General features: G+C 46.9%; 2 protein-coding genes across 13 annotated transcripts in view; both read left to right on the forward strand.

Annotated features, from left to right (window-relative positions):
* Positions 1–19,204, forward strand: part of LOC110487037 (SWI/SNF complex subunit SMARCC1) — a 19,475-nt gene extending 271 nt beyond the window's left edge. The window contains exons 2-26 of one of the 3 annotated variants that reach the window (XM_036945739.1): positions 1,087–1,206; positions 1,454–1,539; positions 1,872–2,046; positions 2,150–2,219; positions 3,743–3,812; positions 3,919–3,994; positions 4,150–4,275; positions 4,534–4,652; positions 4,799–4,929; positions 5,430–5,489; positions 5,622–5,659; positions 6,738–6,859; positions 6,975–7,046; positions 7,231–7,344; positions 7,619–7,772; positions 8,068–8,238; positions 8,320–8,578; positions 9,145–9,306; positions 10,530–10,612; positions 14,132–14,273; positions 14,377–14,549; positions 14,939–15,073; positions 16,828–17,095; positions 17,295–17,411; positions 17,513–19,204. In XM_036945739.1, coding sequence (XP_036801634.1) covers positions 1,087–1,206; positions 1,454–1,539; positions 1,872–2,046; positions 2,150–2,219; positions 3,743–3,812; positions 3,919–3,994; positions 4,150–4,275; positions 4,534–4,652; positions 4,799–4,929; positions 5,430–5,489; positions 5,622–5,659; positions 6,738–6,859; positions 6,975–7,046; positions 7,231–7,344; positions 7,619–7,772; positions 8,068–8,238; positions 8,320–8,578; positions 9,145–9,306; positions 10,530–10,612; positions 14,132–14,273; positions 14,377–14,549; positions 14,939–15,073; positions 16,828–17,095; positions 17,295–17,411; positions 17,513–17,604 — 3,135 coding nt within the window. In that variant the 3' untranslated portion in view covers positions 17,605–19,204. The remainder of the gene's footprint in view (positions 1–1,086; positions 1,207–1,453; positions 1,540–1,871; positions 2,047–2,149; positions 2,220–3,742; positions 3,813–3,918; positions 3,995–4,149; positions 4,276–4,533; positions 4,653–4,798; positions 4,930–5,429; positions 5,490–5,621; positions 5,660–6,737; positions 6,860–6,974; positions 7,047–7,230; positions 7,345–7,618; positions 7,773–8,067; positions 8,239–8,319; positions 8,579–9,144; positions 9,307–10,529; positions 10,613–14,131; positions 14,274–14,376; positions 14,550–14,938; positions 15,074–16,827; positions 17,096–17,294; positions 17,412–17,512) is intronic. The other 2 variants (XM_036945740.1, XM_036945741.1) reach the window with 2 other exon arrangements.
* An 8,811-nt stretch (positions 19,205–28,015) lies between these two features.
* On the forward strand, positions 28,016–60,651 carry LOC110487045 (chondroitin sulfate proteoglycan 5). 10 transcript variants are annotated; one of them, XM_036945742.1, is made up of 7 exons: positions 28,016–28,387; positions 28,528–28,666; positions 37,789–38,770; positions 51,179–51,367; positions 54,776–54,932; positions 56,994–57,050; positions 59,793–60,651. In XM_036945742.1, exons 2-7 carry the CDS (start codon positions 28,570–28,572, stop codon positions 59,961–59,963), a joined length of 1,653 nt encoding a protein of 550 aa, XP_036801637.1. In that variant the 5' UTR covers positions 28,016–28,387; positions 28,528–28,569; the 3' UTR covers positions 59,964–60,651. The 10 variants fall into 10 exon arrangements, with proteins under 10 accessions (XP_036801637.1, XP_036801644.1, XP_036801647.1 ...); XM_036945749.1 differs by adding an exon at positions 58,496–58,597 and having other exon boundaries at positions 28,130–28,666; positions 59,793–59,924; XM_036945752.1 differs by adding an exon at positions 58,496–58,597 and having other exon boundaries at positions 28,131–28,666; positions 54,776–54,854; positions 59,793–59,924.
* Positions 60,652–64,203: the final 3,552 nt, after the last annotated feature.

A 64,203-nucleotide genomic window follows, 5' to 3' on the forward strand; every position in this document is an offset into this window, starting at 1 on the left:
GGTTTTAACCTCCATTTGATTTCCAACATCAAGGCACGCGTCTCTAGCACAATGGATGTGCTATCTAGATATCTCTTTCAAGCTATCGCTCCTATTTTGGTACTTGTGGTGAACTAGATATGAATAGATAGTTAGCTTCATGGATCTAAAGAAACCTATCACAACATTACATGAACATTACATGTCAAGAGATAGCTAGGCTAACTAACGTTAGCTGCTAACTGAACAGCCGTAGCGTACTGTCCGTTTGTTTTGTTACACGGCCAACACACTAGCTGAAGAGTTGTCTGTTTGTGTAAGCTACCCATCTAGTGTAGCAAGGTAGCTAACGTAATAACAGTTGTTTTCATCTGACTATCTGAGCGTAGCTGGCTAGCTAACGTTGCGAAAACTAGCTTCGGTAGGTAAGATAACTAAATTAGCATGTTTTGAAACTGTATCATATATGTAAACATTGAGGTGATCCGGTAAAGCACCGGACTTGATGTAACTAACGTTAGTTAGCTACGTTAACGGTTGGTAACATTGTGATTGGGCAGATAATAGCAAACGGATCATTGGGCCATTAATGTCTTATATTTATGTCTAGCTAATTAGCTGAATCGTCTTGATGGGAAACCTCGACTACCTCGTGTACTGAACTACTTTGCGCTCGGAGACCAGTGTGTTCCACACATAACCAAGCAAAAGCTGCCTTTGTTGACAGCAGCAAACCATCAAAACACCTCTGCGTGGTCATGTATTTCCGAAAACAACTGTATTGAAAAGAAGTAGCTAGCTACTATAAACTATTTTCTACTGTATTGCTTTTCTTGAAACCAGGAAGACCCTTTTCAGTGACCAGTGAAGGGGCTTCACTGAAAGAAAATGTGATGTCATATCACCCTGCGTATACTTAAGAAAGGCTGCTGTTTTGGTCTTATAATATGTGCTATCTACTCATAAGATCTTGTGTGTGCCTGCATTGGCCATGTGTTTGTCTGACCATGTAGCCTAACACTTCTGTGTTCTCACAATATTCAATCCCTCCTTTGTCACACATGAGTGTGCCGCCCTGACTAACACAGTGGCCTTGTGGTGTCTCAGTATGTCCAGGCAGACTCTCCCTCCAATAAGTCCCTGGCAGGGCTGGTGGTGCAGCTGCTTCAGTTCCAGGAAGATGCTTTCGGACGGAGGGTCAACAACCCTGCCCTCACCAAGTTACCTGTGAGTATCTCCTCCACACACATCTTTACACCTGACCAGGTTGGGACAGGGGCGGGACCTACACACACAGTGACATTTAAATGAATCCTAGACCTTTTTTGGGCAAGGGAAGAATGGGCTATAGAGGGTTGGAGTGCTTCCCAATCACTTCTGCACATTTTGTGTCACAGTAGTTTGCCCTGTCTTTATCTATCTGAGCCAGCTTGTGGGAACGTCCCTCACCTTTTCTTCTGTATTGCCTCATCAGACCAAGAGCTTCCTGGACTTCAAGGCAGGGGGTGCTCTGTGTCACATCCTGGGCTCTACCTACAAGTTCAAGAGCGAGCAGGGCTGGTGAGTAGGGTCTTGATTGAACACTTAAAAAATGCATCATTCAGGCCTCCCGGGTGGTCTAAAAGCACTGCAGTGCTAGCTGTGCCACCAGAGATTCTGGGTTCGAGTCCAGGCTCTGTCGCAGCCGGCCGCGAAAAGGGGGGCTAAAACAAATATTATAATAAATGCATCGTTCCCACCTTGGACCAAGAGCACTTATATGACTTGTAGAATGAATTGTTCAAATGTTCTTTCTCCTATGGAGTCACAAGAGAGGGAGGGGAAATAAGGATGCCCTGTTGAGTTGACACTGTAAGTAACAAAAGCATGTTCTATCCCTCCTATCTGTGCAGGCGTAGGTTTGACCTGCAGAACCCCTCCAGGATGGATAGGAATGTAGAGATGTTCTTGAATGTAGAGAAGACCCTGGTTCAGAATAACTGCCTGACTCGACCAACCGTATTCCTGGTGCATGACATGGAGCAGAAGCAGGCCAATAAGCTGAAGGACATCATCAAGAGACACCAGGTAAGACACGCCCACCCAAATCACACCAACCAATGGTAGGATTGTCACCACTCGCCAGACATTCAAATGGCATCGGAAGTCACTCCTAACTTCTTTCCTTTAGGGCTCCATCACTGAGGACAAGTCTAAGGCCACCCATCATATCTACCCCTCTCCAACCCAGCAGGAGGATGGTAAGTGATGTGCTCTACTGAGAAAGGAAATAAATCACCCCCTTGCAATGTATATATCATCTACTTTGTTGCTTGATCCCATGAGGCTCAATTGGTAGAGCATGGGGCTTGCAACGCCAGGGTTGTGGGCTCAATTCCCACGGGGGACCAGCACAGAGAACTCGGGATAAGTGTATCTGCTAAATTACTAAAATTGGGAAAAAAATAAATACACACTGATCAAAAAAATAAAGGGAACACTTAAACAACACAATGTAACTCCAAGTCAATCACACTTCTGTGAAATCAAACTGTCCACTTTGGAAGCAACACTGGTTGACAATAAATTTCACATGCTGTTGCGCAAATGGAATAGACAACAGGTGGAAATTATAGGCAATTAGCAAGACACCCCCAATAAAGGAGTGGTTCTACAGGTGGTGACCACAGACCACTTCTCAGTTCCTATGCTTCCTGGCTGATGTTTTGGTCACTTTTGAATGCTGGCGGTGCTTTCACTCTAGTGGTAGCATGAGACGGAGTCTACAACCCACACAAGTGGCTCGGGTAGTGTAGCTCATCCAGGATGGCACATCAATGCGAGCTGTGACAAGAAGTTGTGTCTGTCAGCGTAGTGTCCAGAGCATGGAGGCGCTACCAGGAAACAGGCCAGTACATCAGGAGACGTGGAGGAGGCCGTAGGAGGGCAACAACCCAGCAGCAGGACCGCTACCTCCGCCTTTGTACAAGGAGGAGCACTGCCAGAGACCTGCAAAATGACCTCCAGCAGGCCACAAATGTGCATGTGTCTGCTCAAACGGCCAGAAACAGACTCCATGAGGGTGGTATTCTGTCCATGAGAGAAAGCAGGTTCACACTGAGCACGTGACAGAGTCTGGAGACGCCGTGGAGAACGTTCTGCTGCCTGCAACATCCTCCAGCATGACCGGTTTGGCGGTGGGTCAGTCATGGTGTAGGGTGGCATTTCTTTGGGGTGCCGCACAGCCCTCCATGTGCTCACCAGAGGTAGCCTGACTGCCACTAGGTACCGAGATGAGATCCTCAGACCCCTTGTGAGACCTGGGTTCCTCCTAATGCAAGACAATGCTAGACCTCATGTGGCTGGAGTGTGTCAGCAGTTCCTGCAAGAGGAAGGCGTTGATGCTATGGACTGGCCCGCCCGTTCCCCAGACCTGAATCCAATTGAGCACATCTGGGACATCATGTCTCGCTCCATCCACCAACGCTATTTAATAAGAGTATTTCATTCAGATCTAGGATGTGTTATTTTAGTGTTCCCTTAATTTTTTTGAGCAGTGTATATATATATTATATTATATACTGGTATAGGTGGGATTGTACTGTAGTCTTTGAATCCAATTCCTTATGGTCACGTTACTGAGGCTTACTCTACTCTCATATCACATTTCAAAGAAAGTGACGTGTGTATACAGTAATATACTGTTATTAATACAGCAGTCGGTATGCATTACTTGAGGATGTGTGTGTATATGCTGATAGCAAGCTGTGTGTTTGTCTTGCAGAGGAGTGGCTGCGTCCGGTCATGCGTAAGGACAAGCAGGTGCTGGTGCACTGGGGCATGTACCCAGACAGGTGAGAGACTGGCACTGTTCAGCTTTGCTGGTCCACTCTGCCCTCTTACACGTCCACCCACTGTGACCTGTTACTGACCTTTAACCCCTCTTCTCTGTGTGGTCAGTTATGACACCTGGGTGTCCACCAGTGACGTGGAAGGGGATGTGGAGGACCCACCCATCTCTGAGAAGCCCTGGAAGGTGAGGATCGAGCATCCTGTCATGTTTAATATTTTTTATTTATATATATATATGCGCAAAATGAACCCCTGCCTCCAGCCTGAATAGTACTAGCAGACAACACCACCCTTGAGTAGTGGATTAGCTTCGACTCCTCTCCCCCTCTCCTCTCCCAGGTGCATGCCAAGTGGGTCCTGGACACCGACGCCTTCAACGAGTGGATGAATGAGGAAGACTATGAGGTGGACGAGAACAAGAAGACTGTGAGCTTCCGCCAGAGGATCTTCCCTAAGGAGGAGGAGGTAGGCCAAACTCTTGAGGTGTGTGTTATGGATTCTTAGGAAGTGTGTGTCTCGGTGAGTTGCTGCACCACAAGGCTCTGCACGGTGGATTGTTGTCTTGTTCTTGTCTGTCTCGTGTCACCCATCCTTTCAAGCTCTCCTCTCCTCACCACCACATCCTCCCTCTTCTCCTCCTCCCCCGCTCCCCTCTGTGTGAGACTGTTCCATCTTCTCATTCTCTCTCTCTCTCATCTGGCCATCCCTCGTGGTTCTGATCAGTCTTCCCGTACACCCGATCGTAAGGAGCGCAAGGCCAACGCCGCCGGGAAGAAGAGGAGGCGCTCGCCATCTCCCCCGACCACCCCAGCCGAGTCTCGCAAGAAGGGTGGCAAGAAGGGGTGAGTCCCCCAATAACTACAGATCTAGGACAAGCTTAACCTTCCCAAATCATAACCTTAGCCATTGGGGAGAAAAACACTAAACTGACCCTGGATAGGTGTCTTGGGCAAACTTCTGACCTTTTGACCTCTTCTCCTGTCCCCAGGAATCCTGGGTCTCACTGGAAGCGTCGTGGCCACCGTGGCGAGGAGGAGGAGGAGGAAGAGGACCTGACCAAGGACATGGAGGACCCCTCGCCTGTTCCCAGCATGGAGGAGGTCACTTTGCCCAAGAACGGTCAGTTGATTGTCCAACTCATCCTTCTTGTCTCCCTCTCCCACATCTGCTCTCCTCCCTCTCGATCCTTCACTCTGTCCTCTTTCTCACCCCTACCTCCCCGTGGTACCCCCCTCCGTCCTCCTTCATTGGCTCAGTCACTCTAAATCACATGTTGTAAATCTCCCGTTCTTTCTCATGGTCCTGTTTCTTTCTCTCAGTACATCCATCTTAAGCTTGTCACCATGTTGACTTGCAGTTTATTCCTCTCTGTAGTAACTGCAGTTTGTTCCTCTCTGAGTTAGAAAATAACTAATTGTTACACATGTACACTCTGTCCTTGCCAAGATGGCATGGAATTGCCCGGGGGGGGACTTTCTTCAGTGGTGCATTGAATGGAGTGCTATTCGAAAAGAGAGCTTACAAGAGAAGAGGCAGCCTTTAGCTACTGTCAGTGTATTTCACCCTTACCATACTCTCTGGCTTTTCTTCAGCCTATTTTTCTTCTTCCCTGTCCTCAGTGAACCCTAAGAAAGATAGCGAGAACACCCCAGTGAAGGGAGGGGCCGTGGCTGACTTGGGTAAGTGTGTGTGCAGAACTATTTCAGTGTTTAAGTATATACCTGTCTCAGTACTAAACCTTCAATCACCGAGATGTATTGAGTCAAGCAATGGATAGAGTGATGTCATAACGTCCCCTCTCGGTCTTCCAGATGATCTGGAGGATGACTCTGTGGTCTCCGGAGGCAAGGTAACACCCGTTTTTTTTCCCTTAACCTTTAATGATTGCCTCTAAATGCGGTCTCTTTTCTATCTTCATTGTCAACTGTTCCCTATTCATCCACAACCATAGTCATCATTTATAGATCTAGGATCAGATTATCCTAACCCCCACTTCTTAGCATATCCAGAAGAGGGATGGAAGAATATCTGGCCTGGTGTCAGTGTTTAGAAGCAATGTCTACCCATTTGTAGATTTGGGCCCGGTTTCCCGATAGCGTTGGAACTTAGGCCTGGTAGTGCTGGTCTCGGATCAGCTTTCTCCATTAAAATCTTTCCTTAAAATTATAATTATTTCACAATACTGATGACGGATCAGCTCCTATTACCACCTACGGCTGCAAATATTGAGTCCACTTATTATAATGCTTATCCAATGACAATGCACTAAGTCACCAATTTGGCACATCGTTAGGCTACACACCATGAAATATATTGAGGCAAATTAGACAGTAGCCTACGAGTAGCAAAATATAACTCAGTTGGGTTTTAATATGCCGCTTGTTTGTGTCCATCGCAGAGATATTGGCAACTTTTGTATTTGTAGTCAACTGTGTTCTGAAGTTATCGGCGGTCACATAGACCCACATGGTTTATCAGTCTATGTTTAGCGGAGGTCTAGAAGTGACGCGGGAGGGCAAATAAAGCATCTGACGACACACTTCCCTGTTCTATGATTGGTCTGAGGCATGCATTACATCCCAAGTGTTTTCAAGTGCACCGTTATTAATGATGGTTTTGGGGAAACACCTCAGAGACTTAACGATGCTGCCTATGTTCTAACGATGATCTTAGCCGTAAGATGTTTTTGGGAAACCAGGTCCTGTTCTGTAAGCAGTAAAGTAGCACCGGACCCAGTCTCATTCTGATTCAGTTCTCCTACATTTGGGATGGGATTATTCCGGATGAATCTGGAAATTCTGCTTTTCTGACATTTATCCTCCATTTGTATATAATAGAAACTGACCTACCCCCTAGCCAAAATTCTGCTCTCCTTGCTTGCCTATGTTGACCTGATCTCATCTGTGTGACTCTGTCTCCCCCTGTAGGAGGAGGAGGAGCAGGGCAAGGCCGAGGTCAACCGCCTCATCGACTCAAGCGAGGACAACGTGACCGAGCAGACCCACCACATCATCATCCCCAGCTACGCCGCCTGGTTCGACTACAACTGGTGAGGATGGCCCACTGTTCTTAGTGTGTGGGTGGTGTATTGTGTGTGTCTTGGGTGGGGGTGTTGGGCTGTATTTTATGTTTGTGTCTGAGTTTATCCCCCCCATCCCTTTCAGTATCCATGAGATTGAGAGGCGTGCACTGCCAGAGTTCTTCAACGGCAAGAACAAGTCCAAGTCCCCAGAAATGTGAGTCCGCAAAGAACACTGCCCCACACACAACTCACTCAACCCATTAAAGAACCGCAGACGCACGCTTTCACTAATAATTTTTCGTTGTACACACACACACACATTTTTGTCTAACACATTATGTCCTTATTTGTTCTGACGATTCAGTGGTTTGTTTGTAAAATGTGTTTGTCCCTGTCAGATACCTGGCCTACCGTAACTTCATGATCGACACGTACCGGCTCAACCCCCAGGAGTACCTGACCTCCACCTCCTGCCGCAGGAACCTAACCGGAGACGTGTGTGCCGTCATGAGGTGAAGGGTCAAGGGGTCAACATGAAATGGATTCCTTAGGGCAGAAGCTAGGTCATTGTTTGTCAGGGCACACCGTATGCAAAACACTTTGTAATATGCGTTTCTTTAAAAATATGACTAGTTTAGGTTGTTCCTTATTGCTCCAGTCAGATTCTTTCTGTTTGGTGCCTAATGAATAAGACCCAGGTTTAGTTGGACTGTTTTGTCTTGCTCTAGATCACTGATCAAGAGTGATGATTGTGGAGTATATTCTTTGCATGTATCTAACTACTAGGGTGCATGCGTTCCTGGAGCAGTGGGGGCTGGTGAACTACCAGGTGGATGCTGAGAGCCGGCCCCTCCCCATGGGCCCCCCGCCCACCCCCCACTTCAACGTGCTGGCTGACACCCCCTCTGGCCTGACGCCAATGCACCACCGCCCCCCACAGGTTAGAAAACTACATGGAGCTTTGGCCACATTGCTTTCACCTATCCAGTCCTTTCAGGTCATTGGATACTGAGGGAGTAGGGGCTAGGGGAAGGGTCTTTAAACCCAAGCCTGTTAGTGCCGATAGCGAATTATATCCAAATACACATACAGGCGTTGTGTGTCTGTAGCCATTGATTTTTGATGATTTAATGGGTCACAAATGTTGAGCGATTGTGTGAGAGTGTTCACTGCATCCTCTGACCACAGTGTAATTCCTTTCAACCTCCTCCCCTGTCTCTCCTCCGTCCTTCTAGATCCCCTCTGGCCAGCAGATGATCAACTTCCCAGAGAAGGGCAAAGACAAGCCCTCTGACATGCAGAACTTTGGCTTGCGTAACGACCTCTACTCCAAGAAGAACCCCAAGAGTAAAGGAACCAGCGGCGGCCGGGAGTGGACCGAGCAGGAGACTCTGCTCCTATTGGAGGTACGTCAGTCACAACAGACGTAATCTAAAACCTACCAGCCTATCAGAGCCCTTCTCATTCCTCTATCTCCTCCCTACCAGGCTCTGGAGATGTACAAGGACGACTGGAACAAGGTGTCGGAGCACGTGGGCTCGCGCACCCAGGACGAGTGTATCCTGCACTTCCTGCGTCTGCCCATCGAGGACCCCTACCTGGAGAACTCTGAGTCGTCCCTGGGCCCCCTGGCCTACCAGCCCGTACCCTTCAGCCAGTCAGGCAACCCTGTCATGAGCACCGTGGCCTTCCTGGCCTCCGTGGTGGACCCCCGTGTGGCCTCTGCCGCCGCCAAGGCAGCCCTGGGTACGTGTTGTGGGGACTGGGTGCGTGTTGTGGGGACTGGGTGCGTGTTGTGGGGACTGGGTACGTGTTGTGGGGACTGGGTACGTGTTGTGGGGACTGGGTGCGTGTTGTGGGGACTGGGTGCGTGTTGTGGGGACTGGGTGCGTGTTGCGGGGACTGGGTGCGTGTTGCGGGGATTGGGTGCGTGTTGCGGGGACTGGGTACGTGTTGCGGGGACTGGGTGCGTGTTGCGGGGACTGGGTGCGTGTTGCGGGGACTGGGTGCGTGTTGCGGGGACTGGGTGCGTGTTGCGGGGACTGGGTGCGTGTTGCGGGGACTGGGTGCGTGTTGCGGGGACTGGGTGTGTGGGTCATTTGCAAGGGTGTTTTATCACAATGTGTTTATTCACAAAATAAGATGTTTTCATTTGTATGTAATATCACGCTGCATGTAGTGTGTCGTAATGATACGGTTGTGTGTGTGTAATATCGCTGTGTGTTTGAACATATCTGTGTGTGTGTGTGTGTGGAGGGACTATCACAAGGTGTGAGTCTGTAGCTAACCACAGTGTCTTCCTCTCTTTCCAGAGGAGTTTAGCCGTGTGCGTGAGGAGGTGCCAGCAGAGCTGGTGGAGGCCCATGTGAAGAAGGTGCAGGAGGCGGCCCGCAGCACGGGCAAGGTAGACCCCGCCTATGGCCTGGAGAGCAGCGGCATCGCAGGAACCGCCCCCGAGGAGCCCGAGAAGACCGGTAAAACACACACTCGGAACAGAACACATGCTTTCAGATATACATACACACACGGTCGCACATTAGCGAAGGTAGATAAAAAATAAATAAATACTCAAGCGTACTCAAAAACTATCACAGTTGGTTGTGGCACCAAAACTCCAGTATTATTCCTTCATAGCTCATTCTCCATCTTTTTAAATAGGGAGCCAATTTGATATTAGCACTTTTATTTCCATGACTGGTCAAAACGTGTTTTCTCATGGCTCTCTTGTCCCTCTGCAGAAGACATATGGTTTGGAACACCTCAATAAAGTCACAGTATCAAATAGCAATACATATAGAATTGTGTAAACACACAGGCCTTCATATAAACATACAGAAACATTCTCTCATCACATACATCAAACATACTCATGCATGCAATACTCACTCACTTACACAAAATACTCACCCAGATACACACCCCCACATTTAGATGGAGTACTGAGTGTTACCAGTGGAGGGCAGCAAATAGCCAAGACACACACAGACCACAGCTAACAGGTTAGGGCGAGGCTGCTAGTAGCCAGCTGTCCGCAGGTCACCTAGACCTTATTCCTACCTCCTGCGTGTGTGTGTGTGTGCGCTCGCGTGGGTAAACCCAGATGTGTATTCTCACCAGAACATTTTGAGGTGCCAGCTGAAATCTAGATGGCCAATGGCAACGTAGAGGTTTCTTCAGAGTGTGTTATATGCCTGTGCCCGGCTGTCGTGGTGTCCAGTGGATTAGAATGGCAGATGGGGCGTTGGGGAAGGGATTGAAACTGGGTCAACACACTATGCCATGTGCCACGGCCTCAATGCCTGGTACACACACAGCAATCGCTCAATCGGCAATTACACATGAATAAATGCATGTTACACATACATGCATCAACAACCAATAAATGGCCTAAATGCATTCAATACCCTCCCCAAAGCAGTCTACCATCTCTCATACAGGTCAATACTCGCATAGTAAAAAACGTGCCCAAATGCACATGCGTGCATGCTTTTTCAAACACACACATTCATGCACTCTCACTCCACATCGACCCGCTCGCTTTCTGCAGATACGCACGCACGCACACACACACACACACACTGTCATTCCTAACCACAATAATGTCTGAGTCATGGCGAGCATCTACTTATGATGCATAATCTGTTTGATCATTTTCTCTGAGAAATGTCTTGTTCTTTGTCTATCCCTCTACTCTAAGCCCCTCCTTCTCTCTCTGTCACTGTAGAGCCAGCAGAGATCGAGAAGGTGGACACAGACTCCGACTCCCAGCAGCCTGACAAGGTGAGAAAGCCCAGGGACGAGAGAGGTCTTTAGCATAGTTTATTAATTCGACCATAAAAAAATACAGCTCACATAAAACTTGAAAAAGCCATATAAACTCAGCAACAACAAAAAACGTCCGTGCTGTCAACTGTTTCTTTTCAGCAAACTTAACATGTGTAAATATTTGTATGAACAGAAGATTCAACAACTGAGACATAAACTGAACAAGTTCCACAGACATGTGACTAACAGAAATTGAATAATGTATCCCTGAACAAAGGGGTGGTCAAAATCAAAAGTAACAGTCAGTATCTGGTGTGGCCACCAGCTGCATTAAGTACTGCAGTGCATCTCCTCCTCATGGACTGCACCAGATTTGCCAGTTCTTGCTGTGAGATGTTACCCCACTCTTCCACCAAGGCACCTGCAAATTCCCGGACATTTTTGGGGGGAATGGCCCTAGCCCTCACCCTCCGATCGAGCAGGTCCCAGACGTGCTCAATGGGATTGACATCTGGGCTCTTCGCTGACCATGGCAGAACGCTGACATTCCTGTATGGCAGGAAATAACCCACAGAATGAGCAGTATGGCTGGTGGCACTGTCAGGATGAGCCTGCAGGAAGGGTACCACATGAGGGAGGAGGATGTCTTCCCTGTAACACACAGCGCTGAGATTGCCTGCAATGACAACATGCTCAGTCCAATGATGTTGTGACACATCGCCCCAGACCATGATGGACCCTCCACCTCCAAATCGATCCCGCTCCAGAGTACAGGCCTCGGTGTAACGCTCATTCCTTCGACGATAAACTCGAATCCGACCATCACCCCTAGTGAGACAAAACCGCGACTCGTCAGTGAAGAGCACTTTTTGCCAGTCCTGTCTGGTCCAGCGACGGTGGGTTTGTGCCCATAGGCGACGTTGTTGCCGGTGATGTCTGGTGAGGACCTGCCTTTACAACTGGCCTACATGCCCTCAGTCCAGCCTCTCTCGGCCTATTGCGGACAGTCTGAGCACTGATGGAGGGATTGTGTGTTCCTGGTGTAACTCAGGCAGTCCTAAGTTTTTATAACTGTGACCTTAATTGCCTACTGTCTATAAGCTGTTAGTGTCTTAACAACCGTTTCACAGGTGATTGTTCATTAATTGTTTATGGTTCATTGAACAGGCATGGGAAACAGTGTTTAAACCCTTTACAATGAAGATCTGTGAAGTTAATCGGATTTCTCCGAATTATCTTTGAAAGACAGGGTCCTGAAAAAGGGATGTTTCTTTTTTTGCCGAGTTTATGTACATCAGTAAAATCACGGAGGATAACACACAAAGTCTGGGACTTATTTCCATTGTGGTCCTCTTGAAACCAGATGGCAAGGCAAAATCGAACACGTTTGAACACAGTATGACCACGAGATAATAAAACAAAGAAGAACAACATCCATCTCGTTGCAGTTACATTGTAGGATACATTCATATGTGCACCGAAGACGGTCAAACAGTTTTTAACTTTATTTTTTAAAGCTGGCTGCCCCTCCATTTACTTCTCTCCTTCCATCTTTGGCTTACTCTATTCTTCTCTCTCTCTCCATCCATCCACCCTATCTGTCTGTGTTTAGGAAGGCCACGGGGCAAATGTAACGCCACAGATAACATTAGCAGGAGTCAGCCATGCATCAGTGACCACTGTAGAGGCTGAAATGTTCATTAACCTTCATTAGCCATCGCCTATCCACACCGGTTCTAGTCCTGATGGCTTTACTGCAGGCTTATTGAAATGCAGGGCATTAGCTTTGACCCTCGTTCGGTTTTGCATATTTTTCCTCTTGGGTAATTGAGAGCTGTCTGGCTATAGTCTTCAGTTTGGTATGTCTCAGCTCTATATCATCCTATATCATGTTTCTCAGTTCTGTGTGACCTGTATGTACGGTGGATTCGAAAGTATTCAGACCTCTTGACTTTTTCCCTCATTTTGTTACGTTACAGCCTTATTCTAAAATTGGAAGAAAAAAAATCTTATCAGTTGACACACAATACCCCATAATGACAAAGCAAAAACAAGTTTTTTTTTAAATATTTTTTTTCCAAAGGTGTATTTATATTTTTAAAGTTATTTTTATTTTCACATTTACATAAGTCTTCAAACCCTTTACTCAATACTTTATTGAAGCACCTTTGGAAGCGATCACAGCCTCGAGTCTTCTAGGGTATGACACTACAAGCTTGGCACACCTGTATTTGGGGAGTTTCTCCCATTCTTCTCTGCAGATCCTCTCAAGCTCTGTCAGGTTGGATGGGGGGTGTCGCTGCACTGCTATTTTCAGGTCTCTCCAGAGATGTTCGATCGGGTTCAAGTCGGGGCTCTGGCTGGGCCACTCAAGGACATTCACAAACTTGTCCCGAAGCCACTCCTGTGTTGTCTTGGCTGTGTGTTTATGGTCGTTGTCCTTTTGGAAGGTGATTCTTCACCACAGTCTGAGGTCCTGAGCACTCTGGAGCAGGTTTTCATCAAGGATCTCTCTGTCTGACTAGTCTCCCAGTCCCTGCCGCTGAAAAACATCCCCACAGCATGATGCTGCCACCACCATGCTTCACCGTAGGGATGGTGCCAGGTTTTCTCCAGATGTGATGCTTGGCATTCAAGCCAAAGAGTTCAATCTTGGTTTCATCAGACCAGAGAATCTTGTTTCTCATGGTCTGAGAGTCTTTAGGTGCCTTTTGTCAAATTCCAAGCTGGCTGTTATGTGCCTTTTACCGAGGAGTGGTTTTGTCTGGCCACTCTACCATAAAGACATGATTGGTGGAGTGCTGCAGAGATGGTTGTCCTTCTGGAACGCTACAGCTCTGTCAGTGACCATCTGGCTCTTGTTCACCTCCCTGACCAAGGGCCTTCTCCCCCGGTTTCTCAGTTTGGCCGCACGGCTAGCTCTAGGAAGAGTCTTGGTGGTTCCAAACTTCTTCAATTTAAGAATGATGGTGGCCACTGTGTTCTCGGGGACCTTCAATGCTGCAGAAATGTTTTGGTACCCTTCCCCAGATCTGTGCCTCGACACGGTCCTGTCTCGGAGCTCTACGGACAATTCCTTTGACCTCATGGCTTGGTTTTTGCTCTGACATGCACTGTCAACTGTGGGACCTTATATAGACAGGTGTGTGCCTTTCCAAATCATGTTCAATCAATTGAATAAACCACAGGTGGACTCGAATCAAGTTGTAGAAACATCTCAAGGATGATCAATGGAAACACAATGCACCTGAGCTCAATTTCAAGTCTCATAGCAAAAGGTCTGAATACCTATGTAAATAAAGTATTTCTGTTTTTTATTTTATATATTGGCTAACATTTCAAAAAACCTGTTTTCGCTTTGTCATTATGGGGTATTGTGTGTAGATTGCGAAGGAATTTTATTTTTCATCAATTTATGAATATGGCTGTAGCGTACTACAATGTGGAAAAAGTCAAGGGGTCTGAATACTTTCCGAAGGCGCTGTAAATATAATCAGCTGTGTAACACTTTAGTCTTACCTGTCTCTGTCTCAGGCTGAGTCTAAGGACGAGGCGGAGAAGCCCAGTGAGTCTGCTGAGAAGCTGGCCGAGGGACAGAAGGTGAAGAGCGAGACAGCCGAACCGTCTGAACGGGAGGAGGAAGAGAGTGAGGGAGGAGAGGGCAAGGCTTCAGCAGGTAGAGTAGATCTAAGCAGAATATACATTTTGTATTTGGGTTGTATAAGTCCTGCATCGACTTGAATGATGGTGTTTATTCAATGTTTTCGCAACGTTTTCAGACAAAGACAAGGAGGAGGCCATGGAGACCTCAGAGGAGGACAAAGAGAAGGAGGAGCAGGGAGCGATGGGAAAGGAGGAAGAGGAGAGGAAGAAGCTAGAGCCGGACGGCGGGGAGGGGAACATTGCCACTGCAGCCGCCGCTGCCCTCGCCTCAGCTGCCACCAAGGCCAAGGTTTGCTTCTTCCAGAGGGCCAAGGGGATAGCACTTTGTATATCGAAACCAGAAACTACACCGCAAGCATAGCACTGTTTTTCGGAATGCTCTGTTTTTGGCGTTCGAAACCAGAAGTAGCAAACTGAGGCAGATATCGAAAGCGTGAGCCGGCTTTTCGAAATGCATGAAATAGATCCGAAGCCTTAACAGATGCTTCGGCAGCTCCATTCACTCATGCTATGCTTGTGCTGCCGGTGTAGCATCTCATTAATCGGTGTCAGTTTTGCCCACGGCTCAAAAGCTCTTGCGCTACGCTTATACTACCTGGCCAGTCTAGTTTGGCCGTAAGGCGACGCTTTATATTTCCGTTACATCTCTTTCCTCTGTATTCCTCGCTGTCCCTGTAGCACCTGGCAGCAGTGGAGGAGAGGAAGATCAAGTCTCTGGTGGCTCTGCTGGTGGAGACTCAGATGAAGAAGCTGGAGATCAAGCTCAGACACTTTGAGGAGCTGGAGACCATCATGGACCGAGAGAAAGAGGCTGTAAGTAGTGGCCCCGCGGTGGATTGTGGGAATTGTAGTTCAATGGGAGACTGCATGCGGGTTGAAGGTGCTTGTAGTTTCAGATCCCTTTGGGGTGTTGAAAGGATTGGATATGCATCTGGATTTTAGCGGTATCTATATCAGTTGTCACCCATCCAGGCATTTCAGAGATGTGTGTGAGGGAGAGCCAATGACAGATGGATAACTTGGCTGAACAAATAGAAGGTTTTGGGAGTGGGCCAAAATATACAACATAAGCAGAGGAAGTGAAGTGTCAATATACAACATTTGCATTAATAATGGGTGGTAATTTTGAGGGGTAGTTGCGGAGTACACAGGATAGTAGAGTAAAGAGCATGTAAGCATATGAAGGGAAAGCACTTGGGGAGGGGTCAGGCATCGTTGCTGTGCCCATTTGGATACACATGGTTTAAGAGCAATACAATAAGCTAGTCAACTAACTGCTGGGTGATAGTGGGCCTCTAGTCCAGTGGAAAGTCAGGCTGTGTGTGAGTGTAAAACTCTGTAAAGCGTGGAGCTGCTGCGAACCGCAGCCTAGTTGAGCAGCCTGATAAATAGTGCATGAAAAGGCCAGCCAGTCGTTACATAACCCTCTGGAACAGCACCCATGCTGCCTCCTCCTACCGCTACCACAGGCTGTAAACACTGGGTTATACACACACACACACACACACACACTCATACACACACTGTGTCTCCGTCTTACACACACATATATACAAACACTAAATCAGGGCACTCCTCACTGTCTTTAGTACTTCATACTCTTCCTCCTCTACAAATGTACTTACACAGGGAATAGACTTCCTCACCTCCCATCTCTTTTTCCACATCTCTCCATCCCTGTGTCTCTGTAGGGTTTTGGTAATGGAATTCCCCCCATTGATTCCGTGTCAGAGAGTGTGTTAGTGGTTTATTGCATGCAAATCAATCCCTTTATCGACATTTCCAGCCATTGCTCCCTCTCTCCTTCCTGCTTCCAGAGTGGTCCTGTTTCACTGCCCCCTCTCTTCCTCCCCACAGTCTCATTCCATTGCTCCCTCTCTCCTTCCTGCTTCCAGAGTGGTCCTGTTTCACTGCCCCCTCTCTTCCTCCCCACAGTCTCATTCCATTGCTTTTCCTCTCTCCTTCCTGCTTCCAGAGTGGTCCTGTTTCACTGCCCCCTCTCTTCCTCCCCACAGTCTCATTCCATTGCTTTTCCTCTCTCCTTCCTGCTTCCAGAGTGGTCCTGTTTCACTGCCCCCTCTCTTCCTCCCCACAGTCTCATTCCATTGCTTTTCATCTCTCCTTCCTGCTTCCAGAGTGGTCCTGTTTCACTGCCCCCTCTCTTCCTCCCCACAGTCTCATTCCATAGCTTTTCCTCTCTCCCGCTGTACCGTTCTTCCCTTCTGTCATAATGTCCGCTATCGTGATCAGCTTGTCTTTATGGCTTATACTCTTATTTTAAAATGATTTCCTTTCTCTTCTTATTCCTCTCCTTCATTCTTTGATTTATCAATCCATGAAATGAAGCTGTTTCTGCATCACCGCCCTGCTCCCTTTACACTGTTGACTTGGTTTATCATCCTCTCTCTCTGTCCAATGAAATTAGCTTTATTGACATGATTATCTTTTCAAAGTGATACTATGAGTAATGATCTTCTACTTGTGGACAGTGGGCTTTTGAGAAGTGAAGGGGAATGATAATCTTGATTAATAGTATGATAACATGACCCCCCCCCCCCCCCCCCCAGTTGGAGTTGCAGAGGCAGCAGCTGCTGACGGAGCGCCAGGCCTTCCACATGGAGCAGCTGAAGTATGCTGAGATGAAGGCCCGCCAGCAGATGGAGCAGCAGCAGGCCAACACAGTGGCCCAGGGCCCCGCACCCCACCATGGTCCCCCAGGGCCAGGCATGCACCACGGACCCTCCCACCACGGACCCCCTCCCGCCATGCACTCCGGACACGGCCCTCCCGGACCCGGGTTCCACCCCATGGGTCCCCACCACCCGCAACAGACCGGTAAGGACACACACACTGGAGCACACCATTTCTCAGCAAAGAAGCACACAAAGACCCCAAAAGTCCTGGAACTATATCCAAGGCAAGGGAATAACACCAAATATCAGCTCGGAAACATTAGTCTGTTTTCAAAAACATGTTCCAGCACACTGATTCTGTGATAGGCCAAGAGTCTCACCAAGCCTCTCCTTCTGTTTAGGACCAATGGGAGGGCCCGGTCAACCCATGCCAGGACGCATGATGCCTGGCGGCCCCCCCACTGGCAGCATGCCTCCCATGATGGGTCCCCGCCACCCTGGAGCCCCCAACGGCATGTGTGAGTACACTATCCGTATCTGCCTTCCAGATCCTAATCAGCCAGAAAAGTGTGTGTGTTGGTGTGTCCCATTCTCAAACCAGCGTGTTCTCTGTCCTCAGACCCTGGCCCCTCGCCTGTACAGCCTGATGGTATGCCCCCAGCATCTGTGGGACCTCAAGCGGCAGCCCCAGCACGAGTTGCTGACAGCTAAGATCCCTGCCCCCAAACAAACACACACCAACACACACTCACCTCTTATAAATCCTCAGCTCATTGATGGCCTTGCTACTGGCTGAGTGTTCTCTCAGCTCCAAAAACTCATCCTGGCTTACACACACACACACACACACACACACACACCTCCCTCTCAGGGCACAGCGTCAAGGGGTCTGTGGCTCTGGCCCTCCTAGTAAGAACACTGTTTTCTCCTCAGTCAGTCTGGTGTGGGACAGATCAGATAGGCTCCTCCCAGTCATTTTTAAGAATATATTGTGTGTTCTCTATTTTAAAAGAATATGAAGCTGATATTCCTGGAGGAAATCGGAAAACTCCCACTTTTCCCTCTCACCTTTTTAGAAAGACACAGTAGTCTCTTCCTCTCCTTCAGCGCAACACCAACTCCCCCCCTTCCTCCCCCTCCCTCACGTCTTCCCCCAACACAACACCAGGGGGAGCTAGTTGGGTTTGAGGGCTAGTTGATCGTTTAGGGACGTGTGTTGTGTACTGTAATGAATGGGATCATGAAGGTTCCTTCGACACACACAGAGGGGGCCAGTAACCCTCCCTTCACACACACACACACACACACTCACTGAGAATCTACCTCTCCACTTCGCTCTTCTGAAGCTAAAAACACTGTAGTCCAAAGTGTGTGTTCATGTGTTTGTGTGTACGTTGTTGGTGTGTCAGAAGAGCAGAATGTGCGTACAGCTGAGACAGGTGTTTGACTGTCTGCTCGGCTGCTCTGCCCCCCGCCCCTCCTATCACATGGGTCAAACCACCGATCGATGGGGGTGTCCAGAGGGCCCATAACTCATAGCCCCCACCAGCCAGGCATAGCACTGTACTACTCACACACTTAGCTGAACCCTGCTCTAGTACACTGGAGGCTGCTCACACACAGGCCTAATATCCCACTGACATTCATCCATCCTTTTAGTGAGCTAGATATGGTGATATAGTTGAAGTTAAAAACCATGTGCTCCTCCTCAGTGGTGGAGTGGGCATCTAGCTGTTCTGGTGCTGATAATGTAGCTGCTACCGCTACCTCTCTTCATCCATTTTCGTTCATTTCAACACCCCTATACACCTTTCTGCTACCGCTACACCTCTTCATCCATCTTCGTCCATTTCAACACCCCTCTACACCTTTCTGCTACCTCTGCCTCCTTTCTCTTTGTCTGTCTGCTACCTCTCTAGAACTGCTCTTGCTCTCTGCTAGCTACCTCTCTGCTCTGCGCACCCCTCTGCTACCTCTAGTACCCCTCTCTCATTCGCTGCCCACGTGACTGCTGCGTTACTGTTACCCCCCCCCCCCTCAGGTAGAATATCACATACACACAGCGTCTCTCACGCTCTCACACACTTCCTCATTCAAGGTCTTTCCAGTCTGTTATATCACAAATGATGAGAACCCCCTTACATCTTGTATCTTTTTTTTTGGTTTTATGGTCATGTATTTTTAAGAATAAACTTTGTGTAGATTTCAGTTATCTTTGTTCTTGGAAGTTTGTAGCATTTTTTTTTGTATTGTTTCTTCAGGTCTGTTGGTACTTGGACAATGTCTAATAAATTGTTTTTGTATTAAGTGATGTCTGTTTTCAGTAGTTCATTTTATTCTGAACAAAATGTTGGATTTGGTGCTTACACTTGATTGAATTTATAGATTTGTATTATTTCAGGGAGGGACTACAATATCTAGACTAGAGCATGACGAAATGGTCATATTATCCAGGGAAATAGGAAGTTCAGAATATTCTCTTTCCTATCTTTCTCTATACATATTTTGGGGTAATCATTTTATGCTGGCAAAAAATAACTAAAGCCATATTTCATATTAAACACTGTCGGGCACACAACAACACCTCAAAGCAAAACAATCAGCTTTTGACTGGTGAGGGGTCTAGGGCAAAGTGCTACAGGGGAGAGATGGTCTTTGTGTGGTTGTTTTGCTGCTTAGGATCTTATGCAGCAGCTGCAAATGCATATGAGGAAAAATGATAACAGCATCTATTCATCCTGATGTCATTTAAGCCCTATTCCCAGGCAGCCAGCACTGTAATCTGGCGGGAGGGGGGGGGGGGGGGGTTTCTCTGCCCATGCAGATTGACCAGGAGGATGTTATTGAGAGGGATGAGGGGCGATTATGTCTTGGGGGGGAGGGGTGTTTTTTGTCCCACTTAGTGCCATTTGAGCAGCCGTAGAGGAGGGAAACAGTGATCGTACAGAAACCTTAATGACAAAGCATCACCCTTTAGAACAGAGTTAGAAAACCCTGGTCCTGGAGTGCTGCAGGCACTACATGTTTTTAATTTAACTGACCTGAAAGACCAGGTGTGTTGAATTTAGGCAATCATTGAACTGATCAATCAGCTCAGTTGGTCAGGTGTGGTGCCTGAAACCAAACAGGGTTGCCTACCCCTACTCTGTAAGATCTACTTCTCTTCACATAAACAGGCTCAATGTTTTGAACAGCTCCTCTATAAATGCAACATGTAAAGTGTTGGTTTCATTAGCTGAAATAAATCCAGAAATGTTCCATGCGTACACATTTCTCAAATGTTCTGCACAAATTTACTTACCTGTTCGTGAGCATTTCTACTTAGCCAAGATAATCTATCCACCTGACAGGTGATCAATAAGATAATTAAACAGCATGATCATTATACAGGTGCACCTTGTGCTGGGGACACAACACAATACCACGGTTGAGGGAGTGTGCAGTTGGCATGAGAGCTGTTGACAGACATTTGAATGTTAATTTATCTACCATAAGCCGCCTCCAAAGTGGTTTTAGAGAATTTGGCAGTACGTCCAATCGGCCTCAACTGCAGACCACGTGTATGGCGTTGTGGGCGAGCGGTTTACTGATGTCAACGTTGTGAACAGAGTGTCCCATGGTGGTGGTGGGGATATGGTATGGGCAGCTACGGACAACAAACACAATTTTATTTTATCAATGGCAATTTCAAAGCACAGAGATAACGTGCTGAGATCCTGAGGCCCATGGTCGTGCCATTTATCAGCCACCATCACCTCATGTTTCAGCATGATATTGCACAGCCCCATGTCACAATGATCTGTACACAATTCCTGGAAGCTGAAAATGGCCCAGTTCTTCCATGGCCTGCATACTCTCCAGACATGTTTGGGATGCTCTGGATTGACGTGCACGACAGCGTGTTACGCTAATATCCAGCAACTTCGCACAGCCATTGAAGAGGAGTGGGACAACATTTCACAGGCCACAATCAACAACCTGATCTATGTGAAAGAGATGTTGCGCTGAGGCAAATTGTGGTCACACCAGATACTGACTGGTTTTCTGATCCACGCCCCTACCTTTTTAAAAATTAAAGTGTCTGTTACCAACAGATTCATATCAGTATTCCCAGTCATGTGAAATCCATAGATTATGGCCTAATGAATTTATTTCAATTGCCTTATTTCCTTATCTGAACTGTAATTATTGTGTATTGCGTTTACATTTTGGTTCAGTATAAAAGCATGGCAATATGGTGGACAGGACACCTATCCAGTCCTTGTGTTTATCAGTGGTCACAGAGGAAAGAAGACAAGGGGATCAACCTCCCGATCCACACTCCTCCCTTTGTCCCCCATACACTCTCCCTCCTCTTCCCCAGCTGAGTGAGTGGTAGAGATAGACGCAGCGAGAGAGTGTGCTGCTGATGGGCACGGGGATAGAGACTAGCTGCTCCCTGGATGAGTTGAGATGTTTCATAATTGGCAGTGTCTCCCTCTGCCCTCCCACAGCTGTGCCGATTCTGCCACCACCGATGAGCGTTACTCTTCACAGCTGAAGCATGGCTCTACTTCACAGTCCCTTTCTCTCCTCGGATTCCCCCCCTTTATGTCATTCTCCTCATTTTACCTTTACCTTGATTTTTTACCATTTATTTTTCCCCTCTGCTCTCTTTGTAGTCCTGTCTTTCCGGTTCCTCTCTTTGGTTGCTTAGGCAACAGATGAAGTACCCTTAGTAATTGAAGTAGACAAACACGCTGCTATTGTTTCAAACTGTTTTTAGCCTCAGCCCAGCTGTCTTGCTTGCTAGTAATGTCAATAGTGTATCAATTTCATCCTTCCCTTTGGACCGACAGTCCAGCTCTATGTGCTTGATTTAGTGTCTGTAAACATAAACAGATGCATAAGTATCATCCATAAACAGATTCATGAATATGATGTGATTTGTGTTGACAGGCCCTAAACAGGTCTATGAATAGGGTATTGGGAAGAGGAGAGAAGTGTCCTCCCAAACATTTCCTTACCATAATGCATACAAACCTAGGCGTCATTTCCCAGTTTTCTATGTGGATGCAGTAGATGCTCTGTGCCATTGAAAACATATTACCAGCGCAATGCAAATGTAGGGACGGATGAAGCAAATAATGCCAGCCTGTGTGAGCAACATCTGTTTCTTTTTTATTTTTAGCAGCGTGTTTCAAAAGTGTGTGTGTGTGTGTGTGCCTACGCCTGTGCCTGTGCCTGTGTAACAGGTAGGTTCCATCTCTATCTGACGCACAGAGGGTCCTTGCCCTTTGTCGGAGGGTGTTGCCATGGCGACATTTTTTTCACTGTAGAGCACCAGAGCAAGTAGCGCCATGGGCAGTCTATCACACTGGTTAGTGTCAGAGAACAGTGGCTTAGTGCTATAATGATAATAATCATGGACTGCGTTGAAACAGCGCTTTCACCATGCATCAAGCACTTCACATTCTGTATGGTTAACTCCATCCACTACCAATACATAGCATCCACTTAGAGTAGGTGGTGCATGGCAGCCATTTTGTGCCAGAGACGTCACCACACATCAGCTTTTGCGCTAATACAAGTGTTGCGCGTGTGTGTGCACATACTGGTCACGTGTGTGTGCATGCTTGTGTGTGTGTGTGTGTTATGCTCCTGTCTGACAGGTTGATGTCTCATACTGTAAGCGCTGAGGGGGATGTGAGCGAGGGGTTTATTAAAGATGGAGGATGTTAAAGTAGGGCGGCGGTTCACACTGCCAGAGGGGGTGATGGGGAAAGGAGCGACGTATGCAAACCTCTCCTTATCTCTCCATCTCCTTCACCCACCATCCCTCTCTCTTCACAGGCATTCTCATCTCATTGTTGTAATTACTCCAATGCAGGTATCAGACCATATTCACTTACGGTAGTATTGCCCAACAATTCTCAGTTATTACTCAATATTTACTGTATTTTTGGAGGGAAATGGTCAAACAAGCTTTTAAAAAACCTGTCAGTCGTTGTACTGCAGTCGCCCATCTCTCCCTTCTCCCCTATGAAGTAAACTGTGACCTGTAAATTACACTGAAAAAGGCCAGTGTGAAATCACATTTAGATGCCATTCAGTTGTCCAGATGCAATGTAAACACTGGCAATAGATGACTCATGCATAAAGTAACATTACACACACACACACACACACAATCAGCCTCACTTACCGTGCTTTTAGTTGTACACAGGACTACCAAATGTTCCTTTCAATTGCTCCGATTATGTTCTTCCGCTCGACTGATTGAGTGAAAGCCATTGCTGAGCAGTACTTAGCTAATTATCCCAGTCATAGGCTGTAAAAGTGCTGTCGACAAGAGGTTTCAGTGCTTCCTAATGGGCAAAGCAACTCTGGCAGCCCCCGCATGGATTCCTGCAGTTCTGTCATCTTTCTGCTGGGTATTTGATGAGAACACATTAGCTGTGAACACATGAGGGGACAATGACAATAGAGCTCTCTCTCTCTTTCTCTTTCTCTCTATCCCCCCACACACACACACACACACATTACCTGCGTTTCCACGCCTCATTGCGTCCTGGGCGACAGATACATAAACATTCCGTTTCGCTCCATCTCCCTCATTACCTGCATCCATTTTGTCTGTCACTGTCCCAAACTTCAAATTATGCAAGAAGAAATCCTCAGTGGCTCGACAGTAGGCTCCAGTGGCTTGACAGTAGGCTACAGTGGCTTGACAGTAGGCTCCAGTGGCTTGGATTGTCCTCTATATCCACGGCCCACGTTGACTATGTGATATAATGAAAGTACAGAAATGCGGTCTGATACTGTCAAAGTGTATGTGTGTTGTGTGCGACTTACTTACATTGTTCTCTCTACCCAGACCCCCCACGCCAACGCTTCAACAGGCCCTACTTTGCTGTTGATGACACTGTCATGCCTTGTTTATTCATGAATCAAATCACATCCAATGTATTTATAAAGCCCTTCGTACATCAGCTGATATCTCAAAGTGCTGTACAGAAACCCAGCCTAAGACCCCAAACAGCAAGCAATGCAGGTGTTGAAGCACGTACTTACCTTGTATGAACCTTGTATTTACTGACTCACTATGTCAACGTGGAGTCTGTAGAATTAGGAATGGTGGAGTCATGAGTCGCCAGTCCCTCTCAACTCTCACTCTCATATTGGTCATTGGCCTCGGCTAACTGGTTCATGTGCCTAACATCCACCAGTCTCATTGGAGCCAATGTTGCTAAATTGATCTCAATGGTTTACTGGAATTCACGTACGAGAGGCGATCAAATATTGACACGTGCCAGGCGGTGCTTTATTTTGACACTGGTAAATATGCAGAGAGGAAAACTGGTCCAGGGTATGTCTGGTTAACAAGGAAAAAAAGAGAAGTCAGTTTGTTAATGTGTGTGTGTTGTGCGTTTGCGTGTGTGTGTGTGTTTCCATCTGTGTATTAGACCATTCTTGTATACTCCCGTCTTAGTTTCTGGAGCCTGTGAGTGGGTGGTTGCCTTGGCTATGTACATAGTAACAAATGCTCTTGCAAATTATTGAAGCTTTTCTGCCGGAGGAGGGAAGGAAGAGAGAGAGCGTGCGAGAGAGGGAGAAGGATGAGGAAAATGTTGCTGCTGGGTGCAGAGAGAGGGGGAGGGGGGGGGGGGGGGTGATTGGAACGGGTGAGGCTGAAGCTTATGTACAGTACGTATGGAGGAGGGGGACGATGGTTTGGATGATTGGCGGCCAGTGCAACGTGCTATGTTTGGGGTTTAAGGGAGGGGGCGAGGGGGGGAGGGGGGGTTAAAAGGGGGGGCACAAACAGTTTAGTTCTGCTCTGGTTAGCAGCACGTCAGCTTGTGTTCCCCAAAGCCCAACCCGGCACTAGGAATAGCAGCACTGCTCAGACGGCAACGGAAAAAAGGAGTAGGTGGGAGGAGGGAGGAGGAGGACAAAGAGGGATGGAGAAAAAGGGAAGGCTGTGGCAGTCTGTGTTTTAACTGGTCTGGAAGTGGATTGTAAAATACATCTGGACCATGGATCTGTAAAATGAAATCTGTGCGTGTCTGTCCATCCATCAATATGCATTGTATGACTCGTATGCATGTCACAACCAGAAGTACCATGCATGTTACTATGCACTCTCATCCAGGAAACAATGTAAGCCGCATGAGAAAAAGAACCACTGACTCTTCTCCAGTTCATTAATAAAGACCTCATGCCACACCACACACACAACTACGAGTAGGTGCACACACAGACACAGACACACACACAGACACACCCCGCCCCCCACACGCACACTGTCTCAAACTCCCACGTGAGCGTGTTCACTGGGCATGTATAGCTGGAATTCAGAAGAGAAGCAGCCTAAAAGGTCATTGTCTGGCCTCATTAGTACTATCTGACACAGCTGTAATAATGAAACCATAATGAGATATTATTAGTAAGTATATACAGTGATGTTGGTCATTGAATGACCTCGGGTCATCTGCTAAACTCTTCTCCAATCTCACTTTATCATGTTCATACCTGAGACAGGATATGTTACCCACACAGCAAACATCTTGCAGTGTTTCTTAGATAAAGGTTAGGGATAACGGTCTAATGTCTGTCAACGGGGGGGGGGGGGGGGGGGGGTCAGTCATATTTTGGGGGGAGAGGAGAGTAAGGATTTATGTCTAATCCCAATGTTGTTGACGGCCCCGTGTTCAAAATTAAACCGATTGGTGAGACTGTCATAACAACAGTCCTGGTTAGAGCAGACATGAAAGCTGTAAGAGGCATTAACCCCAAAATGAGTACATGACTCCCAGAGACAGATCTGGGGTGAGGTGGTTTAGGGGGGTCTATTTGGGCATTGGAGGAATCCCCTCTTCTAACCAATCAACCTGACTTGCACATAGTCAAATGGCTGATTCAGCTCCGGGTGGATGCATTTCTTAAGGGAAAATAAAGGGGGTTGTCGGGTGAGTAGAGGGGGTAGTGAAAGTCAAGTCGCTCTGACCTAATCAACCCCATCTAAAAAATGTATATATACACAGTCACTCAGAACATAGAGGATACTAACAAAGTCTCTAGTTTGTTTAAAAAAGCATGGAGACTGCAAACCATGAGAACAGTTGATGAAGGATAGTTCTGATAGATGATTTGAAGATCTCAGCAAAGTCCATTGAGGGGAGAATGAGTGGTCTGATGGTACTGTACTGTACTGTACTGTACTGTCTGTCTGTTCCCCCAAAGAGGTTTATTGGTAGCCAGGGGGGCTGCAGACTGCTTGAGGCAATCTGCAGGGCGCGAGCACACACATATACACACAAACACACACAAAGCCCTCACAGGAAAGCAAAGTGATCATTCTCAGGTCAGGTCAGGTGTGTTGGAGAGGTAGGATGTGTGAGTACCATCCTTAATTTAGCTGAACTCTGCTTACGTGAAAACGTTGAATAGTCTAATTTGAAATAGGACAGTCAATTACTAATTTGTTTCACACTGCATTTCTACTTGACTTACTTTTCACAATGAATTTGACAAATGTAGCATTTTCCAATTTTGTATTTATTTTGTATTAACTTGTAACACACACACACACACACACACACACACACACACACACACACACACACACACAACATAAAAGCCTGCTGCCGGGGCTACTTCCCATCTTCCTCCATGGTCATCCTCCATGGTGGCCAGCCAGGTCACCCGTGATACAAGTCAGTATTCTAAGTCCACCCATGTCTGAGAACGTTGGGAGATGAAGTGTAAAACGCCCACTAGGGGCAACAGTGAGCACTGTTAAGTAGCTTCAAGCATCTGCCTCTGATTCCAAAGGTTGCATGTTGGAATCCAGCAATAGAAAGTTGTTTTTGATATTATTGTTTTGAGCCTATCCATTCAGAGTTAATGCCTAAACTTAACCCTAATCGTAAAAATCCAGTTAATATCTAAACTTAACCCTAACTGTAAAAATCCAGAGTTAATGCCTAAACTTAACCCTAATCGTAAAAATCCAGTTAATATCTAAACTTAACCCTAACTGTAAAAATCCAGAGTTAATGCCTAAACTTAACCCTAACCGTAAAAATCCAGTTAATGCCTAAACTTAACCCTAACCGTAAAAATCCAGTTAATATCTAAACTTAACCCTAACTGTAAAAATCCAGAGTTAATGCCTAAATTGAACCCTAACTGTAAAAATCCAGTTAATATCTAAATGTAACCCTAACTGTAAAAATCCAGAGTTAATGCCTAAACTTAACCCTAACCGTAAAAATCCAGTTAATATCTAAACTTAACCCTAACTGTAAAAATCCAGTTAATATCTAAACTTAACCCTAACCGTAAAAATCCAGTTAATATCTAAACTTAACCCTAACTGTAAAAATCCAGTTAATATCTAAACTTAACCCAAACTGTAAAAATCCAGTTAATGCCTAAACTTCACCCTAACCGTAAAAATCCAGTTAATGCCTAAACTTAACCCTAACCGTAAAAATCCAGTTAATGCCTAAACTTAACCCTAACCGTAAAAATCCAGTTAATATCTAAACTTAACCCTAACTGTAAAAATCCAGTTAATATCTAAACTTACCCTTGAAATGTCACTTTTGGAAGAACTTCGAAATTTCTCGTTTGACAAACATGGTTGAACGTGTAGCCTAATTCTGACCTGAGACTGTGAGAGCTGGTAGCTTGTGAAAGAATGTGTGGGACCCCCACCGTCAGTACTCTGGGCCCTCATGCATTCATCACTGCATCCCAAAGTCTCTCACACCCTGCCCCCTCTCTGCTGTTTGTTTCTTTATCTGAACAAACAATTAACCAAAAACATGTTGTTTCTAAAGCATTAAAACACTACTTTACTTTAAATCTCCCTCTCATCCAACTGTTATGTGGCATGTGGCCCATGGACCGAATCGGAGTTTGAGCACAGTGCTTAAAACCCATGATTTATATTTCACTTGATTTATTCAAACATTTGGCCAAAGCATCAATCTCTTCAGAGAAATGCTTGAAACATTTGACAGTGGAAAATAAGCATACGCCTGCGCACTCACGCCAATTATTATATTTTTTTATTTTAAGTCTCCGTTGATAAATTGTGTTTAAAAGGCTGCTGAAATGCCGAGCTGAGTGTGTGCACTGGCAAAATCCAATAGTCTCAGTTGAATAGCAAATTGGTCCAAATTATTGAAAGGAAAAAAGCCTTGGGAAGAGGAGGGGTAGGAGTAGGAGACGGGAGGAGGGGGGCAGCAACAATCCTTTCCCCTTCCCATATGGTGAGAGCAGTGCCGAAAGCATCACATTCCGCGGAGCGTTGCCTGTCGTCCTATGGTGAAGTGCCATCGCTCTAATCAAAAACAAACGGAGCCGCAGCTTTCGCTTGCGCTCAACTCAGCTCCAGTACGGAACGTCCATCCTTGGCTGTGCGAGGTCTCCGTCTGGCCGATATTCGGTGGCGACGGGGCCTTGAACGATTGAACTGTGGCTAATTGAAGAAGCGGGAGAAGTAAATACTAGCACACCACTCAAGACGAAGTTACTATGGGGAAGTGCAGGGAGGCGGGAGTCTAACGTGGATAGGGGGCACAAATCAAATCAAAAGATTTACAATTCGGATTATTTATATTTTGAACACTTCATTTTCAGAGGGATTTTCATCAGATTTTCTGGCCATTATCACACGCAGGAATGAACGGAAAGGAAGCGAGGTTTTGCACGGGATGCTGGAGGCAAATGATGCTGTCAATCATTCTGGTTCTACACTTGATTCCCCTCTTTGTACATGGTAAGAAATCGTATACGTTTTTACTCACAAGAAAGCAAGGGTTGTCTCTTTGTTTCCCCTCGGATGTGTATGATAGGCTGACCACCGTGAAACCAGTGACTAAACACACTTGCACAGAGTCAGTCCAACAAAGGGGGCCAGTGAGTCTTCTATTGTAGGCTAGAGCCGACTGGTCATGCGCTCACTCTCAGAAAAGTGTCATTGAGCACTGCACCATAGGCTATCTTTTCCCAGGACGTTAACCGATATTTTATTTGGGTTATGAGATGACATTATGGGTGGGATATTGTCGGGCAATGGGTCAATTCCAAAGAGAGGCAATTGCATGGAAGTTGTATTGGTTTTTGGAGAGCCGGATGGCACAATTGCCTTTCAGCAATGACCCACTCTCTGTATCGGTGTTACGGGGTAATAGTGGCGAGCCGATGCACCAAGATTGCTCCCCCGAGGCTGCTGCTGTCACTATGGCAATGATGGAGCCAGGCGACACAAAGGCAGGATTACGGTCGGAGTCCCTGTTGCATTATTCATCAACCAATCCGAACAGACATTCTGATACAGCGCGCCTTGGCTTTTATAGAAAACATGAAAAGACACTGAAAACTCTCTATCCTCATTTGTCTCATGCTGAATCACTTCTTACATATTAATAATGTTGTTGGCTATGAATAGCCCAGGGATAGAATCAATGTGACATCATGGGGATATAGGCTACCTAATTTAGTCGATTCATTTTTATTTAAATTGCCTTACTCGGTCGCCATTACCATTAGATTTTATGTTTGGCCACTTCTGCTTGGACACCCATAACAATGATGTCCAGTGATTGTAGGAATGGGAGCGTGAATTGGTTCCCTACTTACAGGCAATGTAGTCTGCGGAAGGATGGGATTTTAGGCTATATTTATTTATCCATAAGTCAGTATAAAAAAACGTCTAGCCTCTGGAGACTGGTCCGGGTTGGTGCGCTATTGTCCAACCGGCAAAAAGAGGATCCGTTTATGCCCATCACCGCCCAGCAACAGGGCACTGAAGACGGTACCAATGCGCCAAGACATGCTCAAACAATGTCAAAATGCCCCTATTAAATGGGTGAATATTTAATATAACATTAGCCATGCCAAATATATACAATGATGGCTGCAGGAAAGTAGGGTGGCTGAGGGTGCAGCACCCTCTGATAAGAATACAATTTAAAACATTAGTTCCACAAAATGAGTGAACTAGGCTTTTAATACTCCTGTAGGGAGGGTGAGCCCTCCATCATCCCCTTCATTTTGTTGCTTCACCGGTTTGCTGTGGCAGTGGCACCACCTGCTCCTTCTACTGTGAACACTGAGGTGACCAAAGAATGGTGTCCCTAACAATGACACTTAATTACATGTCAGGGCTCCTCTTCTTGGTGGCATTTTCAGTCATCCATAGTGAAGTGAAGAGATGGTTAGGGGGTAATAGTGAGGGATGTAGAGGCATCTCCCCTCCCCCACTCAGAATGATGGCTGTGTGAGCGGGTTTGGACGGGTGATGGAGGGGGTAATAGTAGTCAAGGCTCAGCCACATTTCCAGGATTTATGTCCCTGGGGCCAGCACAGTGATGGACTCTGGGAATGATGGACCTCCCCGCCCGCCTGCCTGCCTCTCCCTCCTGCCTGCCTCTCCCTTCTTTCCTCTGCTCTCCTCTGGCCTGCTGACACACATCTGCCGCGGACAGATTATCTTTGAAGCGCAAGTGTGTTAATCTGCAAACCAAATCCCCCCAGCCTTTTTTATAGCAGTTTAGGAAAAAACGCACATTTTGATGATAACAGTCATTTTAAAATCAATTTAAAGTAAATTGGAGAAATAGTGCACGTCTGTCTGTCTGTCTGTCTGTCTGTCTGTCTGTCTGTCTGTCTGTCTGTCTGTCTGTCTGTCTGTCAGGCAGGCAGGCAGGCAGGCAGGCAGGCAGGCAGGCAGGCAGGCAGGCAGGCAGGCAGGCAGGCAGGCAGGCAGGCAGGCAGGCAGGCAGGCAGGCAGGCAGGCAGGCAGGCAGGCAGGCAGGCAGGCAGGCAGGCAGGCAGGCAGGCAGGCAGGCAGGCAGGCAGGCAGGCAGGCAGGCAGGCAGGCAGGCAGGCAGGCAGGCAGGCAGGCAGGCAGGCAGGCAGGCAGGCAGGCAGGCAGGCAGGCAGGCAGGCAGGCAGGCAGGCAGGCAGGCAGGCAGGCAGGCAGGCAGGCAGGCAGGCAGGCAGGCAGGCAGGCAGGCAGGCAGGCAGGCAGGCAGGCAGGCAGGCAGGCAGGCAGGCAGGCAGGCAGGCAGGCAGGCAGGCAGGCAGGCAGGCAGGCAGGCAGGCAGGCAGGCAGGCAGGCAGGCAGGCAGGCAGGCAGGCAGGCAGGCAGGCAGGCAGGCAGGCAGGCAGGCAGGCAGGCAGGCAGGCAGGCAGGCAGGCAGGCAGGCAGGCAGGCAGGCAGGCAGGCAGGCAGGCAGGCAGGCAGGCAGGCAGGCAGGCAGGCAGGCAGGCAGGCAGGCAGGCAGGCAGGCAGGCAGGCAGGCAGGCAGGCAGGCAGGCAGGCAGGCAGGCAGGCAGGCAGGCAGGCAGGCAGGCAGGCAGGCAGGCAGGCAGGCAGGCAGGCAGGCAGGCAGGCAGGCAGGCAGGCAGGCAGGCAGGCAGGCAGGCAGGCAGGCAGGCAGGCAGGCAGGCAGGCAGGCAGGCAGGCAGGCAGGCAGGCAGGCAGGCAGGCAGGCAGGCAGGCAGGCAGGCAGGCAGGCAGGCAGGCAGGCAGGCAGGCAGGCAGGCAGGCAGGCAGGCAGGCAGGCAGGCAGGCAGGCTGCCACTGTGGTATGTGCTCTGTGTAATGGCAGATGTGACCCAGGTTAGATATGCCACATGCTAAAACAGCCTACCTACATATCCTTCTTACATTTGTTTGCTCATTAGAAAACACCTGCCAATGGGTGTAGTCCCAACCTTCCTTTCTCTAGTCCCAGTAGTATACATTACTCATTTCACATTAGTCACACAATGAGCTTTGTTCACTGCTAGGTTGAACACATCACCAATGGAGAGCTGAAATCATTAGAACCTTGGGTGGATGACCTCAAACCCCAGCACCTCACATGCTGCTTGGTAGAACCTCTTCACTCCACCTCCTTCCATCTCAAACAATGGCTTGCTCAGCGCAAAGACGCCTCTGCATGTGTAACATGAAACCCGCTTTAGGCACATTCTCCTTCCCAAGCAGCTCCTCTCGGTGTTGCTATTGATGGATTGTGGGGTGACTTTGCATCTCATCAGAGGAGGAGAAGCACGGGGAGACGCAGAGAAGAAGACAAAATAGTATTATCCCGTTCTATCTGTCCTACCACCTGCACCCCCCTGATCCCCCTTGCACCTCCCTGCACCCCCCTGCTCCAAGGTTCTGCATCCAGTTGCCAGCAGGGGACCATTAACATAGGTGTCGGTTGGCTTGACCTGGCCAGCCGTTTAAACGTGTGTGTGAGCATTCCCATAGGTTGTGATAGTGTTAAGAATAAGTGTGTATCTTTGTGTCCTCGTACGTTCTAGTAGTCTGTGTGCGTGTCAGTGAGTTCATGTCAGTGCACGCGCCTCCTAATGTGTCAGCGCACATCTAGTCTCCTCCTCAAAGCGAACCGTGCTCTGCAATGCGAGCGGAGTGTATTACATCACCAAGACAGCGTCCATAGCTGAGACCTGTCCTATTAGCAGTCATTCCCCTACCTCCCCCTGTCAAAGAGGTGGTCCTCTGTAGCTCAGTTGGTAGAGCATGGTGCTTGCACCGCTAGGGTTGTGGGTTCAATTCCCTGGACCACCCATATGTAAAATGTATGTATGCACTTTGGATAAATGACATATATTAATAAAGAAATCCACCACATTCAGCTGAACCAAGAGAAAGAAGGGATAATAATCTTACTGATAGCTGGATTCATGTGGTCTGTGTGATGCCTTTGAAAGCTTGGAGTTTATTGAAATCAGTGGTTCCCAACCTTTTTCGGTTACTGTATCCCACCAACAGAATTTAGCTCTGCCCGGAGTACCCCTGTGGTACCCTCTCATGGGCATTCTATGGTATCATGAGTCTCAAGTACCCTCTATGGATAGGCCAAGTACCCCAGGGGTCCTAGTACCACTGGCTTGAACCAATCAGGTAGAAGCAGGAAGGTAAAGGAGTAGTGTATGGAGTATGGACACCGGAGGGGCATGTTTAGAGAGGACAGGCTCCCTGTTCTGCATTTTGATAACACACACGCACACACACGACCAGGCACACACACCTGCACACACACCCTTTGTTCTTAGGCACTTAATATTTATGTCTGAAAATGTGAGTATTAGCGTTTTGTCCTTGTAGTGTGTGCGTGCATGCGTGTGTTTGTGTGCAGATCTGTTAGGTTAGCAACGCTGCATCAACTCTCTCTCTCTCTGCACAGTGAGGGCAAGACTGTTGCCATGGCAACCCATCCCTCCTCCAGCCTGCCACCTGTTGGGCACAGAAATGAAAGGTTTTATGTGATGGAGGGACGAAGGGAGAGAGAGAGAGAAGGAGAGAGAGAGATGGAAAGAGTGGTAGGTGGAAATCAATGCAGGGGTATTCAATTAAGGCTGAATGCAGACCCATGCATATCCACTTTCATAGATATGAATGAGTGGTGTTGAGTAAAGAGAAAAAGGTTAATGCATTATTCATAATGGTTATATAGTGTGTGTGTGTGTTATACGCGTGTATGTGTGTGTCTATATACAGTATGAAGGTCCTCTCTTGAGGATTGTTTAGAGGGAGCTCACTGTAAAATGAATGGAAACGAGTGATCAGTCAGGTTCACTCTCTCACACACAACCTCATAATCCCAGAGACATATAAAAATATATATTTATTTGAATCTACAGCCAGCTGTGCTGTACTTTATCTCACTGCTCTGGCCACCCTTACCTCTGACCCTTCACCCCTATGTCCTTCTGTCTGGGTCAGCAGACACTGCCTGGGAGCTAAAATCTGTCACAACCAATCCCCGTCCTCTTTACTGTCTGTCATAGCCAATCACAATCCCCCGTTTCATTTGGAGGTAGGCAACGCATCCCAACTAACCAGGAAACAAAAGAGTCGGCAGCTAGCCAACACCAACCCTGTTGTCCCTGGCAATGCTAAATACCTCTCATTACTGCCCCCCCCCCCAAACACCTCAGAATACTCTTTAAGGGGTGAGGGGGTTCCTTATGTAACACTGTCTGACTGTCCCGTCTGAAAGGGGAGCACAAAGACCACTTTATCCACCCCCCCACTCTCCCAGGCCGCCACACACTGCTCTCCAACAGCCCTTGGCCGGGGGTCCACTGTGGCCCCCGTGAGCCTCATTCCATCTGGGCCTAGGGGGACAATCAGCAGTGGAGGCCAGGAATGGTGAGAAGACCAGGTCTAAACAGGGATCTGACCCTACCCTGGCAATCTCCATTCAGGCCATTGTGGCATCATGCCAGGCTGCCACCCTGCTGGACCTGTGGATCTAATGTCCGTTTTGTTGGACAGGCTCTGTGTCATAGTGGGCACAGTGTAGCTTGTTGGCTGGGATTGGATGGCGTTCAGGATGGATGGTTACTCATACTGAATAGGTAAGTCACCTTCCTCTATCTTACACAAGTCTCCCTTTGACATCAAATCCATGATTTACACACACGTTTTGCATCTGTAGGCCCACCTCAGGTTAGGCGTTAAATTACACTGCATTTTCACCTTTGTTCTTCTGCCTCAAATAACGTTTTTAATATTCTCTGATCTCCTAAAACGTTGCCTGATCATAAACACTCTCAACTGCAATATTAAGTATTTTTAGACTGGTGTTAATAGTCTCGCCTTGCAACTGGATAAATCAAGTCAGTGTCTTCACATTGTTTAAAGAGAATGAGACTGCTATTTGTCTCTGGTGTATACAAGTCTTTCATTGGAAACCTCAACTCGAGTAACTCCAAGAATGGTGTAAGTGCCTTCATGTGTTCCAGTTTGACTTCAGAAACAGCTGCACATATACAGGCAGGCCCACTCTCCCTGCATGTGAGCAGAAGTCTCTATGACTAAACTTCAGTTCTCCTTATTGAATCAAAAAGGATTTATTTGTGGCTTGGTCAGGTGATGAGGAGATAGCTGTGTACCAGTGGGAGATACGAGTCTGCTGTTCACAGTGGTTCTCAATCTATGGGTCTTGGCTAAGGCTGCAAAATTTAGTGAACTTTTAATAAATGCCCTGGTTTTCCCAATATCCCGGTTGGAGGATTCCCGGAATCCGGAAATCTCCAACTAGGATTTCTGGAAAACCAGGGAATTTATTAAAAGTTCACAGAATTTTACAACCCTACTCCTGGCCGGTGGTGCCCAGCGAAGTCAGCGGACTGTCAAAAGTCTCCTTGTTAATCCAATTAGGTTAACAACACTATGTGAGGATACATTTTTAATTGAAACTCACTTCAGAGAATCAGCAAAGCTCTCTGGCAGACAGACACACTGTTGCCTCCAATAGAGCGGCTCTTCAAGAGCACCACTGGTGTCCTCCTCAGAGAGAGAGAGACAGACAGACAGAGAGGGAAACGGAAGGGGTTGAGAGAGAGAGAGAGTGTGTCTCTACGTAGATGAGTGATTAATAACCTTTCCTGCTGTCAAATAACCAAATCGCCCCCTAGTGGCCTCATGGGTGGAATGTTATTCATATTTTTTGTAATTTCATAATTAATTAACATTATTTTTAAAAACCTGCTGAAATTCTATGTCAAACGGTGTTGTTATATTTCAGTCCTCTGTGATGTACAGTATATAAAGTGTTATATTGGTATGCACACTCAAATGTAATACATTACAACTCTATATCTGACATTGTCTTAAGCCCATAACCATCTGTGTGAGGTGTATACTTTTGTTTCAAAGTAGATTTGTTTAAGACTACCACTAACTAATGATTATTTTTTTTACCTTGAAGTAATTCCTTGAAGATTCACATTTTGGACAGCCTATGATTCTCCATGATGTGACATTGCTTATATGGGGATTATATGACCTTTTAGAAGAGAGAACCACATGTATGGAATGTTTTAATTAGTGAACTAGTTACTGCCAAATGTAGTACAACTCCAGTATTCCTGACTTAATAAACCCGACAAACCCGACATCCATGAAATCTAGACATTTATACTGCACACAAATGACAGCCGTGCATCACAAAAAATATTTCTATGGCTGTTAGCCCACTACACTGGCCACACTTTGAATGATACTGATATAGATGTTGATGGTGAAAACGACAGGGAACCCAGACTCGGCCAAGGTTACTGTTTGAAACAACGAGACAGACCTTGTCTTTGGAACGTTACTTTCCGTCTCCGTTTGTTTTCCAGACATACAACTGTTAAAGACGTAAAGTGACTTGAGTGATTGTTAGAGCTGAACAAACACAGAAGTGTGACTGAAGTGTCTCTTTACCGTCGGACGGAGCTGTTTGTTGAGTAGCCTGCCCCCCTGGCGACTACTCGCACAGAGTTAGCTAGCCTGTTCTGTTCCCTGTAAAGTCCATCACTTAATGAGGGAATGCCTGTGTGTGTGTGTGTGTGTGTGTGTGTGTGTGTGTGTGTGTGTGTGTGTCTGTGTGTGTACAGTATATTCCTTTTAAAGTATATTCCCTGAATATGTGTGTAAGCGTGGCGGTCCATAGTGGTTTTGGCAGAAGCGACGTTGCTCAGAATGTCAGATGACGTCGTTAACAGCAGTGTGAGCAGCAGAATGAGTGTCTCTGGTGGATGGATTAACCCAAAATTCACCCTCATTTCAAAAGCCTCTGTTTCTCTGACTGCAGCAGAAATAAGCCCAGGATTCCACCTGGCTGCTCCCCACTAACAGCCTTTATCTGCTTAGTAATGTAATACTCTATAGGCCGACTGTATATTTCCTACAAATAATTATAGAATAACAGCGCCTGGTTTTGTTGAAGCTTTGTGAGTTACTTGGTTGTCACGCACCACGTTTAATGAAGAAATGGTTATATTGTCTGAAATGAGATGTTGGTTTGTGTGGGTGTGAATGTTTTTCTTGGACACCATGCTGAAGCCTAGACACCACGTCACAAATGGCACAGCGCTTATTAAGTATGATGATGGCATTTCTGTGGAAGAAAACATCTCTTACTGACAAGTAAATCCGACACTCTTTCACTGAACTACATGTGTGTCTGGTTAAAGTAATGTGTCTCCCTGTGTTTCTCTCAGCTCTGCTCTCTGTGAGACTGCAGGGTGAAGATGCCATATGACCGTCTCCCCTCCAGATCACTCCACCTCCCACAGGGAGCCCCGGAGACCCTAAACCCCAAACCATAATCCCTAATCCCAGCTCCTTGCCATTCAAGTACATTAGTCAATTATTACACATAATCCATGGGGTTCGCCAAAGCTGCTTTAGGAGAGGAATAAGGAGCTACACTTGGCTGATGTAATTGACCAGTGGATAAGTATATGGCCAGTCCATCTTGGTCTAATTTGTTTTGCATTTTAGCCTCAGGGTAATGCTGGACTGCTGAGCCATCTTGGGAGACAGATACCGCCCAATGACTAGGGACTTGAGTCACGATATGTTCAGTCATTCAATTCAATTGTAATTCTTGGCTGAAGCCTCAATGCAAGAAAGTCACTGGTCATCTGATAGTTTGTTCGGTTGGTGTTTGTTTACTACAGGTGTAGGATGTTAATTTGACCACTCTTTTGTTGCTGAGAATTTCCCTCACAGCAGGAAATGCAAACGTGTAGTGTATCTGAGGTTTAAAAAGGCTTCTGTTGGTAATTTACATTGAAAACAACTCAGACTTGACTTGCCCTAACGAAAAATCTATCAACCCCTACAAAAAAATGTTCTAATGTTCCAATGCACATAATAATTCACATTTCCTGTTGCTGCAGGATTATTTTCATGCCGTAGCAAACTGGCTCAAATTAAGATCCTACGTCTGTATCTCTGCCGCTTAGAGTAGGTCTAGTTCTTGTGTCCGTGTTTTGTATTATGAATGACATTAAGTGGACAGATTGATAAAAGGATATTCACTCATGGCGGTGTGTGGTTACGAGACCTGACAACATTGTTTTCTTGTATGTTTTCAGGGAACACTCTGAGGGCCAATGTCCCTGAGTTGGACACCACAGCCAACGTGACATCCCTGCCCAGTAAGGTCGAGGAAGCGGCCAAAGTGAATGATGTTGTTATCGAGGTGACCGGGGTCAGCGCCTCAGTCAGCCCCGTCGTCACGGTGACCCAGAGGGCCGGCCGCATGCCCCGCTCCAAAGAGGAGCAGGGCAGCGGCATGCTGGGAGAAGGGGTGTTGCCAGCCGAGGAGGAGGTGGTGGCCCCGCCCAGGATCAGCCCTGACTCAGCAGAGACAGAGCTCCTTCTGCTTAGCAACCCCCGTGGCACGGAGGAGGAAGAGGATGAAGAGGAGCACACCGACCCACCGTGGCTGAACGCCAGAGACAACGTCTTCGACCTGGACCGGCACTTCCGAGAAGGAGTAGCCAATCTGGCCACCACCACTGCCCCTCCCCCTGCCGCCGCTAACCCCTCTCGCCCGGACGTCCTCACCGTGGACTTCTTCGACCCCGCCTCTCGCGGCCGCGGCCTGGACCTAGCCCCGCCCTCTCCCTCCTCTTTGGCCCACGAGCTCCAGGGCGGCGACCCCACTTCCTGGGAGATGCCAGACAGCTACGACCCCTTCACGCCGTACGAGGAGGGTGCATCGCCCACCCCTGATGAGTACTCCTACGGCACCACTACTGATACCTTGGATGGGGATGACGACTTGAGGCTAACTGCCGAGCCTCCATCGCGCTCCAGGCCCAGGGCTCCCCCAGGTTCCGGCTCCTTCACCCCAGACAAGAGGCTGCCCAGTGGGGGTGCTGCTGCTGCACCAGAGGGCCCTGCAGCAGCCCCTCCAGCGTTACCCGTGGATGGCTCAGACGGAGCCGGTGGCTGCCGCCAGGGCTACGTGAAGCAGAATGGAACCTGCCGCTCCCCCTGCGACACACTGCCCAGCTACTGCTTCAACGGAGGCCAGTGCTACCTACTGGATGAAATGGGGGTCTTTTGCAGGTGAGAGATGGAATGAGCGCGCACACACACACACACACACACACACACACACACACACTCTGGCACACATAGCCATCACACATACTGTACATCATAGGCAAGGCATCCAGATGGAAGAAATCTAGTTTACTAACATATCAGAGATAAACATTGAACCCAATAAAACCCATTATCTCTGTCTGCATTGCAATAACAGATATCTACACCCTGGACAATGTGTTTAGAAAGTATGAGCTAGCCTGATGAGTGAATGAGATGGAGGATGGAAAACAGTTCCCCGTCACACACACACACACACACACACACACACACACACACACACAGTGAGCGAGAGAGAGAGGGAGACAGAGAGAGAGAGAGGGTAGGGGAGAAAGAGGGAGACAGAGAGAGATAGAGAAAGAGAGAGAGAAGGAGATGGAGAGAGAGCGGGAGAGAGAGAAGGGGAGAAGGGGGGAGATGGAGAAAGAGAGAGGGAGACAGAGAGAGCTAGAGAAAGAGAGAGAGGGAATGTAAATGTAAATTAAAATTGGGCTAGAGAATAGAAAGCAACACGTGTTCCTGGATGCTTTACAGAGACGCTTAGGAGGAAACTTCAATTGTTTTGCCAGATCAATTTCAACCATCCGGTTCTGGTGTGGTAGTCACGCGACCCACACGTGCGCAATCAATCTAAAACAAAAATCCAGAAAATCACATTGTATGATTTTTAAGTAATTCATTTGCATTTTATTGCATGACATAAATATTTGATCACCTACCAACCAGTAAGAATTCCGGCTCTCACAGTCCTGTTAGTTTTTTTGGAGTTTAGAGCTTTTTGGTCTAAACTCCACTCGCCGTGTTTGGAGGAAGAAGAAGGATGAGTACAACCCCAAGAACACCATCCCAACCGTGAAGCATGGAGGTGGAAATTTAATTATTTGGGGATGCTTTTCTGCAAAGGGGACAGGATAACTGCACTGTATTGAGGGGAGGATGGATGGGGCCATGTATCGCGAGATCTTGGCCAACAACCTCCTTCCCTCAGTAAGAGATTGAAGATGGGTCGTGACTGGGTCTTCCAGCATGACAACGACCCGAAACACACAGCCAGGGCAACTAAGGAGTGGCTCCGTAAGAAGCATCTCAAGGTCCTGGAGTGGCCTAGCCCATCTCCAGACCTGAACCCAATAGAAAATCTTTGGAAGGAGCTGAAAGTCCGTATTGCCCAGCGACAGCCCCGAAACCTGAAGGACCTGGAGAAGGTCTGTATGGAGGAGTGGGCCAAAATCCCTGCTGCAGTGTGTGCAAACCTGGTCAAGAACTACAGGAAATGTATGATCTCTGTAATTGCAAACAAAGGTTTCTGTACCAAATATTAAGTTCTGCTTTTCTGATGTATCAAATACTTATATCACGCAATAAAATGCTAATTAATTACTTAAAAATCATGTGATTTTCTGGATTTTTGTTTTAGATTCCGTCTCTCACAGTTGAAGTGTACCTATGATGAAAATTACAGACCTCTACATGCTTTGTAAGTAGGAAAACTTGCAAAATCGGCAGTTTATCAAATACTTGTTCTCCTCATGTATGTTCACAGTATAGGGGATGCATTAGATACAGTATATCTCTGATCTTGTCATTGTCAGATTATTTTAAATTTACTGTGATTTTGTGTGTTTTACAAGGTTCCTGGTGCATTGATACCTGGCCAACAGATCTTTATAGAGGACACCATGAGGAGAAAGTGTAAGCCAGGTTACATGAGAAGGAAAAATCCCTTCCCCAAACTCATCCAACCCATTGTTATAAAACCCCTCGGATCATTATGCAGAGCTATGCCAAGATATTTATTTCCCTTTATCCTGTAACTAACCGAACGAACCAATCAGCAGGGAGAGATCAGAAATCAGCAAACATCTGTGTGGATTAGCATGCAAATGTATGCGTGGTAGCAAGTCCCTGGATGGCCATCGCCTCCTGACTGGCTCTGATGGAGATGATGATGGCAATGAGAGCTGGCGCAGATGAATCGAATAGACAGGGTCCCCATGCCAAAGTGATTATGTTCACACAACAGGAGAGCTCACACAAATGTATGTGTGCACATATGCTCAAATTGAGACACACACACACACGCATTTACACATACACACGAACGCACACACTGTCACGGCTGTTGAAGGAAGAGGACCAAGGTGCAGCGTGGTGAGCGTACATATTCCTTTATTTAAGAATGACGCCGACAAAAAACAACAAACCATACAAAAAACGAACCGTGAAGCTAAAGGCCATGAACAAAGAGAGACAATGATAGACAGCTGTCCTCGAGTGAGAACCATACCCGGCCATAGAAATACAAAAATCATAGATAACAAAACATAGAATGCCTTCCCCAAATCACACCCTGACCAAACCAAATAGAGACATAAAAATCCCCCCCCCCCCCCCCCCCTCAAAGGTGTGGACTCCGGCAGCAAATCCTGAACCTATAGGGGCGGGTCTGGGTGGGCATCTATCTGCGGTGGCGGCCCCGCTCCACCTCTGGCTCACCCCGCTGCGGGCCCAGACTGGGCACCCTCGTTGCTGCGGGCCCCGGACTGGAAGCCGTTGCCGCGGGCCCCGGACTGGAGGGCGTCGCCGGAGGCTCCGGACTGGAGGCCCTCGTTGGAGGCTTCGTGCCATGTCTCACCACTGGAGGCTTCTTGTCATAGATCATCACTGGAGGCTTCTTGCCATGGATCATCACTGGAGGCTTTGTGCCATGGATCATCACTCGAAGCTTCTTGCCATGGATCATCACTGGAGGCTTCGTGCCATGGATCATCACTGGAGGCTTCGTGCCATGTCTCACCATTGGAGGCTTCTTGTCATAGATCATCACTGGAGGCTTCTTGCCATGGATCATCACTGTAGGCTTCGTGCCATGGATCATCACTCGAAGCTTCTTGCCATGGATCATCACTGGAGTCTTCGTGCCATGGTTCATCAGTGGAGGCTTCTTGCCATGGATCATCACTGGAGGCTTCTTGCCATGGATCATCACTGGAGACTTCGTGCCATGGATCATCACTGGAGGCTTCGTGCCATGGATCATCACTGGAGGCTTCGTGCCATGGATCATCACTGGAGGCTTCGTGCCATGGATCATCACTGGAGGCTTCGTGCTGGAGGCTTCTTGCCATGGATCATCACTGGAGGCCTGGCTCTGGGAGTAGGCACAGGACTCACCAGGCTGGGGAGACATACAGGAGGCCTTGGCCAAGGCCCCGGATACACTGGGCCGTGGAGGCGCACTGGAGGTCTCGAGCTAAGAGCCTGCACATTCCGTTCTGGCTCGATGGTGACTTTGGCCCGGCACGTGCGGGGCGCAGACACAGGACGCACTGGGCTGTGCAGACGCACTGGAGACACAGTGCGCAGAGCCGGCGCAGGATATCCTGGGCCGTAGAGACGTACTGGAGGTCTGGAGAGCAGGGCTGGCACCATCCGTCCTGGCTGGATGCTCACCCTAACCCTGGCAGATGCGGGGAGCTGGGATGTAGCGCACCAGGCTAAGAACACGTACTGGAGACACCGTGCGCTCCACCGCATAACACGGTGCCTGACCAGTACGACGCCCGCCACGGTAAGCACGGGGAGTTGGCTCAGGTCTCCAACCTGACTCTGCCACACTCCCCGTGTGCCCCCCCAAAATCATTTTGGGGATGTCTCTCGGGCTTCCTTAGCTGCTTCCAGTTCCTCCCGTGGACGGCGATACTCCCCAGCCTGCCTCCAGGGTCCTTTCCCATCCAGGATATCTTCCCATGTCCAGGAGTCCCGAACACGCTGCTCCTCCTTACCACGCTGCTTGGTCCCTTGGTGGGAGAAAGTTCTGTCACGGCTGTTGAAGGAAGAGGACCAAGGTGCAGCGTGGTGGGCGTACGTATTCCTTTATTTAAGAATGACGCTGACAAAAAACAACAAACCATACAAAAACTAGCCTTGAAGCTAAAGGCTACGTGCCATGAACAAAGACAACTTCCCACAAAGAAAGGAGGGAAAACAGGTTACCTAAGTATCGTTCCCAATCAGAGACAACGATAGACAGCTGTCCCTGATTGAGAACCATACCCGGTCAAAACATAGAAATAAACAAAACATAGAATGCCCACCCCAAATCACACCCTGACCAAACCAAATAGAGACATAAAAAGGCTCTCTAAGGTCAGGGCGTGACACACACATACACACAAAAACACACACACGCTTTGCTTTTACCATGAGCCCAATAGAACCTTTCCCAACTCAAGGCCCTAATCATGACATAATGACCCGGTCTTCTCCTCCCCCTGCAGACACACAGTTTCTCACCAGTGTGCAGCTATACAGTTAAACTGTTCAGTGATCTTGACACTGACCTCTTGACTCTGCCAGTTTCCTGTTGCAGGCCAGCAATAGGTAATCTTCCAGCCGGCCTAATGGCCAGTGATGAGGTGTGTGATTGAGATGGCAGATGCCTGATCCTTGCAGAGATTGGTCTTATCCTTTTACTGGTTTATAATCATTGGAGCAACAGTCCATAGAGTAGGCAAGCCAAGAGCAATATCGCAAATCACTCCCATCAAACTTAACTAGGATACTACAGCAATGTGGCTGCAGGTAGCTAGTTTAGTGGTTAAGAGCGTTGGGTCAATAAATGAAAGATCGCTGGTTCGAAATCCCTGAGCCGATTAGTTGAAAAGTCTGATAAGATGCCCTTGAACAAGGCACTTAACCCTAATTGCTCCTGTAAGTCACTTTGCGTAAGAGAATCTGATAAATGACTCAAATGTAAATGCTTATCACTATAAGACAAGGTCTTTGGTGGGCTTAAAGAGATCATAGTAAACCATAAACAAACAGTAAACAATGCACTAAGTACATTGATTTTGATGTCTGTGAGAAGTCCATGTTAGATGACACTGTCAGTGTCAGTGAAGATCTGTGTTACACTGAGGGACAGTCCAAGTTATGTCTGAGGTTGGGCTAAGAGGCAATATGGGTCAGTGGAGCTCTGGCACAAGTGTCTGTGTGTGTCTGTGTGTAATGGTGAACTGAGGCTGATTCATACACCAGCCCAATTGAATCACAGTGGGATGAATGCAAAGGGCTCTGCCCTCTGTTATAACACACACACAAGTAGTTGGTTGTGTCTGCCCTCTGTTATAACACACTCCTACAAGTAGTTGGTTGTGTCTGCCCTCTGTTATAACACACTCCAACAAGTAGTTGGTTGTGTCTGCCCTCCACATCTCTTTCTGGGGTTTACCGACAAAAGCCATGTCCTGTTGTGTATGTGTGTACTGTAAGCCATGTCCTGTTGTGTATGTGTGTACTGTAAGCCATGTCCTGTTGTGTATGTGTGTACTGTAAGCCATGTCCTGTTGTGTATGTGTGTACTGTAAGCCATGTCCTGTTGTGTATGTGTGTACTGTAAGCCATGTCCTGCTGCGTATGTGTGTACTGTAAGCCATGTCCTGTTGTGTATGTGTGTACTGTAAGCCATGTCCTGTTGTGTATGTGTGTACTGTAAGCCATGTCCTGTTGTGTATGTGTGTACTGTAAGCGTTTGCATACTACGTGTGTGCGCATGTGTGCGTTGGTTTGGATATGGTTAGTAAGACTAGTTACAGTCTGTAACAGTCATGGAGAGGCTAATTTGAATGTTTGATCTACCTAACATAATCAATAGTTTACCTTTCTCTACTATCCCAACTAACATTTGTAATAATTTCCCCCATAGCTGGAGGACAACACTGTAAAATGGAGTGTAGGAGGGAAAGAGAGCGAGATGGATGAGATAGACATGGCAAAGAAAATTAGAAAAAAAGAGAGTAGGAGGGACTGAGAGAGAAAATGAGTCAGAGTTCGTCCTGCCTGCCAGTATGGAAACAGATCAGGACGAGCCAGGTTGAATTAATTGTGAGCGTGTGTGTGTGTGTGTGTGTGTGTATACAGTCATAGCTGCGTTTGTGTGTTAGTGTGTGTGTGTGTATATGTGCATGTGTGTGTGTATGTCTGTGTCTATGTGTATACAGTCATAGCTGTGTTTATGTGTGTGTGTATATGTGCATGTGTGTGTGTGTGTGTGTGTCCTGCAGCTTGATATAATTAAGAAGAGGTATTACCACCAGGAGTCCCATGTAGTCATGGCGATTTAGAATTTTGGGTTGCATTATGACAAGCATACACACAAATAAACATGCATGCGCATACACAGGCACACACACACACACACTCTCGGATTATGGCTATATTAAGACCCCATCCACCAATAAGCAGAAGAGCACAGGGTCATTCAAGAGGTCAGACACAGGAGATGAAGATCTAGTGAGAGGGCTCAGATCAGGGAACACACACACAGACCCACAAACACAGTAAGGTAGTCCAATGTATCCGATGAGCCATTCTGTGGCAATAGAGTCTGGTTTGTTGATTTGGGGTGCACACACACACACACACACACACACACACACACACACACACAAACAACACACACACACACACACACACACACACACACACACACACACACACACACACACACACACACACACACACACACACACACACACACACACAGCAGTTAAATGGAACATGGGGCAGGTATACTACATGTATTTCTAATTAGGGTTCATGGTTCATCAACACTTTACTTGACATCTAGCGTCACAACCTGTTATGGCACGGTCATAACCTGTCATAATATGGTCATAACACTGTCATGGGCCATATATTTACACCTGCTATGTGGACACCCCTTCAAATTAGTGGATTCGGCTATTTCAGCCACACCCGTTGCTGACAGGTGTATACAATTCAGCACACAGCCATGCAATCTCTGTAGACAAACATTGACAGTAGAATGGCCTTATTGAAGAGCTCAGTGACTTCAACGTGGCATTGTCATAAGATGCCACCTTTCCAACAAGTCAGTTCGTCAAATTTCTGTCCTGCTAGAGTTGGCCCAGTCAATTGTAAGTGTAGTTATTGTGAAGTGGAAACGTCTAGGAGCAACAACGGCTCATACACAAAGTGGTAGGCCACACAAGCACACAGAACGGGACCGCCGAGTGTTGAAGCGCGAAGCTCGTAAAAATGGTCTCTCCTTGGTAGTAACACCCACTACCGAGTTCGAAACTGCTTCTGGAAGCAACATCAGCACAATGATTGTTCGTTGGGAGCTTCATGAAATGGGTTTCCATGGCCGAGCAGCCGCACACGAGCCTAAGATCACAATGCCAAGTGTCGGCTAGAGTGGTATAAAGCTCACCGCCATTGGACTCTGGAGTGATAAATCACACTTCACCATCTGTCAGTCTGACGGAAGAATCTGGGTTTGGGGGATGCCACGAGAACGCTACCTGCCCCAATGCATAGTGCCAACTGTAGAGTTTGGTGGAGGAAGAATAATGGTCTGGGGCTGTTTTTCATGGTTTGGGCTAGGACCCTTAGTTCCAATGAAGGGAAATCTTAAAGCTACAGCATACAGTGACATTCTAGACTTTTCTGGGCTTTCAACTTTGTGACAACAGTTTGGGGAAGGCCCTTTCCTGTTTCAGCATGACAATGCTCCCGTGCACAAAGCAAGGTCCATACAGAAATGGTTAGTTTAGGCCTCCCGAGTAGCGCAACTGTCTAAGGCACTGCACCGGAGTGCTTGAGGCGTTACTACAGACTCTGGTTTGATCCTAGGCTGTGTCACAACCGACCGTGACTGGGAGTCCCATAGGGCGGCGCGCAATTGGCCCAGCGTTGTCCGGGTTTGGGGAGGGTTTGGCCGGGGGGGGCTTTATATGGCACATCGCTCTCTAGTGACTCCTTGTGTCGGGCCGGGCACCTGCAGGCCGACTTCGGTCAGTTGAACAGTGTTTGAACAGTGTTTCCTCCGACGCATTGGTGCAGCTGGCTTACAGGTTAAACGGCAGGTGTTAAGAAGCATGGTTTGTCCGGTCATGTTTCAGAGGACCCATGGCTCGACCTTCGCCTCTTCCGAGCCCGTTGGGGAGTTGCAGCGATGAAACAAGATTGTAATTCGATCGCAATTGGATAGCACAAAATTTGGAAGAAAAAGGGGGTAAAAAAATGTATTTAAAAAAATAAAATGTTGGTTTGTCAAGATCGGTGTGGGACACCGACTGCAAGCCAGGCCTAATCGCCCAACATCAGTGCCCGACCTCACTAATGCTCTTGAATGGAAGCAAGTCCCTGCAGCAATGTTCCAACATCTAGTGGAAAGCCTTCCCAGAAGAGTGGAGGCTGTTGTAGGAGCAAAGGGGGATCAACTCCATATTGATGCCCATGATTTAGGAATGAGATGTTCGACGAGCAGGTGTCCACATACTTTTGGTCATGTAGTGTATATTATGAGTGTCAAAACCCACATTTATTCAAATGTGTTATTCCCTGCCAAGAAGTTTCCTTTCGTTTGGAAGTTGGTTTCTTAAATCCGTTGTTCTAGTATTGATTTCTTTACAGTCATGTTTTTTTCATCGTATTTTAAATAGCTTGTAGAAAATACACTTTATGACACTGTCATGAAGCATTATGACTGTCCTGTGTCACTTTACTTGGACTAAGAATTATAACCATCAGAATCATGTTGCCAGATAGACCTATCACGTACATGCCCTTATGTCAGTCATCAGTCAAAAAGAGGGTGTCCTGTCCTGCTCCTGAAATCTGCATTCATCCCAGTCATCAGCAACAGAGCATTGGTGTAGGTGCACGTCTTGACATCAATGTGTGCGCAATTACAATTTCTGAAAATGTTATATAACATAAAAATACCGTTGACAAGTTGGCTATGGTGTAATGGAGTTTTGACACTCTTATGTAGGTGTCATAACCAGCCACAAATTAATGCTATATATGTCACAACTGGTCTGAATATGTGTAATGACAGTGTTGTGTCCATAAGTTATGTCAGCTGTTATGACATGGTTATGACGCTAGGGGTCAGGTAAAGCGTTACCCAGCAGGGTAATGGGTTTTGTATTGCCAGAGGAGGCATATGGGTGATAGTTTGACCGATTTGTTTCCTCTATCGATAACATTTTCCCGATCATGGTGCCACCCACCTAATGACTTCCCACACCTTCATTTGTCTCTTAAATGAGTTTCAATTGATTATTTTAGTATCTATTTGGGGGCTGACTAGGCTGGGACTCTAGTTGTAAAACTAGGGGAAACACTGCTCAATGTTGTGACAGTCCCGCTGGGCTCTGACTAACGTTGCTGATCTTACCCTCCATTACCCTTTCATTATCCCTCGTTCTCCTTCCCTTTGTACAGTACCCCCCCACCCCATCCCCCGTTTACCCTCATCCCCCTTCGACCTCACCCCACAACACTGTGGGGGGCCTCCCAGTATGTCCCGTCTGTGCCCCCCTCTACCTTCCAACCCACTCAGTGCCCCCCTCCTCTTGGCCAGGTTAGGGTATCTATCCTGGGGGAGTTGGCAGTCGAACAGCCTTTACAAGCCTAATCAAGTAAATATTGAGGGGATTTGTGATGTGGCCCAGGCTCGGGTAATTCCATTGTGTCGCTGGGTTAGAGGGCTGTATTTGGTGGCGATTGGAGGTTGTGGTAAACCTTGATTGAGTTAATGATGGGGTAGGGAGGGAAGGCTCTGTCTGTGGTTACACTGGGTAACTGGTTAGGGTAAAGCTGTGGGAGTCGTGAGTGTTTAAACGAGGAGCTCAGAGAGAGAGAGAGAGAGAACCAAGGATAAAAGAACCAAGCCTTTTAAGGTAAAACAAACAAACAGCCATTTTGGATTGTAGGATTACAGGTTTCAGGGTGGAACACAATGTGGTCGATTTAAGGCTAATGAATGTTTCTACTGGGGTTATTTCAGTTGGATTGTTTCGGTTTGATTTTAACACTTGAGAAAACTTGCAACCAAAATCTTCAAGTCAAATTGTAGGGTTTTTAGGACTGCTGTTTTAGGACACCATTTATACAATGTCAAAACCAGTCAGTCAGCTAAATGGAAACAAGATTACACTCTCCTGGAGGCAGCTGGCAAAGAGCAGGAGAGCGGAAGGGGAGAGAGAGACATAAGGATAGTGGGAGGAAGAGAAGAAGAGGTGGTAAATCAGTGATAAATTAGAGCGATGGAGAAACTCAAGGGGCAGAGTGATAGAGGAGGGAATAAGAGGACATTGAGAATGAAAAATAAAGAGATTACTAAGCGAGAGAGAGTCTCATGAGAGCTCTGTGTGTGTGTGTGTGTGTGTGTGTGTGTGTGTGTGTGTGTGTGTGTGTGTGTGATGGAATGACATGTCGGTACTGCATCTGTTTCTTGTGCGGCTCAGCTGGATCGCCATGGCAACCAGCCATCCTCCTTACCCTCTCCTTAAATGTGCTCTCTTTCTCTCTCTCTTCGCTATATAAACTACCTCTTTGTACCAACATACAGTACCTTAGAGGGAGAGAGCGTATTCAAGTCCCCTTGAAAATGGCGAATGGCGTATCAGTAGTCCAGTCACACCTTCTCCTGCTAGAGAATGCCCCCTGGCACGGAGCCAACGCCCCTCGGTTGGCACTTTCGGCACGGGCACAAAGGGGGCAGGATGCAGGAAGCGGCACTGAAAGGAACCGAGCCCCCCATCACCCACTTACTGGGCTGAATTGAAACTGTGAATCTGAAAGGCCATACTCACACCTCCATTCATTCTACACATTTACATTCATCTGTGTGAGTCTGTAGGTCTCTTGGCCTGTGTTTGGGGAACATTGGAAGGGAGAGGTGCATTTATGTTGCTCTTCACATTCAAATTCTTCCAAGTGAATTTGTGTCCTTCCGTAAGTGGTGATTTCCCTCTAAAATCCACATGCAGACATTTGAGGAGTGAGTGTGAACCTTTGCATTCTCGTACCTATTTTAGCCTGTATGGGCTCTTCTCAGTGAGTGAGTTTCATTCACATTCACATGCTTTCCCGAGTTCCAACTACTTCACACATTCAGTCTCTTTAAACAGCCTGTTTTATTCTCCGTGATCACACTTCTACTACTAGAAAAAACGTTTTCAAAAGAGTTCTTTGGTTGTTCCCATAGCAGAACCCTTTTAGGTTCCATGTAAAAATCTGTGTAAAGGGTTCTACATAGAACCCAAAAGGGTTCAACCTGGAACCAAAAAGAGTTCTTCAAAGGGTTCTCCTATGGGAACAACCAAAGAATCTTTTTAGGTTCTAGATATTAGCAGAAATATACATAGTATCTGGTTACTATGAGACCAGTCATTACCATTTCCTCTTGTTAACTAGTGTGATCGACCCAGTTTATAGAGTCTTATTTCTTATTCTACATGCAGTACCATTCATTCTCGTAGTGGTTTCAAGCATTTGATTAGTAAGGTTCCAGTCTTGTTCCAGTCAGCAGACGAAGCCATCTGCCTCTGTCATTTTTGTCCTAGAGCAAAAAGAGTCTAGGGCTCAGATGGCAAGTGTGTGTGTGTGTTATTTGTGTGTGTGTGTGTGTGTGTGTGTGTGTGTGTGTGTGTGTGTGTGTGTGTGTGTGTGTGTGTGTGTGTGGAAAACAGCCTCTGGTTTTCAGTTTTTTTCTATTTTCTGTTCAGACAGAATGATCACATTATCCCTTCAAATAGAGCTATGTTGAAAGCCTGCTGGTGACACTTCAGTCTGTTTTAGACCAGGAGTTGAAATTTCACTTCCGTAAATGATATACACTGGGGCAGTGTATGTGGGATGTTGAATAGCATTTTTTTTGCCCCCACACTCAGGGCTGGATTCAATCCGTATCGCAGAAGTATCGTGGAAGATCCGCGTTATAGCTCCATTTAAATTGAGATTGTCCACGATACTTCCGCGATACGGATTGAATCCAGGCCTGAAAGCTTTCAGACTCACATAATGAAGCACTTGGGATAATTATAAAAATAAATTCTTGATTTTCTTAAACCTAGCAATCTGGATTGAAATGTGTGCCAACCATTCAAGCTTGAACTATGAATGACACAGTGGTACTGCCCTCACCCTAATCTAAATAATTTAGAGCCTGCACACGCACGCACAGACAGACAGAGATACACACACACACACACACACACACACACACACACACACACAATTTTGTTAAAGTGTTATGTTTGGTGAATAAACCCTTTTCCATTTCTCACCCACCCTTTTTTTCTCTCCATCCTTAATTTGTTTCCCTTTACCCTCCTCTCATGGCCTTTCTCCACTCTTCCCTTATCTGGCCATTTCATCTGTCTCCCATCTGTATTTCCCTGGCTGCTCTTCTCTCTCTCCTCTCCGTATTCCATTCCACATGCCTCATTGTTTCCACTACTACTACTTCCCCCTCTTCATCTTGGTTTTCTTTTTCTCTCCTCTCCTTTTTGCTCCCCTCTCTCTCTCCATCCCTCCGTCTCCATACAGGTGTAATGTCCAGGACTACATCTGGCACAAGGGTTCCCGCTGTGAGTCGGTGGTGACAGAGTTCCAGGTGCTGTGTCTGACCATCGGGGCGTCGGCCCTCATGGTGCTGCTGCTCTTCATGATCACCGTCTGCTTCGCCAAGAAGCTCCACGTGCTCAAGACCGAGAACAGCAAGCTGCGCAAACGCAGGTAAGCTTACAGCGGGGGCCTGGGGAAACCTGCTCAAATATAGGGGAGTCTATGGACCAGATAAAACCAGTTAGCACAAAGGTGTAAGAAAACCAGGAAAAACCAGGCAGTGAAACCAGAGAGCATAGAACCCATGGGAAACTGGCTGCGCAAAACGCAGGTGAGCTTATGGACTAGAAAAACCAGGCAGCAGATAGACAGGTTTTTGAGCTCTTGTATTCTCACAGCATATGTATGCGAAATAAGCATTTCTTGCACTATTGAAAATGAAAATATTTAGTATTCGACTGGAGTTTTACATGAGTATTGGACATGTGTGGACCTGTGAATTACAACGACATTACAACTACTTCCATTGAAACAAAGCTCCGTTCAGGGCGAAACCTTGGGGCTGTTGGAGAGAGTAGTGGTGGGGGGGGGGGGGACAAAGGATCGGGACAAAAGGACAGGAGATGGAGGAGGAGGAAGAGAGCTGAAGCTAGAGATACCTGAGAAGGTTGTGGATAACTTTAGGAGAGAGAAGAGGCTGAGAGAGGGAAGTGAGGGAGGCTGGACTGGAAAGAGGAGGATGGGGGGGGGGGGGGGACAAAGAGAAGAGGCGATAGATAGGATAGACAGAGGGGGAGAATTGGATGGATCAGATAAAGGGGGGAGGATATTAAATGAGCGAAGGAGACAATGAAGGAATGCGGAGGAGGAGGAGGAGGAGGGGGAGGAAAACACGATGACAAGATAGATGAGAGAGGAAACACAAAAAGAGAGAAGAGATAAAGCAGAGAGAGAGAGAGAGAAAAGGGAGGGATTGAGTTTGCATTGAAAGAGAACGGGATGAGGATAGCTAGAACGAGTGCTGTGTGAGATGCGGCTGTGCCTTCGCCTGTCGTTTTGCCTAGCAACAGTGAAGTCACGTAGGAGGGTGGATGAATGTGGATGCTTCCATCAGCAATGCACATTTCTTAGCTGAGGATGATGATGTTAGCATTATGATGATGATGAAGAAGAAAAGGGGAGCAGTCAGTGCGGGGGATAGCGTGCTGATGGCTAGCGCGCGGTGCTAGCTGAAAATAGTGATGTCATTGCTGCTCTGGTTCCAGCTGAAAGTAGGGCAGTCTGATCAGGAGTGTATGAGAGGGGAGGGGGGGACAAGGCAGGGGAGGCGAAGTTGACCTACATACAGCTGTGCGACCTGAGGGGTGTGTGTGTGAGGAACGGGGGGTGGGGATGGACAGCATGCAGCGTAGGAGAGACACCACAGCCTCATCAAGTGGTTAGCCAAAAATCAAAGAGGAGGAAGGAGAAACAGAAGAGTAGAAGAGAGCAGAATGAAACAGGAAAACGGAGGGGCGGGAAGAGTGAAGGAGAGAGAGTGGAAATGTGTAGAGGAGGGTGAGCAGAGGGAGGGCAGGAATAGGAAAGAGCTTTTACCAAGAGAAAAACTCAGTTGTTGTTGGAAGGACATGTTGTTGGAGGGAGAGAGACTGTGTGCATGTGCGCGCGTGTATAGGGCACTGCTGATGAGGCTCATGTATACATGAGACGCCCACCTCTCTCTCCCTCCATCTGCTGCAGATAATTGCAGTGGGCTGCACAGTGTCTGTGCCGCAGTCAAGATGGGGTCTGCTTCCCTGTCAGAGAGAGAGAGGCAGAGAAAAAGATGGAGTGAGAGAGAGATGGAGGGAGGGAGATGCTGGGGGAAGGGGGAGAAAGAGAGGGGTCATGAATGGGAGGAAGGGGGAGAAAGGGAAAAATAGTTGGGATTGAGGGAGGGAAAGAGAGAGAAAGCGAGAGGGGTGACAAGAGTGGCAGAGGACAGAGAGAGAGAGAGATGCAGGTAACGTCTTTGCAGAGAGGAGAGTGTGTGTTCTGGCTGAAGTGGCAGATTAAAACTTAGTTTTAGTCCCTTTTCCCCTGTACCACGGCTTAGAAACCACACCAATTATGGACATAAATAACACACATACAATCAGTATCCAAGCCCTGCAGTATCCTCCTTTCAATTCAATTCAAGCTTACTTTGGAGATTTACAATACTAACATAATTAAAATAATTTGAATCAATATTGGCAACTGCTTTCTGTCTCCCTATTTATTTCTCTACTCCATCTCTCTAGCACACCCTCCCTCCTCATTACTTGAGCTTTGATTGGCCTGTCATATGAACTCATTAAATATAAATGTTGGAGCGGCATCTCAATCAGACAGTAGTAGGAAGTGCTGGGGCTGTACTGATGGGTCTAGTTCAGAAGATGTTTAACTATGGATATGATGAGGAGAGGGAGAGATGGAGGTCGAGAAGAGACAGAGAAACTGAGAAACTCTTTCCAGCCAGCAGATGTTTCTGGAATAACACAAAATGACAAATGACTGTTTGGGAAGTCTGTTTTGGATATCAAGTTTCTCCAAGTGTTTAATTGGTTACACAAAGTGAATCACAGTGCTTCAATGGTAGGTCAATGGTGAGTCATTGTTGTTTGTTTGGAAAGTAACTTTCATTTTTGTTTTCAGTTGCAAAACAGTGTACCCCATTGAATGCAACCCAGGATTGGGTGTCAAAGTGGCCATAGCTGTAGTCTAGTTTTGATTCACAGCTGATTTGTTGCATCACAGAGGGTATCTGTCTGTCTGTCATCTGCAAACTGAAGTCTTACACTTGCACTATATTGTAACTAACGCTGCTCTCACTTGCTTTTTCTCTCCCTCCTTCCTCCTCTCTCTACCTCCTTTACCCCACGTTTTCACATACTTTCCCCTCATCCTTGAATCCTGATTTTGCCCTCCCTATTCTCTCTTCATCTCTCTTTTTCTCTTCTCTCCTCCTCTCACTGCATCCCTCTTTTTCCATTTCCCCCGCCCCATCGACACTCTCCTTTTCCTCCACAATGTGACCCCTCCTACTTTCCTCCTCATTTAATCCTCTTTTACCTGTTCTCCCTCCTCCCTTCCTCTCGTCTCTGGTCACCTCCCTGTCCCCCTTCCCTGTCCTCCCTTCCTCTCGTCTCTGGTCCCCTCCCTGTCCCCCCCTCCCTGTCCTCCCTTCCTCTCGTCTCTGGTCCCCTCCCTGTCCCCCACTCCCTGTCCTCCCTTCTTCTCGTCTCTGGTCCCCTCCCTGTCCTCCCTTCCTCTCGTCTCTGGTCCCCTCCCTGTCCTCCCTTCCTCTCGTCTCTTGTCCCCTCCCTGTCCTCCCTCTCGTCTCTCGTCCCCTCCCTGTCCTCCCTTCCTCTCGTCTCTGGTCCCCTCCCTGTCCTCCCTTCCTCTGGTCCCCTCCCTGTCCTCCCTTCCTCTGGTCCCCTCCCTGTCCTACCTTCCTCTGGTCCCCTCCCTGTCCTACCTTCCTCTCGTCTCTGGTCCCCTCCGTGTCCTCCCTTCCTCTCGTCTCTGGTTCCCTCCCTGTCTTCCTCCTCTTCCCAGCAGTAAGTACCGGCCTCCATCGGAGCAGCACAATGATAATTTCTCCCTGTCCACCATCGCTGAGGGCTCCCACCCAAATGTAAGGAAACTGTGCGACACCCCTCCTAACGTCCCTCATGCCCGTGCTTTGGCTTACTATGATAACATTATCTGTCAGGTAACGTGGTTCTCGTCTCTCTCTCACCCTTTCCTTCCTTCCCTCCTCCGCATGGGCTTGAGTGTCACCTCTCCGGGGTTACGAGGCGGGGTGTTACAGTGGGGGCATTCTCTCTCGCTATGGGACAAGTCTACAGCCAGATAGGCAGGCAATACTGTTACCATGGCAACAGCGTGGCTGTAAAGTCTTTACTGTGTATTGCCTCATTGTCAGTTATTGGTTGAGTTTTTTTGTTAGCTATTGATCGTACTTGAAGGTGACACACACACACGCATGTACACACACTGCAGATCAAATCAAATTGTATTGGTCACATACACATACACACGGTTAGCAGATGCTATTGTGTGTGTAGCGAAATGCTTATAAATGTGAAAGATGGAGCAAGGAAATAAGTGTATCTTACCTATACACCTGCCTGACCCATTGGTGTGGTGTGGTCAGTTCTGTCCAGGCTAAGACTTGACCAAGAGAGAACTCCTATAGCCCTCACTGTTACCCCCTCCACCCCATCTATCCCTGATCTGCTCTCCCTTTAATCACCTGTGCATTGGTATGTCACTGCATGATTGCTCTATCGCTCACATGGTGGCTCACATGGTGGCCCCCCCTGGTGGCCATATCAGCCACTGCAGCAGCCTGTCCGTCGCTCTGCCTCCGCATCTCTGTCCGTCCGTTGCACTCATTTATCCTGACTTGGGCTGGATAGGTTGGAAAAGTGAAGAAGGTCTCTTGATTGGTCGATAATAGGGCTTTGGGGGGGGGGGGGGGCGGGGAATCTGGGGGCATGAAATGAAATGAAATGTTTATGGGGTTATTATCAGGTTGGTAGAGGATGGTGTGTGAGATGTGTGCAAGGTGGGCGGGGCTATTAAGTCAGGATAAACATCTGAGATGCAACGTCCCCCTGCTGCCTGTAGGTGGCGGGGGAGAGCATAGACCTAGCTGCACAACTAACGGAAGCATGGGGTAGCATAGCGCTAACATGGTTGTAGCAGCATGAGTAGAATTAGTGCTACGACATAAGATGTGGTGCCACATTCTCACGACTCATCAAATAGTTCTGGTCATCATACATGGTATAACCACAATAAAATTGCTTCACTTAGATTTATTTTGCTCGTTTCTTTGTTTGTCTGTAGTTAGTTTATTTTGCGTTATTCTTCCTTCTGGGTAGTTGCGATAATGTTTCCGTAAATATAATATAGTGACAACTTGGGGGGCATCATATTGCAGTGCTTCATAACACGAGACAGTTAGCACAATCGCCTATCAGAACACTACTAACCGTAACCATAACCGCTACCCGATACCATCCACGACCAAATAAAACATCATACAACACCCCCATCTTCCAGACATCTTCTGATCTCTGAAACAGGAAATCTCTGCTCTTTGAGTCTCAACCTGGGTTTGCAGTTTACATCCACAGGTCCACAGTCAGTGTGTTTGTACATCTCTCTATTCATACGAGTCGATTTTAGAGCACCAGTACAGAGTATCTGGAGAAAAGGTTCTTTAAAATACTATGTAGATTCATCTGCAGAGAACAGCCAACACCATAGAGACATACTTCTTACTAAAAAAGCTCCGAAAACATCAACTAATAATACCAATACCTCAAATCCCTCCGTCTAGTTCATGAACTAAAACCCTTGTGTTTCTATGTCAACACGTTACCCTCAGAAATACTTCATCCAACATTTACTATGGTAATGTCAAGGCCACAAAGCACCATAGTTACTGAGACAAATCCTTCGGTGTCCTTATATGGGCAAGACAGTCTCGACCTCTCAATGTGAGCTGGGAATATCAGATATCATCCTTAGGAAGTTCCCCTTAGTAGGTCTTCTCTCCCTGCTTTTTCATTCTCTCTCTCTACCGCCAACTCTCATGGTTTCTATCCAACTACCTCTTTCTCTGTCACTCTCTGTTTTTCTCTCTCTGTCTCCCTCCCTCTCTCTCTTTATCACACTCTCTCTCTCGCTCTCTCTGTTTGAGGATGTTATGTATCTTTGAGGAGTATAACCCTCTCCTCCTGCCCCCCCCCCCCCCCCCCAGAAAACCATGAGCAGATACACCTGGGAGTGTAAGACCAAAGAGGAGCCCGACAGTGAGGTAAGATAAACCCCCTCAGATGGCCCGCCCCCTCTCCCTTAAACGGCTCTCATTGTACTGTGACCCTGTCAGTCACCCTCTCTCAACTCAACGGACCAATCCACAGTCCCAAACTTGGCTATTCAGAACCTAGTGCTGTTACTCCTAAGTGCTGATCTAAAGTCCGTTTCTAAATTAAGTTAGCCATTATCCGGAAATGATCCATTAAAGGGATCGAGTAAATGCTGATTTTAGACATGATCCATATCTTTACATATTGTGGGCTCTTAAAATAACAACTACGAAATAAACATAATTTAAAATATGAAATGTACACTTTTATCTAGGTTAAATGGCACAGAGATAAACATTGTAGCAGTACACTGTTGTCCTTGTAGGGTCCTTCAGAAAGGGGATATCGACCCTTCCCACATGAGTTCTTAGCAGAAGAGAAAACACTGCAGTAGACTGAAACCAGAGGAATCTCGCTAGACAGAAACTCTCTCTTCAGATACACACACGGTCAGAAACGGTACACACTCCAACATGTATAAAAACACAATCATATATGCAGAAACACAGATAATACAACTAGAGAGTGAAATATTGTTGGAGGGAGAATAGTTTCTCTATTTTCAGCATTACATGGACCGAGTACAGTGGATTGTATCCGTTTACCCTTAATCTCCTATCAACATTAATACTTGTCCTTTTATGGACCATGCTGGTTTACAGCATATCTTTAACTATGCCTTGTGTCAATTCCATTCTAACTCAGTCAATTGACAAAATGATAATGAGGATAAGTAAAAGTCTATATTTAGAGTAATTAATACATGTATATGTTCTCTGTATTGATTGAATTAATATTAAATTGATGAAGGGATTATGGAAGGGTTAGACTGATACATAGTGACATGTGTTCATAACACTGCCAGACCTGTGGAATAAAGGCAGGGATGTATAGTATCGGTGTCCCTATTGTCCAGTCCTGCCCCGTAGGCTGTGCTTTGCTGTGCTGTGCTGAGCCATACTGTACTGTGCCATGCCAGTGAAGAGCATTGAGGCTCTCTATCTGTAACAAATCGTTTGACTCAGTCCTGTCCCACCCTCTTCGTGTCCTTCCTCCACGACGCACACACAGATACACGTTTTATATCATGCACACAAAGATGCAGATCCAGACACACTCACATCAACTCTGAACACACACACACACACACACACACACACACACACACACACACACACACACACACACACACACACACACACACACACACACACACACACACACACATACAGACACACACACACAAAGCAGGAAGGATACAAAGATCTGTCCATGTTTCATCTTCATCTCAACACCCCGTATATCTCTGTTCCAAAAACTCCCCACAAAGTCCCTCTCACCCTCGTTCCCCAATACAATGGAAAACAACAGCAAACAACAACACATTTTCCAGTTTCACGCTGACGGAAGGAAAGATGGCCCCTATCCTGTAACCATGGAAGTGACGTATCCCCACGTCCTGCCCGAAGTTACTATCTAGGCCATCAGCCAATGGGTAAATGCTCTCGCCACCCCTTTTGTGTGCCATTGAATAACAAGCATTTAGCTCTGTTTCGTAATGGCACAGCCCTCAGGGTCTGCAGTGTGTGTGCGTGCGTGTGCGCGTGCCTGTGTGTGCGCTTGCGTGTGTATGTGTGTGCGTGCGTGCGTGCTCATGTGTGTATATGCGCGTGTTTGTATGTATGTGTGTATGCATGCGTGTGTCTGTCTGTCAGTCAGCCTGAGCACAGACAGACACTTCTACCTCAACACAGCAGGGTTGATGAAGCTATGCAATATTAATGAGGATAACAGGCTGGGAAAAACAGATTCAAATGAATGCCAATCCATTCTTGTTCTTGACCTTAATTAAATGCAGCCAAAAGCATGAATTGAAGTGAAACAGAGTTGTCTCCTAATGCATTGTTTTTCCAGCTCCAGCTGTACTGTAGGTATGTATGAAGGTGGTTCCACAGACAATGTGTTTAATGCCAATGGGGGCACAGCTCATTGTGTTTTAATTGGGACAGTAGCGAGGTGAAGGGGGCTGGATGAGTGATGGGGGGGAGGTTCTTGCATGTGTATATGCATGCGCTTCCTGGTTGGCCTGGATGGGGTGCTTGTTGGTGGGTTATGAAGGGTGGGAGGGAGTCACTCATACAGTTCTCCAATCACCTCAATGTCCCTTCAACCAAAACAAATGTGCAAAGTGAGCATGATGCTGAAACAATTGGTTAGCCACTGTACAATGTTTTTTTTTAAACGGTTAGCTTCCTCGCAGCTCTCTTCCATTGACGGATAGTCAGGTAGTGTGAGGATAATATGGGATTTGGGGATATTTATATCCAAACAATATATTAAATTGGATTAAAGCGAGGGATGGAGGGGAGAGGGGTGGTAAAGAAATGGAGTTAGAGGCTCAAATATCTTGAGATGTCAAGTTGATATTTCAGATATTCTCATCTCTTTAAGGGGAATGACTTTATGCAATAGCAGTGGTCTGTCTATAAGGGGCTATAAATTGATATTTTCAGAGGTTGAAGGCCATCTATTGGCTAATGCTGTGACGGTCCCTATGACAGGATGCAACAAAAGACCACATGGGAGACTAGAAGAAGGGTTTGGTTTATAACAGTTTTGGGCGGTCTGGCTGGGTGGGCCTAACCGTGTTTTCTCCTCCCTCCGTCCATCTGTCCGTCCGTCCCTGGCAGGATGATCCTAATGCCCAGAACAAGCTGGAGGACCCCGTGAAGGCCCCGGTGCCCAAGGAGGACGACTCCCTGAACATCCACAACTCCCTGACCCCCAAACACGAGAACCACAAGGTACTGGGCGAGGAGAACTCCTCTGAGGTAAACTCACTGCAGAACAACATGATGTAGAAGCCTGGGTCGGGATGAGAGCTCCAGTCCTGCTCTCTATCCCAGCCACCACGCCTACAACTGCTACCACCAGCCAACCACCGTCTACAACACGGCAACACTGCCACCAAGCGGGCAACGCCGCTGGAAAAAAAAAAAAAAAAACGCACCACCCCAGCTGAAACTCCTCCCCGACCTGCCACCGCCTATAGCGACCCCTTACGCCCAATCACGCTCCCCCGCCTCGCTGCCCTGCCCCTTCGTTGCTGTCACTCTGCTCCCCCTTACCCCCTGCCCGCACGCACATACACACACCAGAAAACACAAACAGACACACCAAAACACACAAACACACATATATACAAACACACACTCACATATACACTCATAATTCCCCTGCCTGCATTGGTGTATTTTGTAAAAATAAAAAAATCATATGGAGTTTAAAAAAGAAGTTAAGCATTGTAAAAAAATATAAAAGTTACTGAGAGGTTTCGATGTTTGTCTGACTAATTAAGTGAGTATGTATAAATATATGGAAAAAATGCTTGGATTGATATAAAAGAAACAACACAATGTGTCTTCGTTTTCATTGATGTGATTTCTAATCCTTTGATGTACTTGTTTTATTTTGTACTTTTTTGGGAATACAGACTTCAAAACAGAGAACAAAATCTAACAATTGTTGAAATAAACCTTTTTAACATGACACCTTTGTCCCTGTGTTTTCCTGAACAAGACTGTCCCTTTCCCTCTCAAACTCTTGCATGGCTTATTACAGCTTGGTAGCTCCTTGGGTTGCACTCTCTCTCTCACACACACACACACACATACACACACAGAGAGAGACACACACTACCTGCAGCTTGCATGGATCCTGTAGTTTGCTTTCTCACAAAACTGCAGCTGAAACACACAAAACAAAAACTCTTCTCTCACCACTCATGTCAGAAAGAGCCTTATTCAGAAGGCCAAACACACACATAACTCTCTTTCTTTCTTACACACGCGCACACACACACCCACCCACCCTCTGTTACATTCCCCGTTCACACATCATTTTTCATACCTTGCCCTGCATTCTCAATGAATCTCGAAGAAGGCCTCTCCGATGCGATGCCTTTGTCGGAGTGATCATTGAGAGAGTTCTAGACTGATTGGACAGAGTCTGGTATTGTAGGGCCCTTCTTAAGCTGTGGGGCCTTTGGTTGGGTGGATGGGGGATGGAGGGCCCCTTTCCCATCAATAGCGACAGAATTATTCAAACTACTACAGAGGAAAAGTTTGGCTATGGGAATGAACAGCAGGCAAGCAGCTACAACAGCAATTGACACATTTTCTCTCTCTCCCCTAGTCTCTGTTATGTTGCGGGTATGCAAGACAACACATAGCACTCATGGTTCAAAGGAGAAAACCTAACGGCTTCGCACAAACACACACACTCACACTCTGAAGAATATGTAAAGCTGAAACATTTGTGTGTCCTTGGGATGGACAGAGAATATAAAATCAATCAGCCTGCATGAGCTATAGCTCAGCAACTTGCTCCTCAATTGTGCCTGGGTTCGAGCCTTGGTGTGAGACCAATCAGTAGAAAGTGGTACTTCCTAAGTAAGAGCTTGACGTCCGTTACATTAAGGATTGTTCTTTGGCATTTTAGCAGACCGAAGAACTCTCCAATGAATCTGTTATGTTTCTACCCTCATCTCTTTAATATTCCACTTTATCTCCAATCAACACCAATGACACTTGAGGACTCAACCAGAAAGCCTCCCTTCCCTGGGGGCCACTCTGGGTTTGACTGTGTGTGTGTTTCTGTGTGTGTGTGTGTGTGTGTGTTCAGGCTTGTCTCTGGGAAGAGAGAGCACAGTGTTCATCACACCACAGGACAAGAGGTGATGGTGTGGTTGAGAGAGCTGGGCACTGAGATAGATGTCTATCACTATTCCTCTAAAACCTGAGATAGATGTCTATCACTATTCCTCTAAAACCTGAGATAGATGTCTATCACTATTCCTCTAAAACCTGAGATAGATGTCTATCTCTATTCCTCTAAAACCTGAGATAGATGTCTATCACTATTCCTCTAAAACCTGAGATAGATGTCTATCACTATTCCTCTAAAACCTGAGACAGATGTCTATCACTATTCCTCTAAAACCTGAGATAGATGTCTATCTCTATTCCTCTAAAACCTGAGATAGATGTCTATCACTATTCCTCTAAAACCTGAGATAGATGTCTATCACTATTCCTCTAAAACCTGAGATAGATGTCTATCACTATTCCTCTAAAACCTGAGATAGATGTCTATCACTATTCCTCTAAAACCTGAGATAGATGTCTATCACTATTCCTCTAAAACCCGGTCACCCTTTCTAAATATATTTTCATACAACCCCCCCACCCCTCCCTCTTTCCGTTTTGCTCCTTTTTGTTCTTTCTATATCTCTTTCTGGCATCAACCTCTCCCCCTCTCTTTCTGGCTTGTTCACACTCTCTAGATTTCTCCTCACATCGTTCCACCAGTCCTCTCTCTCCTCTATCTCTCTCCTATCGCTCCTCTCCTCCCTGTTGCTGGAGGGTCTTTACAAATGCAGCCTCAGACAGAGGGGGCACCGTTGCCATGGAAACCAATTATGTCGCTACGGTCCAAGCTTGAGAGGACCTCTATTCCTTTCTTTCTTTCTTACACACACACACACACACACACACACACACAACAGCCAGCCTGTATCGCGTTGTACTGAAAATGATGTATAATAGATACATAAAATCAGAATGCATTATGCAGATTTAATGTCATCTAAGGAAAACATGAAATGTTGATGTTAAATACACTCTGATTCCACATAACCCTCTTACATTACTCCCTCTCTCTCTTTAGCTGACCTAAATACCACTTTCTGTTCTTATAGCGCTTTTACAATGTTCTGACAATGAATGCACTCCTGCTCACCTTTACCAAATAATTTATCTGGAGAGGAAGGGCACACTTCAGGTAAGGAGAGAGGGGCAGGGGGTGAAGAGAGGGCACAAATAGGGCGTGTCAAGATTTTTCTCTGCCTCCCAAAGCCTGCTGGGATGTTGGATTCATCCGCACACTGTCATTGGCTGAGGATGTGGTGGAACGATGGTGTGTGAATTCCACAGGGAGCCTCAGGATTGGCCAACACAAACACATATATGCACAGACAAGCATGCACGCCCGCACACGCACTCACTCACGCATGCACGCACACACACACTTGCAGAAAAGCTCACAAAGCAGCTTGGGAAGCAAGTGTTGAAACTTAAAGGCAGGGTGCGGGTGAGTTATGTCTGATTGAACCATTTTGCCATTACTCTGGTTCATTAATGAGGACGTCTGGAATGCAGACGATCATCAGAGAAGCCTTTCTGATGGAAATGTGCCCATACGTTACCACACTGAGGCCAATCCTACTCCCCCTTTTCCCGAAGAAAGGAGGGAGGGGAAAAAGATAAAATGATTGACCTTTGGCCTTTCTCTGATGTGTTATCCTGTGTGGATCAGTGTACGGCTGAAATGGAGGTTACGGGTAGAAGGAAAGGGTAGCTGTTAAGAGCAAATGAGGGATACAAAGTATATTGAAAGCAGGTGCTTCCACACAGGTATGGTTCCTGAGTTAATTAAGCAATTCACATCCAATCATGCTTAGCGTTATATATAAAACCCAATATGGGAGATTCTGTAGCGGCGCCTGAGACAATGTTTTCCTCCACCATCAATAAAACACAAAATTATGGAATTTCTTGTGGAAGAATGGTGTCACATCCTTCTAATAGAGTTCCAGACATTTGTGGAATCTAAGCCAAGGTGCATTGAAGCTGTTCTGGCTCGTGGTGGCCCAAGTCCCTATTAAGACACTTTATGTTGGCGTTTCATTTCTGTAGAAAACCGTTTTAGGTATAAGTAACCACACAGATATGTGTCTATGTGTAGGGTGGGATACATTACTTTCTAAATGTAATCTGTTACAGTTACCAGTTACCTCCTGTCCAAAATTGTAATCGGTAACATAACTTTTGGATTACCCAAACTCAATAACATAAATCGGATTACTTTCAGTTACTTTTGGATTACTTTCCCCTTAAGAGGCATTGGAAGAGACAAAAAGTATCCATCAAACACATTTTAGTGTGTTATCATAGTGGTCTCTGATTTGTGGTCAGACTCGCTCAGGTGGAACAAACTTAAACTTTCACCTTTTTTCAAGGCTTAATTGAATGTCATTGAGTA

This window comes from Oncorhynchus mykiss, chromosome 2 (assembly GCF_013265735.2).
Source record: "Oncorhynchus mykiss isolate Arlee chromosome 2, USDA_OmykA_1.1, whole genome shotgun sequence".
Taxonomy (NCBI): Eukaryota; Metazoa; Chordata; class Actinopteri; order Salmoniformes; family Salmonidae; genus Oncorhynchus; species Oncorhynchus mykiss.

Coding starts and splice junctions, on each gene's coding strand:
- LOC110487045 (XM_036945742.1), top strand. CDS start 28,570: ATGAACGGAAAGGAAGCGAGGTTTTGCACGGGATGCTGGAGGCAAATG. Junction 28,667..37,788: donor GATTCCCCTCTTTGTACATG/GTAAGAAATCGT, acceptor GTATGTTTTCAG/GGAACACTCTGAGGGCCAAT. Junction 57,051..59,792: donor AAGAGGAGCCCGACAGTGAG/GTAAGATAAACC, acceptor CGTCCCTGGCAG/GATGATCCTAATGCCCAGAA.